Below are 72,089 nucleotides of genomic sequence, written 5' to 3'. Positions count from 1 at the left end.
CGTTAAAAATCGAACACACTTCTAGTAGGAACAAGCTAGATTAGATGTCCAGGTTTCCTGCTAAAGACGTCCTGGTGAAAGAAGAGCACGCACCCCAGGTGAAAGAGGATGATGATACTGGAGCCTGAATCAATAATGGATCCAGATTGAATGATGATACTTGAATGGACATTGCCATACCAAAAATAAAGGTGATGAGGAATACAATGGGTCAGGTATCATATTGTGAAAGGATTGTTAAAGGAGGGAAGTCCAACTAAAAATATACACAGCCATGTTGCAAAATAAGCTATGAACGATCCATGGAGGGGAAACATATTTTTAGAGTCCCTCTCCTTGCACTGATCAGCAAGACACTTGGACTAGCCAGGGAGGAGCGTGACTAGGAATCTTAAATTGACAGAAACATGGAAGTGCGAGACTAGTATTGGGAGATGCATCAAATGTCAATAAGCCGATTATTACCAGATTCACAAAGGTAAGTTTGCATGTGTAGATAGAGTCCTACAACTAGATGGAAACCTCGAATTTTATTTGATTTGCATTCACCATTTCTGAACGGAGCTCAGCACCCAAGTGTGGACAGTCCTAGATTTAGCAGTGTAAAGTTACTAATAGTAAATTTCCATCCGTTGCGGGAGACCTTCCAACAGGAAAATACAGAGAAATGTATTAAATCTGTTACTTAAAAAAAAAAAAACATTTCAATAAATTTAAACAAATAAAATTATGCTAGTCTACTTAAAGACAAAGATACACTATCTCCTAGAATTAACTTTGTATTAAATTGAAAATTAATTCAAAAACATTAATTTTTAAATGTTATTTGTTGAACAATACTTCATTCACTCACCCTCTCCAACTGTTTTATTTAATTTGTTACAAATGGTTAGAGTGTTGCGTAAGCTACGACTTTGCCATAGCTCTACTAGATTTGATTTCCCACCCACAGGCGACCTAGGTGAACTTAGTTCAATGCACCAGCGCTGAATGTAAAAGATAGGCTATTGGCGTGCCGTAGAACTCCTCTCAGTACTGAGGGGCATATTATCAAGAAACGGCGTTAAAATTATCGCTGCTTTAGCGGCAGAAAACTGCCGCTAAAGTGGCGATAATGGGCTTGATAATATGCCCTTAAGCATTCCCATAGAAGCCCATGTTCTGGGGCCAACATGGGCTTCTAGTGGAATTCTCTGCGGCATATTATCAAGTCCATTAACGCCGCTGCGGCGGCCGTTTTCTGCCGCTAAAGCGGCGATAATTTTAACGCCGTCCTTGATAATATGCCCTTTAGTTAAAGTGAAATAATTGCTTTTGGGTTCCTACAATCCCCAGGAAGGGATCAGGGGCATTGTGGGAACAGTTAACCTATTTTGCTCTTCACGGTATCTCACACAGCACTGGAAAGAACATACACTATCAACTACAAGTATTTATTGCAATATTGTGAACCTGTTTCTTAGTACATATAAAATACTCACAGCAGATCATAAAAACAGCATGAAGACATGTTGCAAAACACAAGAATAAAATGAACATTTTAAACATGCTTGAAATGTAAGTAAAAGCACCCCAAACCTACGTCTGTGCACTACCCTAGGAGAGTATGTAGTAGAACAACCTGCAGACTAGAGTTTTGTGGAAGACGCGGCGCACTGCATAGCTTGTTGAAAGCTCGGGCTGTTATCAGAAGAGCTGTGGAGGAAGTGTTCCCTGTGAAAGGCAAACGCGCTGTGGTAGCAGCTCGTCTCGGGCACTTGGTTCTTTTGAGCTTCAGACAGGGTGCATCAGCTTCTCTAAATGTCGGCAATAACCAGATCTCTGTACTGGGGTGAATGTATGACATTGTTCTGTATTCTGTCCATCAATTGTTGTTTTTACATTTGTCACCCCGAGTGGGAAGGGTATGCTCAGACGTGGGTCCTAGGATGCTTGTTTCCAGTCCAGGGAGGACCTGGCTTGGCAGTTCGGGCTGGACTGTTCCCATGGGGCACAGGGTCAGGACTGATTTGCATATGGCTGGGTTCAAACTGGAATGGCATGGTGAGCAAAACAACGATGGATTTAGGCCCAGATCTCTGTACTGGGGTGAATGTATGACATTGTTCTGCATTCTGTCCATCAATTGTTGTTTTTGCAATAACCAAGGTCGCCTTCGGACGGTATCTTGCAGGACAATCTGGGATGAAGGACCTCTCTACCTCAGAGGCCAAATGGTTTTCCTTAAATGCTAATCGTTATCAAGGATGAAGACCTCTGAGTTTTCAGAATGTGGTGCATATATTACAGGCACCAGAGAGGGGTCCTAGACATATCTTTCAGAAAATGGGAGATGCAAGAACGTCATTTCGAACTACACTTCTTTTGATTAATTATCTAGGGATGTTTCTTGATGGCCTTGAACTATTGATAAGGGAACACTAGTTCCAGACTGAGTGTCCCATAAGGTGCTATATCTGGGTCATTATAGGAACGCATTGGCACTTTCGGTCCCTTTCTCCATTCAACGAATGATAAAGGCAGGCAACAGTCATGGTATTATTGTTTGTAACAGATATGATAGAATTTGGAAGGTGTGTGGTCTGGGATGAATTTGAGGGTTTGGCCGTAATGAAGTCGAACCTTACAGACTTTGGGGCATATTATCAAGAAACTGCATTAAAATTATCGCCGCTTTAGCAGCAGAAAACTGCCGCTAAAGCGGCGATAATGGGCTTGATAATATGCCCTTGAGAATTCCTATAGAAGCCCATGTTCTGGTGTCAACATGGGCTTCTATTGGAATTCTCTGCGGCATATTATCAAGCCCATTATCGTCGCTTTAGCGGCAGTTTTCTGCCGCTAAAGCGGCGATAATTTAACGCCGTGCTTGATATGCCCCCAAGTCTTATGTGGGTGTGTTTGGTATCAGAATGTACTGCCAACCCTCTCCTAAAAATTTCCCTTAGCCCCACCTATTTTATAGTAATTATTCCCTATTTCCCACGCCGCCTCCCCCCCCCCCACATTTATTAATTATATATCATAAAAGAGACCTACTGACTATGGTGTGGAAAAATGGTACATGAACAAATATGTAGCCTCTTCGATACATTTTTAGACATCACAGCAGCCCAATACTTTCACCTTCCACATTAAATGTAGATTCGTTTTACTTGCAGGTTGGCGAATGGAATGGCGAGCAATGGGTGTTGCAAGGTGTGTGCTCGTGCAAAGGAATACATCAAGCAGGTCTTGTTCTGCTGTCCTATTTATCGAACAGCAAGAAGGAAATAGATAGGTCCTCTGTGTCGTAATCTGGGGTTCAGGCACTACTAGCTAACTTTACAAATGCTCAGGTTCAACACAAGTACAGAAAATGTGTCTGGCCTGATCAAATTGGTATTCTCCGCATGGATATATCAGAAACGACTAGGGCTACCTTTTTAATTGACAAGTTGCATTTCATGTAAATCAGCTGATATTGCGCATATTTTCCACTTGTATATGATTGTTATAAGAATTGGATGTATTTTATGACCTTTGTTTTATTACACATTTTACAGGGGTAATTCCCCCAAATAATCATCTTTCTTATCGCTATTAAATCCTAATTTTATATCTACCCAAATAGAGATCTCCGTACAGAAAAGACAGGTAATGTTGACTTGGAGATCTCCGGCTTTAGTTTTGTGAATTGCATCTTGGAGTATGTGAAGTAGTACTACTCCACGCACCACAAAATGCCCCCTGTGATTTGGCCCCATAAAGTGCAGACGTGTCCCAATGACCAGCTGGTCCTTTGTGATAGACGGATTTTCAATGTATTGGGTCAGTGAAAGAGCTGTTGTGTGAGATGTAGTATGCCACTGTCCTGCTTAAGTGGATAGAACTACATTTCATGGCAAACAAAAATCAGAAGTTATTGTTTTTCTGAAAGAGCTCCACTTCATTTGTTTTTTTGCCAGCATCAGGGTAAAGACCCATTTTAGTAACGCCGGGACAGGTTATGAGTCGCTGCGCACCCTAGCAACGTACTCTTTGTTCAGTCACTCTTGCCAGGCAAGAGAAACTTTATGAATAGCAGAATTGTGCTCCTCAGTAAGTGTACCATCCTAAAGAGCAGATGGCTAGAGCAAACAGGATTACTGAGAAAGCTGTACAGTTGTTTCAAGGAGGCAATACACGCACTCCACATAGCACCACAAACTAAACACCAAGCAAGCTATTAAGGAGAAAGTTTGTGGAGTAAATCTGTAGTCATAATAGAGGCAGACGTAAAACCTGAGTGAGGAACAGCCATATACAGCATTATGACCAACACCAGGCTGTCTTGTGTGAAGGTGTACTTCAATGCTTTTTTTGTCATCAACTGCCCTCAGTGTGGGCAACTCAAGAGCGAGTTCAATAATCTTAAAAAGTTGCGAGGGTGAATGGCTCAGAAGTGCGAGAGACCAAACGGTGGTGGAACATGGCATGTCTGGTGAAGGTTGGAGGAAGTAATGGTGGTAAAAGTAAGTCTGGTTTGAAATGGGTGAAGAAATAATGGACAGAGTTGACGATGGTGTAACGAGTGGAAGGGATGCTGTGAAGGAGTATAATCTTGGAGAGGCTTGCCGACAAAGAAGGAATAATCAGTAGTATGTAAAACGTTATGAAGTTTGACGGACCAATGAAGGACGAGTCGAATGGGGTCCAAAACATGTAACCTTACCATCAAAATTCCAGCACCGTTTAATGGATAGATAACTCTTTAGTAGGGGAAGAGATCTATTTCCTTCCAGTTTTCCCCTTACACTTTCCCCATAATATGTTGTGTTTTCCCTTGCAGCGTGGCACAATTTAAGTAGAGAGTTCCGGATGTCATGGATGGGCGGTGATTAAGACTGAAGTGATTAATTCAGCTGCTACATCTAGTTGTCAAGAGAAGTGAAAAAGGTTGTTTGCGTCTCAACTTCAATGCAGTCGTCATTACACAGATGGGTGACTTCGTTAATTGAAGGAAGTCAGCCAAAAGAGAATAGTTTGAGGATTAAAAAGGACTGGGAACACCAACTAGAAATCCCATGCGACGGAGCATAGCTGTGTGCACTCTATTATGGATGGCGAAGAGAGACTGGTAGCTAATTTCATTTAGGTCAGTAATATTTGTGTGTTCCCACGACTTTCCACCCTTTCCAAGTCTACTAGGAATTGAACGGATCACTAATCCTCAGTCAGGATTCAACAATTACCTATACATGCTAGCCTCAAAGTATTTACTAACGTATCCTAAATAGTCCATAGGACAGCAGCAAGAATAACTGGACGGTTGAGGAATTTTGCCCAGGCGTCTTCCTGGATAACAACACTTAATTGAATCCCAGTTGCGCAGAATTTGAAAAAAAAAAAATACTATAAACAGTCGATTGGGACCTTGTGGATTCAAGCCAGATCTATAAAGTAATTTTAAATTTCAACACCTTTCTGAACAAGAGTACAGATTTCGCCAAAATTATCTTTAAACATGTACAGAGGCTACACAATCTCTTGAGGCAAGGATATGACCAAATGTGTTTCATTTCACCGAATGAACAAAATATTAGTAGCAGTCAATGATAAGAGAAATAAAACATTTTAAAGGAAGGGATAGCGCCTACTGCTGCCCATTCATGGCTTGCTTAAAAAAAGTTATATATATATATTATCTCTTACCCAGTGGCAGTTGCCACGGGGTAGTTCTAGTTGAGCCTTTTTTTTTACAGAGCGCTTTTTGGTTTGCCAATAACTTCAACGCCCACCCCACACTTCGCAGAGCCTTAAAAGGCCCAAAGTACCCCATCCTTCCAGGCTGTAACAAGTTAAAAGGGAGGAGAGCCGTATAGCCTGACTGCCTGAGCCTCTAAAGGCCTTGGGTCAGCTCATTTAGTCTGTCCTGGAGAGCCCAGAGTGGTTTCCTTTCTCGCATCAGTGCAGCCAGGGAAACCTGTTTGCTCTCACTTGGCAGGTTTAAACATTCCCACCAAGTGATCGCAACTATGACTTTCCTGCCTGCTGCAGTGCTGGCAAGGAAGCCATGTTTTCTGCCTGACAGCAGATTTCAACATGCTCCTGCTGGGTGGGACCAGACTTCCCTTTCCCTCCTTGCACTCCTGCAGGCAGGAAAACAGATATTGCTCTCACCTGAGGGAGAAAGCTTAAACAGTTACTTCCTCAGGGCTGGAGAAATGCTGGCTCCCACACTAGGAGTGAAGCCGGCTGGAGCAGTGGGGCCCTGGGATCCCCCACCCACACTCCAAACTTCTGGTTGGTGGCTGCCCCGTTAACGCACACAGTAGGCTACCCACTTCTGGCCTGGGGGATGGGGTCCGCGGGGCTGAAAAAGGCTCAGAAAGAGGTGACTGTATGCCTACTTCCGTTTATAATTGCATCTGGCCCCGGAGAGGAGTTCCTGGGACCTAATAAGGTTTAGGGAAGGTGGGCCACATGCCCCATTCCATTTAATAGAATTCAGTCTGCATGGCCCAATAGGGTCTGAGAGAGTGGCATGTTCCGCCCCCCTCCCCTATTATTAATCTGCCTCAGGGATGGGATACCTGGTGCTTCTTAAGGCTCGAAGAGGGGCGCTATGCACCCCCCTCCCCTGTTAGTGGGTGGCCCAGGGGATGTAGTCCCTGGGGCACATTTGGGCTCTGGGAGGGGGCTGGGGCTTGCGACTCCCTACCTTATTAGTATCATTTGGCCCCAGGGGTTGTGACATAGAAAATGTCATGAGTGATTTGATGCAGGAGGTCATAAGCACTGCATGCTGGGGGTGCAAGTTGTAGTTGATTCTGCTTCATATAACTGAATTTCTGTGTTTTTTTCCAGTTCAAAACGTTAAGTTGCAACTGTTTTTTTCACCTAACTGTTAAGTTACTTTAAACTTTTTTCCAGTGAATTTCTAAGGGTAACAAAAAAAAAAGAATTTTCTCATTATCACACCTAACTTAAACGTCACTTTAACCTTTGTTTTTTTTCAGTGAATATATATTAGAAAGCACTCTCCTTTCTCGTATTTTACCCAACTGGAGCCGAGTAAAAAGAGCACGGACCACAGGATTCTTGTTCAATATCCGTTTGGTTTATTCACCGAATCTCACAAACGGCAGCCATTACGCGTTTCATCCCTCCTGGGGGGACTTGATCACATGACGCAGTTCTACCAATGGCCATTGATTTGAAAGGGTTACATTTTTTCTTTGTATTTTTCATTGTGATTGGGCAAAATTTACCACATGATTCTTAGTGCAAAATATATTGTATTTCAAATCACTTCTAAAGATACTGTTTGACATTCATACATTTCAGTCAGTGACTCAGTGTCGGGATATATATATATTATAGTTAGGATCGTGTTTCCATAGGAAATCTCAAAATTCTATTTTGAATAACTTTGGCGCCGGTTGACGAATTCTCGTGAAATTTTCAAAACAAATGGGGCGCTCCGCTCAGCTCCTACCCTGAAAGTCTCGGGGTGATTCGTCAAGCGGGGGGCGAGAAAAAAAGGGGGTCCCATGCATTTTTCCATAGGACCTTTAGTCGAAGGTACAGCCTGAACGGCTGAACAGAATTACTTGAAATTTGGCAGAGAGGTAGTCCTCAGGTCAGGGAAGTGCCTTTTGCAGGTCTGGTGTCAATCCAATCTGTTCAGTATTTCCTGAGAAAATAGCATTTAAATATCTATACGCGCGCACCGTGCGCACACTGAAATTCTGATTGGTTGTTAGATGTCGTTAAACATTCGAATCGGTCGAAATCAGGAAGTGTTGGCCGCCATTTTGTCTCTCGCACTGAAAAGCAAAGGGGGGAAAAAAGGTGGAAAACGTGAAAAGGGGGCAGGGAAGAGAGTTCCTGACCCCCTAGCCTTTGTCAGGGGGTCACAGAAGGACCCCCAAGGGGAAAAAAACCATTTTACCTTTTTTTAAAAAAATCGCGGGGTGCGCGCACGGTGAAAAACCTTGAAAAAAAAAAAATACATACATAACTTAGCATTTAAAAAAAACGTACAAATTCACTTTAAAAAAACCATAGGTTTCACACAGGTTATAGTTAGGTGGATATTTCACTCGTAAAAAAACAATGATATTTCACTCGTAAAAAACCAATGAAATTCCCCCGTTATAGTTACTTCAGATAACTATAACTCGCGCGACCGCCACTCTATCACAAGGATGATATCATGAGTGATGCCACTGACCATGTCATGAGTGATGTAATATGTGACGTCATGAGCAGTGGATTGCGGGCGTGCGAGTTATAGTTATCTGAAGTAACTAGAACGGGGGAATTTCATTGGTTTTTTACGAGTGAAATATCCACCTAACTATAACCTGTGTGAAACCTATGGTTTTTTAAGTGAATATATATATATATACACACACACACACATATACATACACACACACACACACACACACACACACACACACACACACACGCATATATAGTTGGTAAAGAGTAACACAAAATGCAAAAGGTCAAAGTCGTGAAGACAAAAAAAATCATAAAATATTGTAAATGAAAAAAGTAAGAAGCAGTTGAATTAACGGCACTAAACACTGCCACATTTACATACAAGAAAATATGCACTAAAAGAAGGTTGCCACTTTATATAGGCCTTGGAGGAATACCAGGAAAGTTTCCCAGTATGCACTATGCGGAAGGCAGAGGAGGAACACAAGCATTCGATTAGTTGAAGTTGGAGCCCTTGGGAAGGATGGGTCACGAAGGATGACAGTAAGGAAGGAGAGTTCTCTATTGTAAGTGAGGGCAGACCCTAAAGCACAGGTGAGAAGGGGGGAGCACCTCTCTCGCAACGGTCAGCAGGATGAAAGCTGGCCCCTGGAAAATAAAGCAGTCCAAAAGCTAAGAAGGAAAAGTAAAACAAAAAAAAGAAAAATTCTACAACAAGAAGTATTTGAAATGCATTAAAATCAATGCATTTAATGAGATTTTTGCCTCGAAATATTAGGCATAACATTTCTTTACCCAAACCTTAATTACATATAAATCACATCCATGCCAAATAAGTGCAGTAGTAATTGGAAGAAAAATCAAAGTTGGTAACCGGAGCATAATTTGCAAAATCCATTTGACCCCTTAGCTGCCGAGGATCCCTACCACACCATGATTGTGGAACTTCATGCTTAGGTTTTAACTGGGGTCTCTTTTCCACAAAAAAAGTACCCAGCCAAATCTGCATCCTTTTTTTGTCCTACATGTTGGGGAATCCAAAGGTGCCCAGTGTTAGTGTATTCCCCTGAGGAAGCCGAGAAAATGGCCAAAATATAACAGCATTGGGTTTTTGTGTGTAAAAGACGTGTGCAGGAAAGTTAACTTTTCCAAAAACGGCATCAACAAAACAGTTTCCTGTTTTCATCTAAATGCAGAGCTGTTTTTTTAAAAAAAAAAATACAAAAAAAAAATTTCTTTTTTAAGGATAGTCAATTTTTTCCTATTTTTGTGGGTTTTACAAGCTTTGCTGGGCAATTTATAAAAATAGTATACCATTACATCTGTTAGACTCTACTGGAAAGGGATTATATATATATATATATATATATATATATATATATATATATATATGCCACATGACGCGTTTTGACTTGAATGTCTTTTTCAAATGCCTGCTCACAGCAATGCTTCCCACCTGCTCACTTTTTGAATATCACCATCCATTCTGCCATTGGTTGCGTTTTACAGGTGGGCTGAGTCAGAGTCCCAACAGACACCGCAGACACCACAGACACAGCCCACCTGGAAAACTCCACTGAGAACGTTCTCCTCTGTGCACTCTCTACAGCCCTGCTACCAGGACCGAAGCTCTGGGAACAATCATGCTGTGCTCAAACTGGTGCACGCTGCACTCTGCCTCCCACGAATGAAAGCGCTTTTTGACAGACAAAGAATATGTGACACTACCTCCAACATTGGACTGTATGCCTGTAAAAAGGTGGAGCCAAGAGGACCCAGGAATTGTCAATCACTTTTAGTGCATGGGAAGAAAAAGGGGGTTGTGAAATCAGTGTGCCTGGAGAAAAAAAAGCTCAAAATAACACGGTGCCTTTCTTCTCTTAGGTTTCTTGCCCAGATGTCCTTAGGTTTGGAATGCCTTCAACACTTCTGTATTCAGTGTGACGCCAACTACCCGGGTGTACACGTTTAATTTGTATTAATTTATTTTATTAGCACTTTGACCAAATAGAGATGTCATCGTGCTGCACAGCATGGAAGGCTAAAAATGTAACACATCACAGAGCATGCATGTCAGCAGTTGCAATTCTAACACACAAGACCCCACATTTATCAGACTAATGAATATAGCATGCTGAGGAGGGACAATGCAGGATCCTTCAATCCTTTAGATATGTGCCCTTCAGATTCTAGTATCCTACCATCCTTTCAAAGTGTACCAATGATGCCCCCCGTATTACTTTTAGACTAACATGTACAAACCATTCTGAAATATAACACTGAACAACCTCACTGCTACTAACCACATTTAACCAAACATCAGTAAAGGAAACTAGTGTTCTCCTTGTTCGATTAATGGTCTTCCCAGGTCCTACCCAATGAGCTACGATGCAGTCAGAATAGCAGCTGGTGGAGAAGTGTGGCTCAATGATTAGAGCGGCAGACCCTGATGCAGAGGTCTAGCCCGGGACCAGGGTTCAATTCCCCGCCTCGGCGTGTCTTGGGCTCAAAAATTCCACGGACCTGATAATTCTCGTCTCGGTGCCTATTCCAGTCCCACTCTGCAACTCTGGGCAATAGCTTGCTTAATCTCCACAACGGCCCCCACAACGCTAAGGATGCCTGGCCTCCACCTTGGGGGTGCCCAGGAGTGGACACCTCACAGGGAAAGCCAGGATGGGTTCCACAGCGGTATTCGTACAAGCGCCTCGACACCCTTGCGGGTGAGTAGTGCGCTATACAAGTATCAAATTTACATTTATGAATGCAACTGGAACACAGGACGCCATATATAAAATTATTTCAATAAAAAGGTATGGCAAACTTATGTTCCTAGTTTGAGTCAAGAGTAACATGGCAGCTATCAATTTTCCCAGCAGTTGCAGCTGCGAGCATCTACGCCCAATTGCAGGCCATGGAATTAAATGAAGGCTAAACATTGAATTCCACAGTTCGTCATTCTCGGTCAGTATATGTCGGGCGGAGAATGAAGTAGGGGCGAGGGCGTCGCTGGTTGCTATTAGTCAGATATTAAGTGTGCTTGCATTTACACCACAGCAGCCGCCGGTACAAATGAATATCTGGGCTCCAATAGCGGGAACGAGGCCGATTGTTTTTAGAGGAACAAACAGAATAATTAAGCAACACAGCTGAAGGTTTCCCTTTGTTTTACTAACCCGCCCCCCCAACCGAACATGTGAAACTCTGCCATGGTGAGAAGGCGTGGCTTTGGTGCTAAAGGTGGGGAGTAGAGCCACACACACAGGTCACCCCGGAGGGAGAGGAATGGAAACCAGACTGCTCATCCGGCCTTAGCTGCCAACATAGAAAATGGCCTTGGTTGCTCTCCGTCTCTGATGACTAATGAAAAAGCGGTAATTTTTCCAAAGGAGTCATGAAAAGTCTCCACAAGGTTATCTGTAGAATGTAGTCAACATATTTCTACAAGAGACAACATATTTTTATTGTAAAAAAGAAAAAGAGGAACTATACCAAGCCTTAATACATCATAATATCTTCCATTGGGTGGACATGTACTAGAATTGCAAAAATAATCCGGTATCCAGCAACGTGGTGTTTACTTTGCAAATGCTGCTTCCCCACACATGTTCCCAAAAACCATTACCAACAGAATATATATATATATATAAATAAATAATATTTTAAAAAGGTAGTCATCTGAGCGCGTTTTTCCCCGAAAGCCAACGGAGGCAAAAGAAACGAGCACTGTTAAAGCCAGTGAGCGGCAGGTAAAAATCACCAAAATAGGATTGCAAAACATGCCTTGGCAAAGAGGGCAGGAGGAATGGGAGCTTTGACCGGTACCCCTTCAACTCGCATGCTGCCTGCTCTGAAAACCCCATGACTGAGATCCATTGCTCTGAGGGGCTGTACCCACTCCATGTTCCGCTGCCTGCCGCTGCAGCTCCCTTCACTGGTGTGCATGTGACTCACAGAATTACACGCTCCCGATGCACAAATAAGTATGCAGCCTGGACCGCCATCCACCATGTGTGACTGCTGTGGGAGAGACGGAGTGAGGCGACAGGCGGACAGTAACAGTCAGAAAGTGACAGGCACAAAAGCAACCGGCGTAAAGAAGCAAAAGAAATAAGTTCTCCCAGAAAAGAAAAGCAATGCAAGCGTAAGGAAACTGTACTTGCCCGATACTCCTCTGCGAAAAACGGAAGTGACGTATCGCTGCTTGTACCAGTTAGGAGGCAGCAAAGAACAGAGACACTGGACTGAACCTATCGCATGCAGCAGAGGTTAGCAAAGTCCTTTATTGAACACAGCAGGTCTTGCAGACAGCGCGTGCGTGCGTGCTGCCTAGGCTCCACCTAATAACGGACTAGATAAGACAAAGTGGTGTGTGCATAGTTTATGGTTTGGTCTCATCCCAGCCACCCAAATTAGGTACCTTTTTTTTTTTATTCTGCTTGGGCGGGGCAGGGTTAACAGGGGCTGAGATCTGTCCTGAAGCACCAGTCCGGGTACAAGGGTTTTCTATCAGTATGAAATCAGCGAACTGCGTATCACAGGGGTCAAAAAATAATCTTTGAACAAGGAGAAAACAATTCCCTCTCATCCCAAATAAAAAAAAAAAAAAATTGCTCAAACTGAAATTATTTTCATTTACACTGCAGCGGATGTACTGTTCAAATCCGTGGACCTGAACAGTTCGTCAACTGTATTACAGTGTTTAAATTTCTACATTTCCACAGCTGAGCTGCTCTCATGCTCCAGAAGGTAGACGTTCACCATCGGTGTGAGCCCTAGTCTGGTCATGGATCCAACCTTTGCAAGATTGGCGCTCAGCATATGCAAGAGAGAGACTCTAGGCACTTAGTATGTTGCAGTCCTTATATAATAAGACTACTCCAAAACACTTCAAATTAACCTCCTGTCAATTTCCCCTTTGCAAGCTGAATACTTTTTTGGGTTCTCCGAAACCCTTGCGGTTTCTAATTTATGAGGTGGCATTCTCGTGTTCATCTACAATTTAGTCTCAGACAGCCAAACTTTCTTCCTTAGTAGGGAATAACATTTTACGGCAAAAAAGGTATAACTGAACGTGCAAGGACACAAGGAGCCACACCTTTTAGTTTGGCACAAATCCCAGTATGGCAACGGCTACTTTTTCCACCCTTAGCCCAGTTGTTCCCTGGAAAGCTATATCCATGAGTCTTCCAAAGGTCTACAGTGATTCGGGGACACGAGGCACAACCAGTTCACCACAGTAGGGACACCACCCAAAGAATGTCTCATTGCAAAAAAGTCAAACAAAAAAAAAACATTTTAATGCTGCTTAAAAACAAACTGAAAAAGGACCAAAAGTAAGAAAAACGAACAAAGAAACAGATGATTTTATTTTTAAATATATTTTGGTAGCCTGCCTTAAAACATAAGGCCAAACTAGGCCATTGTAACCGTGGGTTTCTCTGCCCCTGCTGGACAAGCATGAAAAATACTCGACACAGAATCACAGTTCAGTGTTCGTTTTACATGTGTTGAAACAAATTGTAGCTGGACAAGTGTTTGGCATAACCATTCTGTTAAAAACACATTTTGAAATGTTAAAAAAAACATGGTGCCAGCAGATAATTACTGTAATTACACTGATAACCAGTCTGTAAACAAAAGTAAGACCACCTTGCCTAAAGCAGCCCTATGGCTCTCACAAAACATCTTATTTTAATTAAAAATGAAGAATGCAGCTGGTCATCCACAAACCCTCACAAGTCCACATAGTACTTTAAAGAATGCACACTAGTCTTCACTTTCTTTTTGAAGTTAGACTTTTGTTGATTTGCCACATGCGCCAGAATATATAAAAATACTACCACTTGGTACTGCCACATTACAAGAGAAAAGGGTTGGTAACCCTGTGAATGGACTGGGGAAGTTCAAAAGTCACACAAATTAGTTCAGTCAATTCAAAATAGTAGTCCTCAAGCCATTTCACAGCTAATACATCAACAATCAGGTGCACCGTTTGTCAAGTGAGAAAAAGGGGGAAACCGGGACATAAAAGGAGAAAGCAACATGAGGGAAGAAAGAAAACAAGGAAGACAAACTAGGGAACAGAACAAGGAAAAAGAAAAATGAAAGAATAAAAGAAAGAAATGCAGGCACCAAAGAGAAAAGAGAAGACCGAGAAAACAAGAACAATTATGTAGAAAAGTGAAAGCTTGAAAGAGGAAGCAGTTGGTAGGGGAAATCAGAAAGGGAGGGCAGAAGTCTCCCTCCCGCGACACGCAACATTGGTGTGACGTTTTATTTCTGCCACATACTAATATTGAAAGCTCTTCCTCTGAACCTTAATACTCAAGTTCTTAACATTTATTACTCAAATTGCACACAAAACTATGGCGAGTTGTGGGGGTGGGGGCACACTAACTGGTTTCCAGTTGACCGTTTTAGAAACATCTAAGCATAATGATAAAAAATATATTTTTTTAAATCTGTTTTGATGTTTCCCAACACAAGATTACCATTTTAAATTATTCTGCATAAACTTACACAATGGGGGATTTAGCAGACTCCCTATAGAGACCACACTCTACCAATGTAGGGGGAGAGTTCTGGGTTTCACCCACACTAACCTTTCTGGCAGCAACTGTGAATAAATAAGTTTGTTGTGCGAATTAAAAGGCCTGTTTCATTGAACAAAAGAGGACTCTAAGCTTGAAGTCACAGCCCAGAATTAGTTCATTTTAACCGTGCCCATTTGTCAACAGGCAATAGAATACAATATCTTCTATGCCTACTTCTTGTTTCACAAAGTTGGGGCAACAGGTTAACCCCAATACTGCTGGTATTTTTGTGCGTTGGCAAAAACAAATGTAAAAGCAGGGCAAAGGGGATGCTGTACCCACCAACGCTGTACCCACTAATCTTATTGGGAATTACTCAACTCTGCACAGCACCCAAAACATATCTGTCTGCTTGCTGAAAAACAGGGTCAGCCTTTGGTTGGAAGGGACATGAAGGGGCCTTTTCGAACAAAGAAAATCTAAAGGCTGGCAGGTCATTTCCCCCCACAGTCAATGTGAGACCAGTCCCCCTTATCCAGTTCTGCATCCAGGTGGCTCCGACTACCATTCTTTCTTCTTTTCGTCCATGGACACGCCCCCGGGACCCAGTGCCACCACCAGGAGGAGGCCGCCAATGACAGACATGGTTTGGAAGAAGTCGTACTTCAGAAAGTCGTGCATAGGTTTGTAGGCAGGGATGGTCCAGAAGGCGTTGAAGTAAACATTGACAGAGAAGAGCCAGATGACTAGTGTCAAAGCAGCAAGCTTGGTCTTGAAGCCAATGGCCACCAGAATGATCAGGGCCGTGCCCACAATGTTCTGAAGAATCTGTAAAATGAGGGACACAGGACCTGGTGAGATATTTAACCATAAGCTTATGAAGAAGTAAATCAAATAACAATTTCCTTCATGGAAATATTTTAAAGAGTGCGTGTTGGAAAACCACACTCCCACTCTGAAAGGATGGAGGTGGTCTTCCGGACACACTGTGGTAGCTTGGCTCGAGTGGTCAGGAAACAGGCGCAGTGCTAAGCATACAATATACCCATACAATAACCATGCGTGCATCCGTTCCAAAAACGACTCTACACCGTAAAAATTATGAAAATATTCTTCTTTATCTTTTTCTCTTAGTTGCTGATTGGAAAAATAAATAAGTCAATCACAATATACAAATTCTTAAATAGAGCAGGTCAAATAAATATTTGCTGTTGCTGAAATAAATAGGGGTGATCATAAATAACAGGGCATAAATACCAGTGCAATATATACAGACAATTAAATACTTTGAGGTAATAAATACTGTACCAATAAATACTGTACCAATAAATACTGTACACCAACAAGTCCTGTGGACCTATAAATACAGTGCAGTATTAAATAGATAAGAACTTAATAAATACAGTTTCCCCAATAAATAATTAGAAGTATACAGTAACACTCATGAATCAGATGACACTTCAATACTTAAGGGCTGATTTGGCCCAGGCACAGCTTGTAGGGTGTGGAAGGCTTGGGGGGTTCTACTCCCTGGCTGAGGCAAAGGCTGAGGCCTAAACTGAGGTAGATCAAAGGGGGGAATTCCAATGCCCTGGCTTCCCTTCTCCACACAACCTCTCTAGGTTAGTCCCAGTTCACCCCAGGCACAGTCAGGTGGGTTTCAGCACCTCCCTAGCCCCTTAGAGTAGTCTCTCAGGTCTCCACAGGGCCTTAGGCGCCCTCTACTCCACTTACTGCCCTTTTCTGATGTTCCGACGCCGCTGGAGTCGTGTCGACGCCGTGAGGCGGTTCCGGTTCGGTCTCGGCGGCCTCGGCACAATGTCAGTTCTTTGACGACGCCGGTAGGCGGTTCCGGTCCGATGTCGGTGGCCTCGGTTCGAACTCGACCTCCGATTCGATGGCGTCGGGCAGTCTCTTCACGAGGTCGACTTCGGGCGGCTCCGGTCCGATGGCGCTCTCGGCTCCGATGACGTCGGCCGGCCTGGCCTCGCTGTCGACTTCCGGCGACTCCGGGGTGCGATCCTCACCCCCGACCTCCGGTGCTCCTCCTCACAGGTTCCGGGCGACTCCGGAGTGCGATCCTCACTCCCGACCTCCGGTGCTCCTCGACCTCGGTCTCCGACGACTCCGGAGGGCGGACTTCACCCTTCCGATGACGCCGCTCACTCGACCTCGGTTCACTTCCTCCTCGACCTCTGGTATTCCTCTCGACCCCCGTCGGCGCCCTCTCACGACCTCAGGCGGCTCCGGGTACGACGTCTGCTACTTCAGTCAGCGCCGCTTCTCCACCTCGGGCTCCAGGTCTCAGGCTACTCGACGCCGGACTCCAGGGAAACCAGTTTCCAGGTCAGGATCTTGCTGCTCTCTTGGTTCTAAGGCCTGTTCCTGCTGTCCAGGTCCTTAGGATGGTTTTCTTCTGTCTTCTTCCCACACAGGGCTATAGGCTGGGGTCCATCAGTAGGGACAAGTATCAAGGGTGGGTTTATGGACCCCACTCCAGGCACAAGTTTCCACCCCTGCTGCTTCACTCCTTCCTCCTTCACTGTTGTGCTCCTCTCTCTTCACCAGTCAGGTGCCAACTGCCAGCTCCAACTGCCAACTGCCTCTCTTATCCTCCCAACATTCTAAACGGTTTCCAACTGTCACACAGTTCTGGAATCTCCTGGAAGGTTCTGGAAGGTGCTGGTAGGTTCCAGTGGATGCTGGTGATGTCACAGGTGGCCACCATTTTGTGCTTCAGGCCCTCAGACAGAAGGTTCAGGGGTAGCTAAAATGGCTCCCTGAATCTGTAGCAACACGAAAAAGTCTGGTGGTTCCCAAAAAGGAAAAATTCAAACAGGGTTTGAGGCAAAAGTGGGACAAAATAAATAATGATGAGGAGGGACCACCCAAAGGGCTGACAGGTCTAACACGCGTCCCCCCCAGCTGAAAGTGGGGAGAGCTACCCAACCCCTTGGGAGTTCTCATCACTAAGGCGGAAATACCTTGAGAGACCGTCTGCATTGGCGTGGTCCACTCCAGGCCGATGTTCCACCTGAAAGTCCATCCCCTGTAGGGAAATAGACCACCTCAACAACTTGGGATTCTCCCCCTTCATTTGCATCAGCCAACGAAGGGGTCGGTGGTCGGTCTGAACCAGGAAGTGCGAGCCAAACAGGTATGGCCGCAACTTCTTCAGAGCCCATACCACTGCAAAGGCTTCACGCTCTATTGCACTCCACTTCTGTTCCCTGGGAAGTAGTCTCCTGGATAGGAAGACCACGGGTTGATCCAGACCCTCTTCGTTGAGTTGCGATAACACTGCCCCAATGCCATGTTCTGATGCATCTGTCTGGACAATGAACTTCTTGGAAAAGTCTGGGGCCCTTAAGACCGGGGCCTCGCACATGGCTTTCTTCAATCTCTCAAAGGCTTGCTGACAAGCCTCCGTCCAGACTACCCGTCGAGGTTGTTTCTTGGACGTGAGCTCCGTGAGGGGGGCTACGATGGTACCGTACCCCTTCACGAAGCGGCGGTAGTATCCCGTGAGGCCCAAAAATGCTCGGACCTCAGTCTGTGTCTTGGGGGGTTCCCAGGCCATGATGGCCTCGATCTTCGCCTGGAGGGGTTGCACCGCTCCCCTACCCACCAAGTGTCCAAGGTACACTACCGACCCCTGCCCGATCTGGCACTTGCTGGCCTTGATCGTCAATCCAGCTTGTCTCAGGGCCTGGAGAACAGCTTGCAGGTGACGCAAGTGATCCTCCCAGCTGTTACTGAAGACGGCTATGTCATCCAGATAAGCAGCAGAGAAACTCTCCATTCCGGTGAGGATCTGGTTTACCAGGCGCTGAAATGTGGCAGGTGCGTTCTTGAGCCCAAAGGGCATCACACAGAACTGGTAGTGGCCATTGGGCGTGGAGAAGGCTGACCTTTCCCTTGCTCCATCAGTCAACGAGATCTGCCAGTACCCTGAAGTAAGGTCAAAGGTACTTAGATATTGGGCAGCTCCCAGCCGGTCAATCAATTCATCCGCCCTAGGGATCGGATGAGCATCAGTCTTTGTCACTGAATTCAGTCCCCGGTAGTCCACACAGAACCTCAGTTCTGGTTGGGCACCCGGTGGTGCAGCTTTCGGTACTAGCACCACCGGACTGGACCAGGGGCTGCTAGAAGGTTCAATCACTCCTAGCTCCAGCATCTTAGTGACTTCACTATGAATGCTGGCCTTCACCTTGTCTGACATCCGGTAGATCTTGGACTTCACAGGTGGGCTGTCTCCTGTGTCCACGTCATGGACGCACAGGTGAGTCCTACCCGGGACAAGGGAGAACAACGAGGAGTACTGCCCCAGGACCTGGCGACAGTCCTCCTGCTGTTCAGGAGTTAGAGATGGGGAGAGAATCACTCCCTCCTCCGACCCATCCTTTTCTTGAGACGCAAACAGATCAGGGAGAGGCTCGCTTTCCACGTCCTCTCCTCCGTCAGTCACCATCATCAAGATGACTTCGGGCCTCTCGTGGTGGGGTTTGAGGCGGTTGGCATGCAGCACCCGCAGGGGCTGACGAGGGGTCTTCAGGTCCACCAAGTAGGTAGCCTTACCCTTCTTCTCCAACACCTCAAAGGGTCCTGACCAGCGATCCTGGAGGGCACTAAGCTCTCCTGGTTCGATCACCCACACCTTCTGGCCAGGCTCCAACTCCACCGGGTGAGCGTTGTGGTCATACCACGCCTTCATTACTGCTTGGCTGGCTTCCAAGTTGTCAGAAGCTTGCTTCCACAACTTAGCCATTTGGCTCCGGAAGGCCAGCATGTAGCTCACCACATCCTGGGGGAGCTTTCTGGGAGTTCTTTCCCATCCGTCTCTCACCAGGTTAAGAGGTCCACGTACAGGGTGCCCATACAGAAGCTCGAAGGGGCTGAAGCCCACTCCCTTCTGTGGCACTTCCCTGTAAGAAAAAAGTAAACAGGGTAGGAGGACGTCCCATTTCCTCCGCAGGCTTTCAGGCAGACTTCTGATCATGCCCTTCAAGGTTTTGTTAAACCTCTCCACCAGACCATTGGTCTGGGGGTGGTAAGGAGTTGTGAACCGGTAGGTCACTCCACACTCCTTCCACATTGCCCGCATATATGCCGACATGAAGTTGGTCCCCCTGTCGGACACAACTTCCTTGGGAAAACCCACTCGGGTAAAGATTCCCATCAGGGCCCTAGCCACAACAGGTGCTGTTATGGTCCTCAGAGGTATTGCCTCTGGGTACCGTGTGGCATGATCCACCAGAACCAGGATAAACCTGTGACCAGCTGATGTTGGCGGATCTAACGGACCCACAATGTCGATGCCCACCCTTTCAAAGGGGGTGCTAACGACAGGAAGTGGTTCCAGGGGAGCTTTCAGCTTCACCCCTGTTTTCCCACTGGCTTGGCAAGACACACATGTCCGGCAGTAGGTATCGGACGACACTTTCATCTGAGGCCAATAAAAGTGTGGGACAAGACGGGCGAAGGTCTTGTCTTGCCCCAGGTGTCCTGCCAATGGTATCTCGTGAGCCAACTCTAAAAGGAAGGCTCGATAACGTTGAGGGACTACCAAGGCTCGTGACGATCCATGTAGGGGTGCCTTGGGTTCACTGTAGAGGAGGCCATCCTCCCAGTAAACACTGTAGTTCCCTTCAACGTTCCCTGCTGCCTGGGCTTCGGCCTGTCGCCTCAGCCCCTCAAGGGTAGGGCACTCCCTCTGGCCCTGGCAGAATTCCTCCCTGGACGGGCCTCCCTCCACGTGCCACTCGGCCGGGATGGGTAGGTCCTCCAGGTTGGTAACGTCCCCCTCCGCAGACTCCTGGTCCACCACCTCCGGTGGCCTATCCGTCCTACGGGGTGGAGACGCCGAGGCAGGCTCCCCCTGTCCTCGGTTCTTCCCTTGACTGGCAGCTGGCTGGGCCTTTGTTCCAGGCTCCAGCCGGAATGAACTCCCTCTTCGGGTAGTCACGGACCTTGTGCTAACACAGGCCCAGTCAGGTGTACCCAGCATCTCGGTATGAGTCCGGTATTCCACCTCCTTCCAAGCGTTGTGCTCCATGTCATTGCCCAGCAGACAATCGACTGGCACGGCAGGGCTTACGGCAACTCGAAGTGAACCTGCAACCCCCCCCCATTCAAAGGGAACCTCAGCCACGGGATAGTGGCCGGTTCTGCCGTCAGCCATCGCGGCTGGGTGGAGTACATCGGGAATGACTTGCTCTGGAGACACCAGTTGGCTACGTACCATAGTCATACTGGCTCCTGTGTCTCTCAGAGCCTCCCCTCTTTGGCCATTGATGGTGATCCACTGCCCATACTTTGCAGTATTTGCGGGCACCTGGATCTTAGGAACCATCTCCCGTTCTCCCAGGGACACTAAAGTGACACCCGCCCACTCCCTTCCCTTAGTTAAGGGCATCTCCTCCCCGAGCACTACACTAGCTACTCCGGGGGGCTTTCCTCCAGTGGGAGGGGGTGAGCGTTTCTGACACTTCGGATCTCCTTTATAGTGTCCAACGCCACCGCACTCGTAGCAATGGACAACCCTTGGCTGCTGACTCTGGCCAGGATTAGGGTTTCTGGGAGGGTTAGCCTTAGAGGTGAATCCTGTTCCCTTCCCTTGGAAGTTATTTTGGGGGCCTTTGGAGAACTCCTTTTTCTTTTCCCCTCCTTCTTTCTTCTGGGGGGCGCCCTGTCCGGTCTTTTGAGCATCCCCTCCAGTCCCCCTTGTGGACACCCGGGTACTAGCCCAAATGTCCGCCTCCTCAGCAAGCTTCCGGGGGCTGGTCAGCTTGCTATCCACCAGGTGTTGCCGCAGTTCAGGGAAACATTTCTCGAGTAGGTGTTCCTTCAACACTAGGTCAAACAGCTCCTCGTAGTTCCTTACTTCACTGCCCTGAATCCAACCTTCCAGTGCCTTCTTTGCATAGTCCAGGAAGTCCACCCAATTCTGTGTGCCCAGTTTGTGACTACCCCTGAACTTCTGTCTGTACTTTTCCGGAGTAAGTCCAAACTTCCTGATGAGCGCCAGTTTCATGGTGGGATAGTGGGTTTGCTCATCCTCTTCGAGGGCCAATAAAGCATCCCTACCAGCTGGAGGCATGTATTTATACAGTCCCCCTCCCCAATACTTCGCTGGAACCCCATGGGCCCTCAATGAGACCTCATAGGCTGCTAGCCACTTGGCGATGTCGTCACCCGCCCCATAGCTTGCTACAATGTCCTTTGGCAGGTAAGGTTTGGATTCCCTAGTGGACTCTTGGTTTTGGCTGCCACCATTAGGAACAGGTTGTGCCCCGATTCTCAAAATCTGAAGATCTATTTCTTTCAGTCGCAATTCATGGGCCATCCTCTGCTCCTCCTTTTCCTTCTCCAGCTTTGCTAAGTCCCATGTGAGCTGTCTTTTCTCCCTCCGGTCTGCTAACTCCACTTCAGACAAGCCCCCGCTAGAGGCACGGCTGCCCCCCCTAGAAAGTGTCCTGGGCCCTGCGGACAGGTTCCCCACCTCAGGTTGGTACATCTCAGCCCCCTCGGGGTCAGGCTCTCCATCCCTGTCTTCTTCCTCAGCCTTGCTTTCCCTGCGTGCCTCCCCCCAAGCCCTTAAGCTGGTTTGAAGTGCACCCTTCTTTGCTCCTGGGGGACAGTACACCCCCTCTCGCTGGCAAAACTCCCTGAGTTGGGCCACAGTGTACGTGTCTAGATTTTCAAGAACAAACTCCATCTTGCCCACTCAGGTTAGAGGACAGGTTTTGTGCAGTAACAATGCAGGGGGGTACCTTTAATAATACCTCCTCCCACCACCAGAGTAAATTTGGAAAAAACAAAAACCCACAATTTGGAAGGCCGCTGTGAGAAAACTCCCGGTGTAGGCCTATGGACTACCCACAGTTATTGTTGAGTATATGTAGGCACAGCTCTATCCCACCACTGAACACCAATTTATGTTGGAAAACCACACTCCCACTCTGAAAGGATGGAGGTGGTCTTCCGGACACACTGTGGTAGCTTGGCTCGAGTGGTCAGGAAACAGGCGCAGTGCTAAGCATACAATATACCCATACAATAACCATGCGTGCATCCGTTCCAAAAACGACTCTACACCGTAAAAATTATGAAAATATTCTTCTTTATCTTTTTCTCTTAGTTGCTGATTGGAAAAATAAATAAGTCAATCACAATATACAAATTCTTAAATAGAGCAGGTCAAATAAATATTTGCTGTTGCTGAAATAAATAGGGGTGATCATAAATAACAGGGCATAAATACCAGTGCAATATATACAGACAATTAAATACTTTGAGGTAATAAATACTGTACCAATAAATACTGTACCAATAAATACTGTACACCAACAAGTCCTGTGGACCTATAAATACAGTGCAGTATTAAATAGATAAGAACTTAATAAATACAGTTTCCCCAATAAATAATTAGAAGTATACAGTAACACTCATGAATCAGATGACACTTCAATACTTAAGGGCTGATTTGGCCCAGGCACAGCTTGTAGGGTGTGGAAGGCTTGGGGGGTTCTACTCCCTGGCTGAGGCAAAGGCTGAGGCCTAAACTGAGGTAGATCAAAGGGGGGAATTCCAATGCCCTGGCTTCCCTTCTCCACACAACCTCTCTAGGTTAGTCCCAGTTCACCCCAGGCACAGTCAGGTGGGTTTCAGCACCTCCCTAGCCCCTTAGAGTAGTCTCTCAGGTCTCCACAGGGCCTTAGGCGCCCTCTACTCCACTTACTGCCCTTTTCTGATGTTCCGACGCCGCTGGAGTCGTGTCGACGCCGTGAGGCGGTTCCGGTTCGGTCTCGGCGGCCTCGGCACAATGTCAGTTCTTTGACGACGCCGGTAGGCGGTTCCGGTCCGATGTCGGTGGCCTCGGTTCGAACTCGACCTCCGATTCGATGGCGTCGGGCAGTCTCTTCACGAGGTCGACTTCGGGCGGCTCCGGTCCGATGGCGCTCTCGGCTCCGATGACGTCGGCCGGCCTGGCCTCGCTGTCGACTTCCGGCGACTCCGGGGTGCGATCCTCACCCCCGACCTCCGGTGCTCCTCCTCACAGGTTCCGGGCGACTCCGGAGTGCGATCCTCACTCCCGACCTCCGGTGCTCCTCGACCTCGGTCTCCGACGACTCCGGAGGGCGGACTTCACCCTTCCGATGACGCCGCTCACTCGACCTCGGTTCACTTCCTCCTCGACCTCTGGTATTCCTCTCGACCCCCGTCGGCGCCCTCTCAAGACCTCAGGCGGCTCCGGATACGACGTCTGCTACTTCAGTCAGCGCCGCTTCTCCACCTCGGGCTCCAGGTCTCAGGCTACTCGACGCCGGACTCCAGGGAAACCAGTTTCCAGGTCAGGATCTTGCTGCTCTCTTGGTTCTAAGGCCTGTTCCTGCTGTCCAGGTCCTTAGGATGGTTTTCTTCTGTCTTCTTCCCACACAGGGCTATAGGCTGGGATCCATCAGTAGGGACAAGTATCAAGGGTGGGTTTATGGACCCCACTCCAGGCACAAGTTTCCACCCCTGCTGCTTCACTCCTTCCTCCTTCACTGTTGTGCTCCTCTCTCTTCACCAGTCAGGTGCCAACTGCCAGCTCCAACTGCCAACTGCCTCTCTTATCCTCCCAACATTCTAAACGGTTTCCAACTGTCACACAGTTCTGGAATCTCCTGGAAGGTTCTGGAAGGTGCTGGTAGGTTCCAGTGGATGCTGGTGATGTCACAGGTGGCCACCATTTTGTGCTTCAGGCCCTCAGACAGAAGGTTCAGGGGTAGCTAAAATGGCTCCCTGAATCTGTAGCAACACGAAAAAGTCTGGTGGTTCCCAAAAAGGAAAAATTCAAACAGGGTTTGAGGCAAAAGTGGGACAAAATAAATAATGATGAGGAGGGACCACCCAAAGGGCTGACAGGTCTAACAGTGCGCTTGTAGTTTTTTTTTGTTTTTTAGAGGTTTAACAATCAAGAATACAAATCGGCATAGTCATGGCAACTTAATCAGCTCTAGTGTGTGTATTCAAGATCTGTGTCAGAATTGCCTTTTTATTCATTCATACATGGATCTCATGTAGGATTAAGCAGAAATTAGAATACAGGACTATTGCTTAGTTAGTCATGACCTGTGCTCATCTGTACTGTTGAAAATGTATGAAATATTTAGTGTAAACCTAAGATATTCTTAAGGAATTGTTTAAGGGTAAAATTCACAGACATATACACGGAGGCCAGTATACATTGCAGTGCTGGGTGCATAAGGGCAGATGGCGAGGCTTGCTGTTGGTCAGCCTAGGCTTTGGTGAGCAGGCAGGCGAGTTGCGATGGAGTGCTTCACCCAAAGCGAGGAAGGAGTTGTTCAAAGGCTCTGAAGCCAAAGAAGGCACATGGAGTACAGCAGGGTAAAAGGATGGAATGGGATGCGATAAGTAGCCTGTAGAGAAAGGCAGAGGGGTAGGATTGTTCAGTGGATGGCTTCTTATGCCAGGATCAGCACATCATACTCTGCTTTGGGTTGGACAGATATTCATCCCACATGGCGGTGGTGTGGTAAGACAGGCACTCTCAAGACAAATAATAAAAAAGGGGTGGCAAGTTGAGGCTTGGTCATTGGAAGAGAAGCTGATGTGGGGTGCCGAGTGGGTGGCATACAAGCAAGCTCTTAAGATAGCTACTGCATACTCCTAACCAATTAGTAAATAAAAAGGATTGTTGTTTGGAAAGCAAAAAAAGAGATTCTATTCACCAGAACCATACCAGTGCTTTGCCTAAAAAACCTGGCAAGGGGATAATCTTAAGGTGATGTGCCAAACACGGCAGATGGGTAGAAGAGAATAACAAGGGAGGAAAGGGAACTGTCATGAGCAGAGATAAGAAGCCTGCTTGGTGTCATTTCTGTGGAGTTGGTGGAGTCCAGGCTGCAGTACTTTAAAAGGATTAAAGGAAGATATGGGCGGTCAGCTGGCTAAATACCGATCATTAAAGGGTTTTGTAGACAATCCGAATTTGAGAGACTATTTTAAGTTTCTTTTGGGGTTTGGGGATGAGACTGTAAACCCCAAGGCAGGAGCTCGAGAGTAGAGCACAGTGAAAGGAAATGAAAAGCGAGCCAATGATTCTTGAATGGGCTTGGGGCTACCTGGTTTTGGGAGAAGAGGTCTGTAAGGAGGACATAAGACATTTGCAGATTAAAATAAGGTAATCAATTCTGTTATGAAGGGATGATATTGCACTGTGTTCTGGGAAAATAAAAAGTCCACCTTCAAAGAGTTCAGCCTAATTTATTGGTAAACTAGCTGCACTAACACCAAAGTGCACAAAATACACACTGGTCCAACTGCAGCGGGCCAGTCTGCATTACAACATTCTAGAACTGAACTCTGCACTATACCTTACTTCCTATGTACAGAATCGAGTGGAAATTTAGGCAGTAAAACAACTCAAAAAGGTGCGAGCCATTCTGAGGATTTGATCCCGTCAATTACTCCAAGTATTCTTTAACCTGCTCAACTTGTTCTCTTCAAAGGCTCCAGCAAAAGACGCGGAACCTTAAGAACCTTGTGGATAACCAGACATTCTCCTTTTTCCAAACTATTTGATGCACATATCCCTTCAGCTGTCCCAACCTATTCTTAAATACTTCATGGAAATTAGCAAGAATATCTAGGTCTTCTCTAATACTGTCAATTATGATGCCTCAGCAGGAGAATTTGGGTTCAATGCAATACCTGGATCCCATTGGTAACCCCACTCTTACCTCCTCTTTAGCTACATATACTTTGCCAATGGTTTGCTGCTCTTAAAACTGATCAAAAAAGGTGTCTAACCCATCAATTCAACGGTGATGCCTCCGTACCCAAAGAGATTAGTGTCAGAACACACACTGCAATATTTCTTTTGCCAAATATTTCATACCAAGTTTTGTCATCCACCAAAGTGTTTGGTGAGATAGAATCAGAGAAAACCATTAACTCCTTACCTCAATCACCACTTCACACTCTGGCATTCGGATATTCCCAGCATCATACTCCCCGGTACACCTTTCACATCAATTCCATTCAACAAAGTGTTCTACACTCCCTCTTGTAACCGATATGCCCCACTACAATTTCCTGCTTCCTCCCGCTCTACCCCCTCCCTCATGATCACAAACACCTTTCCACAGACTGGCGCGGTGCCCACACTTTCCACACCTCCCACAAGAAGAGTTTGTTGCAAAACAATGTGGAGTATTCCCTGAATGACTACTGCTCCTATATTTATATTTCAAAGCATTGGGCGCAGACATTGGCTCTCCGCTGGTTTTCTTCGTTCTCACCACCTGCTCTCTTGGAACTTCCTACTTCTGCCATTTCTGAAACTCCAAGTTCATCTTTCCACATTTCGCTTATCCAGTCTGATGTAGGTCCCATACCTTCAAAGATAACTAAAGCTTCCTTGAGCTCATCCACTTGTCAGAAATGCTTCCTGCACCCTGGGAGGATTGAACACCATAGAAACTAGTTTCTAATTAGAGAACCTTTAAATTCAATTTTCTTGACACGTGTCTTATGGTAGCAACATAGTTACTGACTTTCTACGGTTGCCTTCTTAAAAGACAAAAAAAACACATTGATTGGAGTACTGAAATGTTGTTACACCATTGTTACTAACATTTCGTAGCTATTTCTGGGCTCTCCGTCATCATTTTTAACGTTGATTTTGTCTAAACCTCCGTAAATATTCCTGCTTTTTATGTCTGGGTTGTATAGTAAAACACCTTACTTCCCAATTGCTGAAACGTTTTCACCACCAATTGCCACATGATCGGATTCAAATATTTTTTTCCAACTAGCCCAGGGAAACAAGGGCTCACCAGCTTACGACAGGAATAGAGAATATAGAGACATACCTGAAGCGGTCATGGCTGAATTGAAAATAACACATTGGACTAACATAACTAGCTGCAAAAATAAACTGCAATAAATAATGGAGGACTAGAAGTGAGTGATTATTTGAGAGATGAAGTGTTGTATTGGAATGTCGATAATAAGACATATGGAAATATAAAAGCATAACCGGAGTTGAAGCGTACAGGGGCCATACCTTTTCTGATGGAAATACTCCTGACCTTTTAGTGGTGGCTTCTCAATAATCATGCTCCACTCTGTCAACATTGTGGGGTGTAGGTCTCACACAGATCGTTGCCAAATGCGTCCCGACACCGCAGCGCGGACATGTGTCCTTTAACAAGTCTTCACTGACATCAACATCGTCTTGACCTTACGCAAGACCGTGCAATGTGAATTCGGTACTGCAATCACTGACAAAGATTCCCCCCAAATGGCCGCTCATGTGACCCAATGTAAGTTCATGCAATAAGGTAATGCACTTCACTCTGGGACCATCTTCCCCGACAGTGGAGGTGGCCCGGGACCATCTTCCCCGACAGTGGAGGTGGCCCGGGACCATCTTCCCCGACAGTGGAGGTAGCCCGGGACCATCTTCCCCGACAGTGGAGGTAGCCCGGGACCATCTTCCCCGACAGTGGAGGTGGCCCAGGTTCATCTTCACTGACCGTGGAGGTGGCCCAGGTTCATCTTCACTGACCGTGGAGGTGGCCCAGGTTCATCTTCACGGACCGTGGAGGTGGCCCGGGTTCATCTTCACTGTCAGTGGACGTAGCGCACAACCACACATGTTTAACGTCCGGTGAGATTCAAACCTCAATGTGTCCACTTGCTCTCATTTAGGCTGCACACACTGGATTAGACACAACATAACAGGGGTTGGAGTTAGGATGTACCGGCCCCCTGCGAAGGAGCGCAACTAGTCTATAAATGCTGCACGGTCTTGCGGAAAATATGAGGTCCAATTCCAGAGTCCAGCAGAATTTACTGGCAAACATGCAGCACAAACTCCAGGGTCTGCCATGCACCCTGGTCAAACTCCAAAAACACCACAACATTCTCGTGCATTCTGTGACATTCTTTACTTCTGGTATGCAGAACTGAAAGGAAATATAGGCAGTGAAGCATACAAGAAGGCATTAATTAGTAATTCAGCTTTTTGTTTTCAGCTACTTCCCTTTCAGCCACTTTTAAGCATCAATAGTCTACGATTAATGCGCTGTCATGCTGAACTAAAAATGGGCATGAAAAGACCAGAATCAGGGAGACATAAGCTGGGCTACTTGATTGGCTTCACACCAGTTTGCCTTATATGTCTTTGTCCCTTGTGGAAATCATTTAAGTAGGTGGGGGGGAGGGGGGGTCAAAGAATAACTAAGGCGATACAAAGTCAGGAATATAACATGAAAGCGTTTCAGAAAAATGTGGTCTTCAATTCCTTCCTAAACATCAGATAGGTTGTCAGAACTGTAGGCCTGAAGTCAAGATTGTCCCAGAGCGGAGCTGGAATTCCTTTCAAGCCCTTATGAAGTATTTCTGGATGTCACAGCTTCTCAAGGGATCAAAGAAAATGGCTGGAACTCAGGACTTCTGCCAGTACACATCTGGGATGTGCTCAGTTAATGGGCACTTCTGGCTGAAGGGGGGGTGGGGGGCAGGTAATGCAAGTGTGACCTATATCCTCCTCCAGCCATATCTCAGTCTTCAAACCATTTATGCATAGGAGGCTGTCCATTTAGAAAAACAGGCCCCCGACAGGCTGCGATAGAGAGTCTAGAAGCCCCTGCCCCAGACGTAACAAAGTCATTAGCGTACGTTTGGATCAGAAGTTGGGTTTGGTCTATGCCCAGATTCACATATGCCCAGATTCACACAGACCCACTGAACGATGAGAAAGAAGGAGTCTCGCGACAGCCCACGTTGCCCATTTAGTACAGACCTTTGTCTCCATTGAGCATTCTCTGATCCGCTAGGGAGCTGTACCGAAGAGGACTACTCTGCTGCGAAGCCATGAAAGCAGTATTTTGTGATAAACCAATGGGTTGTGAACCGTGTGGTGTAAGAGGATTAAAACTCCTAGTTGCCTCTCAACAGGGACAGTAAGCAAATTTGTGAAGAAAATATATTTTGGCTCGATCATTTAATTTAAATAAGAATTCCAGTAGCTCCCTACGAAAAGAATTGCATATTTTGCCTTATAAAAGATGTGTGATGGAACGGAAATGCGGAGCTTCAGTTGGTAAAAAGCTTCACATTTGTGTGGCAGCGCTGCAGAGTCAAACATCTGGTAACTTCTGTAAGAAGTGTACAGGATCCGATACAATAGGTGTGGCAGCTTTTATTAACGGGATCTAAAGTGCATCTTGTAACAGTAGACAGGATGAGGCCGATGGCTACAGCAACAGCACTATAAAATAAGTCATGCTAAACCCTGCAATGGGGGGGGGGGGGGGGGGGGGGGGAGAGAGAAGAGTATGTGCCACAAAACTAGGAATCCATAGTGATCAATAGTGAAGGAATCGGACGCTTAGAGTTTCCAAACTGACTCAACACTGAGAAATCTTGAAGTGGGACTGACCACATATGGAGCTCCTGGAGTGAATAATACTTTTCTAAAATGAAAATCACCAACTTTACAGAGCAGGCACTTAATTTACTACAGCTTCTTAATAAAAACAACTATCCATCTCTCACACAACGTCTGAATTTAGCTCCTAATCTTAGTCATGGCCATGATGCTTCAGCAAATGTTGCCGGCTCATTTTACAATTTGTGCTGGAAGATTTCGTAATTACATGTTTGCGAGTGGAGACCTACAGAGCTAAATATAGGAGCATATAAGGGTGTCTTTTTGTTCCTGCATGGAACTCCTCACAACTCTAAGTATACACTACTGGCCAAGCACACATGAAACCCCATAGGTAAGTGGCTGGTATTGTGGGGGTTGCTGTGCATGGTGTATATAGTTGTGCAAATCCTGGACCAATTGAATTACTTACGAAAAACAAACTTGCGTCGAAATTCAGCAGCGTCATGAACATGAGCACCAGCAGTACACGGCCTCCCAACTGCATGTATTGTTTCGGGGAGCTCTCACCCATGGTGGGAACCCCAGCAAACATGCTTTTGCCTTCGGACCGTGACTCGGCCAAAAGCAGCAGCAAACCACCGCCAAGTGCCAAGTTCCTGGACACAAAAGATGCAAATGAGAAAACTTTAAAAAGGTACAAGCATAAACAGTTAAAAAAAAAAAAGGACTTCTTCTCACAAGGCTATACAACGATTGAGCAAATCTGCTCGGGGGGGGGGGGGGGGGGGGGGGGGGGGGAGTTGTTGTGGCCAATGGATAGCATGGAGGCCAGACTGCAGGGCAGCAGCTCCAATCTTTTTTATGGGTAGCCACTCACTGCTATCAAGCAGGTTCTTAAACTGTATATGGGTGAGTATTTACGTATGTCAAAGGAAGAAACGGGCCGGGAATGAGTTGGGTGGATCCCAAACAATAACCGATAACAGTGGCACTACAAACGGGAGCCAGACATTGTGGTTGGACCTCAGCTGGGCTACAAATGGTTCTCAGAACCGCAGAAATGGAGAGTGTACAGCAACCGACAGACTAATGCCAGCCTGTTGGTAATCACTACACCATATTAACCCCAATTTTCAACGCCAGCTGAGGCCAGGATCTGAGCCAGTAACATGCTCTGGACACACCCATTTATCCCTCCACTCGACCACTAGTACCAGGCTGCAACCATACAGTCAGTGACTGCTATGCCAAGAAGAAGACCGTCAGTTGGATTGGATAGGCACACTTACCTCATTAAAAACTTCAGGTCCCACAGAATACTGTATGCGACGGTCTGCCAAGGACAAATGAGCAAGAGAAAAGTTCAATTAATTAACACACTGTCCAAAGAAGATCTGAACACACATTCTCATAAGAACACTACACCACTTTAAAAACTAAATTAATTCAATTCCTGATGATGCGACTCAGGACTCATTCATAAAAATCTAACTCCTTCTACAGCCAACGTTTAAAACGCTTCCATAGTGACTGTAAGACTCCTCTCCAGACATGGTCTTTCCACCCCAAACCCACTGCAGTTTTCCGCTTAGATTGCCAGCTTGTTGACCCACTTTCAGCTAGGTTCATTAGAGCCCATCAGTAAAGAAAAACTCGATTCACAATTCTTTTAATGTTTAAGAGCAGAGATGCAGAAAGAACAGCCCTTAAAATTACAGATAGAGTTCAAGGCATGATGGGCAGCATGATAGCCTCAGACCCATTAAAATCATGTGTACAGGGCGTGTACCTGTAATGCGATAATCCCGAACAGTCCAAAGCATGCATACTGCACAAAATTTCTGGTCAGAACCAGGATGCAGCCACCTGAAATGCAGAAACAATGCAAGGTGTTAAAGGTCTGCTTGTAGCACCATCACTCTAAAGCCAGGGGAGATGGGAGCATAGTTTGCCACGATACAGTATGGAAGGCAGTACTGAAGGGAGAGCAATCTTGGTTTTCAATATTTTCCTACCTTTACAGAACTGGGGATGGTTTTGTACAGAAAATAGGGGTATAGAGTGCAATCAGAGAGACAAGTATCCAAACAAGAGGATGTCTACAGTACACGTCACATGGTGGGGCAGGCCAGCAAGTTTCCTGTTCATACAAACACGTAAAATGTATTAACATATTTGACAAGTTTCATCTGGAGTGGTTAGCCAGAGTAATGGTAAGTCTGGCACACGTGAAGCCGGGTGTTGGTGTTAGGTCTATAGTTCCCAAGCAGTAGATGTGGCAGTGAGAAGAGCAGATTCAGAGGTCTCAAAAGCATGATGTGGCAGAAATGCAAGTTTGGGCATTTAACATTTGTTTAGTAACAGTGGCGTTAAAGAGAAGAAACCAAAGGCATTGGTTTGCCCAGACGACGCCATCAAACGCATGGCTAACACTGCAGGCACTCCAGGATGGCTCAGTCACAGTCCACGGTCAGAGGGTTTGATACGCATTAATGCCAATGTTTGGCCTTCGCAAGACATGGCCGCAAGAAACATTTGTTTCAAATACTATATTATTTTCTTTCGACATGTACATGAGAGAAACAATTCACCTCGGTCCGTTAAGAAACCAATAATACAGGTTCAACTGAGAGTTGCCAATTTAATCTGTAACTAAATAGGGTGCGCCTCTACCTAGAAGCGCTCTTTAACAAGTAATGAGTGGAAGTGCCTGGAGGTAGGGAGTAGTCTGTGTAAAAAGGTAGTGGTCATGGAGACTAATGTAGTTTGAAACCATACAATTTCCAAACATACGCATTCTAATCCGTACAGGGAACCCCAGCCCACACGTGCTGCATGGAGAAAGATGGCTGGACAGTGATACTAGCAAAAGTAGAAGCTGGTTCCAGGAATTGGCCAGCATGAACATTTGGTCTTGTTTTTCAATGGTTTGGGTATTTCTGGTTGAAACTGCCCTTAAACACAGGGGTAGAACACTTAAAACAAACCCATATAACCTAACATCAAGGAACTTCCATTTACCTGGCTTACAAATTTAAAAAAAAGTCAATTTAGGAAGTAAGTGCTCCTTGGTATCCAGGAGTGCAAAACATCTAATTGGTTAGCTCTCTTTGGTTCCAGAAAAACATACTTGAATTGATTTTGTCAAACCATTACTTCCATGCATCAACAGGAGAGTCGCAGAAATTGGCAAGGATTCTTGGTTGCCCACAACCGAGACATCCAGAAATAAAGGGAAAGAGTGCATCCGAGACTAACATGGTTCTGAGGGGATACAGGGAGCAGACTGCATGGTCCGGTGCTCACTAACGGAAACCAATTCAATATGGAAAAAACACACGACTCTGCTAGCAACATTAGGCAAATCTCCAAGCTGCAAGGCATTTTTCCCATAGCTCTCAAAAGTCACTTACTCAGCTGGCCCACCAGGTTGATGAAGACGAAGATGGTTGCCAGGAGGTACCCACAGCTCCAGGTGGCCTCGATGTAATCCCTCTGCTCATTCCATTGGAACCACATGCGGATACCATCCTCTAGGAAGGTGCTGATGAGGCACAGGCGTGCCATGTGCGGCAGGTACTGCTTGGTGACCCGCAGAAACTACACCATGGAAGCAGAGAACAGTAGGAGTGAGAAATAATGGAAGTCTATACATCAATTCACCAGCAACAGAGCTTGTGCACTCTGAACACGATTGGTTGCAGTTGCTTCTCATAAGAATCCCAGGTGATATCCTGACCCAACAACCCATGGTGAGCTTGTGATCACATGGTTCAAGATACCTCCAGCCTCAATCGCTCACAAAGCAATTTGCGAAAAATGCTTTTGACCCAACACATGTACTGTGAATCAATGGAGAAAAATTAGTAAAGAACACAACTAGCCACTTGATAATGCCCATAAAGACACATGACTGACAGCAAGAAATTGGCATGCGTAGTAGCCCTGTTTATTGCATACACAAAGGAGCACCTCTTGAAACTTAGAGATTTTTGGGTCTGGATGAGAAGTGTAAAATGTTTTAGAAATTCACTGTTTTCGAATGTCTCATTTTCAAATTCCATTCGGTGGTCTACTTTTTGGAGTAAATACAGTACCATTTTTAAAGGGTTGCACAAGCTTTATAGATCTCATATTCCAATTACAATAGAGATTTATTTCATAGTTTTGTATGGTGAGACAGAAAACTCCCACCCTGGCTCGTACTTTACTAACCATTCTTCTAATTACAGAGGAAACAGTTGACCTATCCCTCCCAACCACTCTCCCGACTCACATCTCCACAAACCAAACTGTAGGTCCTTTGGACCGAGTCACTCCACGTAGAAGGGTCAAATAAAAAAAATAAAAAAATAGGCAAAATATATTAGACGTCTGTATTTCTGAAATAACTACTATAAAAGATTAACCTTCCTAAAATACCTTCTCCTTGTCAATACCGAGGCATAAATTAAACAGCAAACCACGAACACAAAAAATGTCAACTCAAATCCAAGCATTGCCATGCTAGTTCACACCACATAGTCCCAGGTAAAGATCATCAACAAACCTAGTTTGCACATAACTAGGTTTTAAATTCTGCTTTTTTCATTTCCATTTCCAAGGACTGCCAGTTCCCATAACATCACGCTCAATCAGCTGGTGCATTTGGCTGGTCTGGTTGGCTATGGTGGTTGTCACTCGCCATCAGAAAGCAAACAGATCTAACTAGATCTACACTGTACCAAAGAGATACCACATGATAATTCAATTGTTTTGCTCTAGGTATGAACTGGGCGTGAACCATTAAGTAGGAAATCAAAACCTACCACTGCCAGGACGTTTTGAGCTCTCCAGTCTACAGCCAATCTCCAATTGGGCATCACACTGGATCTAATAGAGCACTCTAGAAGTCCATTCTGGAGCCATCTTGAGTGTTGGCTTCACCACCACTAAATGTAATGGTGAGTGAAGTAATAACTAGAGGAGCACAAAGGAAGGTTTGCTGAACGTGCTGCTGATTGCAGCAGAGTGGATAAACAATAGTTATCAGCACTCCGATACAGTGCCACAGACTAGTCAGACCCTAGGTGAACGGATGAGCATGCAAATTAGGCCTTCAGTTCAGCTGACAATTCCATCTTCCAGAAGGCAGTTTTCCTTTAAAGAGCAAGAATCCCATTTATCCACATGACGGACATACACATGGACACAAATATTGGATGGACGTTTCTCCAGAGCTGAAGAAGTCTAGTTTTTGAGAGCCAGAGCTGTAGAAAGGAAGAACTAAGCAAACAACACACAATCAAAACCTCCCTACTAAACTTTAACTGAAGCATACAATTATAGTATAATTTATTCAGCAAGGTCTTTTTATAACCCTAGAACAGAGTTTTGGGGGCTATAAATGCTTTTGAGATTAAATCGGAAATTGTACTGTCCGCAAATCACCTATACCCTTGTCCCTCAGTGGAAATGCCTACGTTCAAGTTGGGGCTGGCTTTTGAAACAGCTTGATGCATGCCGGTTCCAAACATAACTGTGCTGCCGGTCGTCTTGGTTGGACCAGTTCTACAGACAGCTGCCTGACAGATTCACTTTAGTACCAAGAGTGGTCTCTGATCAATTTGTTTCCAGGCTATTCATCCGCTTCCTCTGCCTTGGAAAGAGTCCTCAAATAAGGAGGAATACTGGAGGTCTAAGGCGGAAACCAAATACTAACATACACTGACTAGGGTACTTTATAGAGAAAATCCTGCCTAGGAAGAGCACTGGAGAGGTACCATAACAGCAGCTCTAATAAGAACACAACAAACTGCATTTCTGCACCAAAGGCAAGAAGCATGTGTGGAGAGAAAAGTGCCACTGGGCACAAAGCCAGCTGCCATAATGGAAGTCTCCTGCAAGGTACAAAACATGAAATGAAGGGGCAAAGATGATGATCTGCTTTCTCAGATGACGACAAGCTGAGATAGAAGAGGCACTTGCACCTGGAGAGACACCTCAGGTGCAGAGTGAGTGCATGGGCTACGCTCACAGATCAGCCCAGGACCTTCTGAGAAGGGTACAGCACACTACTCTATCAAGGACCCCTGCTCAGGTGAAGGCCAACACTGAGCTAAAAGCCTTTGCCCATTTGAAGAAACAAAATGGCCCAGTATGTCCAAGCTGTGAAGAAAATACGGACCTTAACAGTCAAGACACAAATCACATCAAAGCTCATCCAGACAAGTCCCACCTCTGAAAGGGTCTCCTTCTCGGAGAAGCTTTTACTGAAGCAGAAGCAGCCACCATTCGGAACACCTACTGAATTAGGTTTCTCTTGACAGGATTTCAAGCAAATTCTCAGTTCATCTGACTTAATTTTACATGCCAAGTCTCCGCCCATTTGAAGAAACAAAATGGCCCAGTATGTCCAAGCTGTGAAGAAAATACGGACCTTAACAGTCAAGACACAAATCACATCAAAGCTCATCCAGACAAGTCCCACCTCTGAAAGGGTCTCCTTCTCGGAGAAGCTTTTACTGAAGCAGAAGCAGCCGCCATTCGGAACACCTACTGAATTAGGTTTCTCTTTACAGGATTTCAAGCAAATTCTCAGTTCATCTGACTTAATTTTACATGCCAAGTCTCCGTTCGGGGAATCAGGTTAGAGTCGCAGCGAAGACTCAACACCCTGTGGTTTGGGGCGAGACAACTACACACCCTGTGACCCAATTATTATTATTTTTTTTTTTTAAACAAAGAAAATCTGAAGTTGTGTAATGTAATCAGATGCTCACATAGAGCGCTCCAATGTCCCTGGGCCAAGATGCGCTATATAAAATTGCTGGGGGGGAAAATAACCAAGCATTGTTATACCCAATAGTTCTAGCCTTGGAATCTTAGAAGTGTTTAGCCCCAGCTATTGGCTTTGCCAATGTCTTTAAGCTACGTTGTAGAGCGGCTAGGCTGCTGTGGAGCATGTTAAAAATGCTTAACACTTTATTATAACTTTTCATGACCTTATATATAACCATGAAGACAGTATGTACAATTGAACGAGCCTATTAAAATGAGAATTAAAATAAAACATTTATTTAAGTTACTGTAAATATGTTGGTTTAATTAATTTGCATTCATGTCTATAGCTATATGTTTTGCAATGTGCATGTTTTCAGCCCACAGCCTCACCCTCATTCCGCTTCTCAAGCTCTCAGGGTGGCTCTCTCCTGTTCACTTTTTCTACCCGTTGTCAGGGATTTCTACCCGTTGTCAGGGATTTCTTTCTAGTGTCGTGGTTTCTAGTCTCGCCCTATATTTGTCCATTAAAAATAATTTGTTTTTACTTCCGGTAAAAAACTTTTAATGCAACACATTCTTTCTAGTTCCTGGTTTCTGTCAAGCGATGGCTATTAAAACAAGTGAGAAAGAGAAAGCAAAAGCGCAGTGGGGTAGGGGCTGAGGTGAAAAAAAGTGGGGAGAGACAGCCTAGCTTAAAAAATATAAACATGTTTTGCATATGGCCATTACACAGCTGCTTGCTTATCACATAAAGGGTACAGGTAACAGAAAAACATACCCCTTGGTGATTTGTGGGGGTGGTGTTGCTAGAGGATGTAAAGGGAGGGCCCAATGAGGTCTGTGAGGATGCTTCGACTTCTTAAAATAAAGGTGCCTTAGAACAGAGAGAAAGTTGGCGAGTCTGGGTGCAATTTGCTAGATCTGAATTGCCCGTCTGCATTTCTTCCATAATGGAGGTATTCACGGAATGCCTGGATCAGATTAGAAAGGGAAAGGTATGGAGACAGGACTCGCAGCCTGCGCTCGGCTAAATTAGTTTTCTTTCAAGGGAAAACGGAAAACTGTTCAGAACATTGCGTTCTCAGCATTCAAACCTAAAAACCCTACAGAATATAAATGAAGCTACCTCCTAAAAACTAGAACCCAAAATTCTAAACCAACAACAAGCATTGGCTACGCATGCGGCCGCGATATGTGGTGGGGGAGAAGTGGGAGTTGAGTGTGCGCGCGGCCAATGGAGGAGGAGGAAGAAAGACAGAAGACGACGACGACGAAGACGACGACAAAGACGAGTGGTGCGCACGCATGCTACGGCCTGCTGCAGTCAGAAACCCCTATGGCGGCTACGCCCGTGTGAACGCAAGCGCTAGGCCAGCCAAAGCAGCTTGTGGTAGCACTTTTTAAAGCCCCTACTAAATGTCTCGCAGAGTAGCGCATATGCTGGCTCAGGCGAGACCTAAAAACCTCATTAATTACACATTATCAAACAGATGCTAAGTCTCTTGCTAAACCTCTGAGTGGTTTCCTGGGGCACGTGCTATAAAAGGGGGGCATTCAGGGAGAAGGCAGCACCCCTCTTCCTGGGGCACCTGCTAGAAAAGGGGGGCATTCAGGGAGAAGGCAGTACCCCTCCCTGAAAGCTGATGAGGACAAGGAACAGCAGAGGAGGAAAGCGACCACAAGGATGGACACACGCAGCAAGATCCGCATGGTGGAGTCCCCTCCAGTAAGTAGTTTTCCTTCTTTTTATGCTTTCCTACTTCGGACATATATACTAATTTCCTATATGTTTTTGTGCTTTGAAAGTTAATTCTCTCTGCTGGGCCACATCTACAGCCAGGGGTCAGAGGGGCGTTTTGCCTCCCGCTGCTTGGTTGCCAATCACAAGATGCAAAGTCAGCACATCAACATAAAGTCACTACCTGCGCATCTTTCTACTGCTTGCCTTATCTTTTCCAGTCAGTGCATGTGCAGAGTCTTTAATATGCATACAAATGTGCGATTTTGCGTTTGTGTTTTGGTGATCAGCTGGGTGGAAGAAGGCCCAGAGTGTGCAAGTTCCTTCGACCCAACACAAGTCCTTTCTATTCGCGCCAGAGAGAACTCCCTCACAATCAGAATAATGGTGGTCTTTATCGATGGGGGTTCCAGCGGTTATTTTCGTATAGCCACAGGCAGGGTGCAACACAGGCTCCTGTAGCATGTCGTTTTTTTTTTTTTTGCAGAGTTTTATATAGCGCTAACTTGACCCGAATACAATCAGGTATCAGAGCGCTTTACATAGCACCAGTTACGTTACATCAGGACACACATTCATTTTTTGTTGGGCACGGGGAGATCAAGTGATTTGCCCAGAATCACAGGATGTTTAGCGTCATTACCGAGACTCTAACCCAGGTCCGAGGCCGAGTGCCCTAACCGTTAGGCCAAATGTCCGTATATAGGTTTTCCTAAATCATGTCCTTATATAGGCACAATTCGTATTGCCCTTATTTAGGCATTAGCCATGCTATCCAAATACAGGCATGGTCACCTACATCCGTCCATCCCAACGAGTTCTTAGAAACCAGAGCCTTTGTGCCTTTCCCTAGCGAAGATTATTGATTTCTCCAAGAACTCATCTATTCTGCATGAACTAGGGGTTCCTTAGGGGTTCATTCAGGACGTCTTCCTCTGCCCGACTTTACATCAATGCTAACATTCCTAAGCACTTTCCAGGTATAAATATACCTTCCCTTACCATGGCAAACCACGGCACGGCTGCACAGCTCGATACGGATTGCCACGGCAAGTTCGGAAGAATTAGAGTCCCCGCCTGACCCACTGACCAGACGCTGTCATCCCTGCTCGCAGAGAATCCAGCTTCCAGTGTTCTGACTCCCTTCATGGGGTGTTAAGAGTTTGAGACGCGGAAAGAGATTCCCACCTCTCTCATTCTAAGGTATGGAGCCGACTAGAACCTAGAGGGACTCTTGGCATATGCAAAATTATAGCATACCATACTATAGAATACAGCACCTACTTCTTATCTTGTACTACACTTAGGTTAGGTACACTGGGGTAGAACTATTAAGAAGCATCATAAGAGTATCCACTTTTTAGTCTATGTTATTTATGTATGTGTATATGAATATATGTCATAGCTAAAAGACAATGCTGTCCCGGTATTATTTCTTCTTACTGCTTACGCTGTATTATATCTCGCATACTGTCTTGCAATGGTTACAGCTCATATCTCTTACACGAGAAACAAGACTGTTCAATAAATCCTTTTTATTGAAATGCCAATCTATCTATTTCTGTGTAACTCTGAAGAAACTAAGCATGCACGACTGACTGAGTGAAACGGTTATCTGTTATTTACACGATTCTGAGACATGTTCCGATTCTAAGGGAAACAAAGTTGTCATGTTTATGCGGTTGCCAGAAACTACTCCCTTCTTGTTTATTCAAGGAGTTTCTAGTGGCCTCTGAGTTAGCTGGCACACAGAGTAATTAAGTTTAATGTACTCGATAGAGGCATACTGACCTCAGTCCTATGCCACAACTATAGTGTATAATATTCCAATGTGCAGAGCCTATAAAAGGGAAATAGGAACTACACTACATGGCGCCCAACGTGTTTGGTAAGGCACTAATTTAACACTAGATACTGAAGTAACTTAGTCGTACTTTTCTCAGAGACCCCTACTCATATACTACATAAGACGTCTGGAGTGGGTAGGGTTAATATCCGCCATAGCGGAGTAGGACGAAAATCCTATGTATTAGCGGTTTGGTTTGTTCAACGTTGAAGGATACAGTGTTACAAAATATTGTGCACCTTATCTTATCTGTTTCCTTGAACTTGTTCTACATTTTTCAAAACCAATGTCCCAAAACAGAGATAATACTGTGACAAGTCGGAACACCTTTTAACCCCTTCGATGCTGCGCAGATTCCGCCGCTGTGCTGACGGAATCTTGCGCGGGCGTGGTCATGACGGAATGGTTCCGTCATGAGCACAGCTCAACCGTGGGTCATGACGGAACCATTCCGTCATGAGCACCGAAGGGGTTAATCTTACAGGTTTAAATAAAACCGATGAGGGTGTTATAAACATTCATCCAAATTTAAGGAGAGCCATCACTCTAAAACTTATAAAACACGGCCTAACACCAAGAAGTGGTAGAGCAGTTTTTGTGATAGAGGCACAAGAATCTTTTCAGACAGAAGTATTCATGGATAGTATTCCCAGACTCAAATCCAGTAACAAAAATGTTTCACTTCTATAAAGAAGATGAACCACCCGAGGAATATATTCCTATCGAGGATGTTGAAATGCCACTCACATACCAAGAGCCTAATCTCCGGTTTAAAGGCACCCTAAAACATTACAATCACATTACCAGGCTCGGTCCACTAGGTAGACCAGGAGCAACATGGCCGATTGTAGCCGGCTACACACCTCATCCTGACATCGAAGAGATGTCAGACGAGGAATTACTTAATCAAATACAAGAATTAATAGAATTACACAGTTAAACCACAACTGTCTGAAGGTCCTGAGAAGTACTCTATTAAAACACAATCCTACATCTTCTAAAAAGAAGTGGAAAAATAACAAACATTCAAAAGAGAAACGTTCTCAATCTCGAGGTAGGTCTCCTCAAAAGGAGTCCTCTGAAAGGAGTTATAACCTCAGGAATAGGGATAATATGAGAAAACCTGACAGTTATCAAGATACTGATACACGTTCCTCTCGTTCCTTTCAGATATCGTCACAAACATCCGAAAGAAGAGGACGGTCAGATCACAAAGAAGAACGCGTGAAGTCCAAGGATGATCAACACGTTCAGAAAAACAAACCAAAACCTCAATTCACTAAGAAGGTGGTAGCAGGTCTGAAGATTAGACATGCCAAGAATTCTGAGAACACAACTCAAGAACGGAGAATGGGCTCAGACAATGCTGGACACTGCAGCAGAAGTAACAATAGCTCGCCAGAACCTGAAGAAACTTCTGGAGACAGTAGACTTGAATGAGTACATCACAGTTGAGACTGTAGACATCAGGGTTAGCACTCCACAAAGGTTATATGAAATAATACTCCGGATGAAGGAAGACATACCAAGAAAAGTGAAAGCACTCTTTTGGGAGAAACTTTCAAGGGGTTATGATCTACTTCTAGCAGAACAGGACTGGCCACCAGAATTTGTCAGGGAGTGCCCACATGGCGAAAACATCATTATGCCAGCCTTCTCCAAACATGTCTCAATACACCCAAAATGTACATATGCCAGGAAATGGGCAGTTGCCCAGGCCCCAGCACTATACAAAAATCATGTAGGATGGGATGAGGACTCACCTCGCCAAAAGATACAGTTAAAAAAACACAAAGGCAGTACCCAACTAAGCAAGAAGCTAAAAAAACTGGTCAGGGAGTTCTTAGATCAACTTGAATACCAAGGGGTGATTGAAACATGCACCTCATCAACGAACAATCCTTTGTTTCCTGTCTCCAAACCAGACAATACATAGTCTAGTTTTGGATTACCAACACCACCTGTTCTAAGACATTTGCAGTGCAAAATGCACATAGTACAGCATTAATGAATAACATTGTGCGTAAAAAATATAAAACCACATTAGACATTTCAAATGGTTTCTTTTGTCAAAACATAGCACCTGAAAGTAGGTACTTGACAGCTTTCTCAATGGGGACCCAGAGTCACTTTTGTCGACTCCCTCAAGGGTTCTAGAACAGCCCGGGGTTATTCTCAGCAAGACTAACAGAGTTACTACAAATGTATGATGACTAGGCATTGTCAAATGTCGATGACATCTATCTGACAGACTATGACCAGGATAGGCACTTGAACAGGGTGAATACCATTATACTGGGCTTCGCCTCCGAGGGCTATAAATTCAACTTTAAAAAAATCCAGAATTGCCCATCTAAATGTCCTTTTCCTAGGATATAAGCTTTCAAGTGAAGGCAAAAGCCTGGCAGCTAACTTTTTAGAAAAGTGTGCACTGCTCCAACCTCCAAAAACGCTGAAAAACTTAGTTGATTCTAGGTTTCCTGAATTTTGGAAGAACTTACATTCTAAATTACACAGAACGGGTTAAACCTCTCTACTAACTAATCAAACCCGATTTCTACAATCGAAAATTGGACACAGGAACACACAGATATCCTGCGTTCACTTCAAGCTGACATGTTAGCAACAAATCACTTACAAACGCGTAAATACGCGCAATTTAGTGATCCGAATAATTTCGGGTCAGTTCGGATTCACCTACCTAACTTTTAACAAAGGTGAAAAAATACAGATTGCATACAAAATCACATTTGTATACACAAGCGGAAATGCACTTCACTTCGACAGAAAAAAATTCTGACAGCAGTTCAAACCGCAGTAGCAAAAGAAAGAGCTCTAGCTCAGGGGAAACGCATTATTGTTGTGTCCCCGGTACCAGCCATAGAGGCAGTTACAAAAGCGAGCATTCCAAATGCAAAAGCTTTACATCCAAGTTGGATACAATGGATTAATTCTCTTGCTGCAACGGATGTTGAATATGTTTTTGATCCTTATGTAAAAACACAAGCATTCCTGCAATCTGAACATGAATGTACGCTGCCTATCGAGATTCTCCCACTTGATCAGTACGAATTTTTAATTTATACTGGACGGATCAGCACCACCTGCTACAGGAAAGTAAGCAAGCTTACAGTGCAGCGTGCGCAATCGTTAAAGGTCGCATGTGCAATGGTAAATTCCAACCAATGGTCACTAAAACACAATCTCTAGGAGATTGTACAGCTCAGCGAGCTGAACTACAAGCATTCAAATAGACACTTGAAAATACGGATCGCGAATTCCCCACACTTATAGTGTGAGATTCTTTTTACTGTATTCAATCATACAATGAATATTTACAGAATTGGCTTCAAAATGGTTTCAAAGATTCAAAAGGTGGCACAATCAAGCATAAAACGCTTTGGGAACAAGTAGTTCAGTTGGGAAAAGGACTACAAAACACTCACGTGATGCACACGCTGAGTCATCAACATGATGGCGTTCACGTTGCAGGGAATTAATTGAATGACGAAGCCACGAAGGGAGCTGTGCAAACTGCTTCCGTAGCTGCGATCAATCGTTCAAAAACGTGAATAGACAGTGAGATATTGTTGGCTGTCAATGGTTCAAGCAAAGGCAGTGTTACCTAAAAAATTTCCACTCGTATATAATTGATGCGAACAACGTTCCGTTTGCTCGAATCCCTGGAGTGGGGGATAGGGTAATTCGAAACATGGAACGTAGATTAGGACTAATCCTAGCAGCACATGAAGGGATAGCTTCTGCCCATGCAGGTGTTTCTGCCACAGTATCGTTATTACAACAGAGATATTGGTGGCCCGGCATTAGGAAACAGACCAAAAACTATGTTTTGGAATGTGAAATATGCCAACAGATGAAAGCCTCTACAGTGAAACGTCCTACGCAGACGCCCCTGTTAATTTCAGATAAACCATTAGCTTGTATTTACCTGGATCACTGGGTCCCTTGCAAAGGGATGGTAACTATAAATATATAATGGTAGCGGTGGATTTGTGTTGAAGGTTTCTATGGATGTAGCCTCAGTGCTCGGCTGATGCTCGAACTGTTATAAAAGATTTCGGCACAAACGCAATTGGCACACTACATTCTGACCAGGGCCCTGCGTTTAGCTCTCGAGCTTACAAAGAAGCCATGGCCAGTTTGGGCGCTGCATTGCGGTACTCCTCTCCATTCCATCCGGAGGGAAATTCTGCTGTGGAAAGGAAAAACCGGGACATAAAGCGGTCTATAACAGCTAGGGTATTAGGTTCGGGTGATGGGTGGGTCAAACATCTTTATGGGGTCCAACGCTCATTAAACAATTGGCCAAGAAGTTCACTAGGGGGGTGGGGGGGTCACTCCATATGAGGTCCTATTTGGGACAAGAATGTGGGTTCCAGATCTCGAATGTAAAGGCACAGTGGTGGAAAATAAACCATTTGATATCAAAGATAGTTTGGCTGTTTTACAGGACTTAAATAAACTAAGATCGAAACAAAGCAACGTGTTCCTGAAGCCAACCACCACGGGGGAAATTTCAGCCATCCCAGCAAGGCCTGTCTTGATCCCAAAGCTTGGGGATCTAGTCAGAGAGAAGATCGCGGCCAAGAAGGAATTTGGGCCTTCTTACAGACAACCAGTACCTGTCCTAGCCATCCAAGGAACAAGAACAGTACTGCCAGCCCCTTGCTGGAAAAAAAAAAAAAAAGAGAAAAGATATGTCAATCGACCTCATCAAACCACACTACGTGGCCAATACTAAGCAGTAGGCCTTGTGGACTCCGACCAAGTAGCAGACGCACTCCTCTAGCTACCATCCAAGAGGTTCAGACTGAAAGACTCATCACCATCGAGAATTCAGCAGTAAGAAATGAAGGACTAAGCAACGATGCTATGGAACTCATTCCTCTTGAAACCCAAATAACAGTTCGTCTTGATACACCTGTCTACACCAACGTAACGCGTAATCAACTGGTGCCAGCGATTTCAACAAATCCTGATGCAATTTCAACCATTGACATAACTGCCTCTGGCTATTTCATTAACTTTGATACGTTTTTTTAGGATCCAAGCGAACCGGAAATTATGCCAGCCAAAACAACTTTCAAAGAACGAGCACAAGACTTTTTTCATCTCCATAAAAAAAAAAAAGACTTGTCTGGTTTCACCGTGGATTATTCCTGGAATACTTTTCTTTCTGCTTTGGCCAGCTTTAGTAATGACTCTGAGCATGCTGATAAATCGAAGATATATACACTTGGACACAGAAAGTAAAAATGTGAACTTACTTTTGAAACCATACAAATCATCCCATCGTGAAGCAAGAGACTTGTCAGCAGTGAACATCACAGCCGTTCCTATACAAGCTGGTATAGTTTGGGACAAAACGGAGTATGATATATTTGGGCCGTCTGAAGTTTTGAAAATTCCACACTTATTTAAAATGTCATTAAGTGACTTTATTACCTCCAGTACCTATTCTGATGATTGGGACTTTGAGACTGTTAATAACATGATGTCTGATCTAGAAAGGTCTGCTACATTCTCTACCCATGAATACTTAGAGGGTTCAACAGACTATGAACAGCTTTATTGTTACAACCACTATGGTCATCATTTCTTGCATAGATCTGCAGCACCTAGAAATGTATTTATGAATAACCAATGGGAACACTGTCCTACACCACCAATGGGTAGTTCAAAAACATTTGCAATGAAGTTTCCATATTTTTCACGGTACAATACATCCAATCTGGAAACGTTTTACTTTAAAAATGTGAACAAAACAGGAACGAAAGATATGTTAACTAATACAAAACAGATTTATTCTGCAGCCTTTATTGCCCAACTGTCTAGACAGGGTTTCGATTTTTGGAAAGACACAATTGACACAAAATCTGTCTGGGGTACAAAAGATTGGCAAGTGCAGGGGATAGAAGCTTTATTTCGAGCCTGCATCATCCCACAGCAAATAATGTTTTTGAATGACACTGTCCAACAAACGTCTTGCCTTGGGTTAGCCAAGATCAAAGACATGAACATACCATCCATACACACACACACCAGCAGGTAATAGCACCACACAGGGGGAGGACGACGTACATACAATTTTACAAAACAACAGATCAGATCCTGAATGGGAAAATAGTTGCTCTGGCCCACAGATACAAACATCTGTCAAGAAAGATTCCTGAACAGAATACAGAGTTTATCAGTAGGCCAGACTCACGTTATGTTCAAAGACAACATGCAGGGGTAGTAACAACATACAGTGTATGAAAATGATGCCTTGATTGGCTACAGGAATCTACACTAGAGGATGTGAAACAAAACTTATCTTTACTTAAAGAAGGCACAGACCTTAGGGATTTCTTGCTAGCTCCAAGAAAACCGCGTCAAAAAACGTTTCATATATGCCGGCATCTATGCTGCTTATAATAAAATATGGAAGGTTACCCAAGCAGACGTCGCAGAAAGAATATGAGAAATTGATTGTATTAATTTAGAGAAATCTCTCGCTGTGGTCGACAATGGGTTAACGACTGTCATCCAGGATATATTCACTGGGCAACATTGTATCCTCTGCTATAGACATTGTAGAACAAGATTTGGTCCTGCTACGACAAGGCCAGTCTCAATTACGTTCTATTCTGTTATTAGGCTGGACGCTACAGAACTTGCGTGCAGGCTATGTGCCTTGGCGTTTCATCAACACTTCGTCTGTTTTCAGAATACAAATAAATGAATGAATGAATGAATGAATACTTTCTTATATAGCGCATGGCTACCCTTGGGCATCCCAGCGCTGTTAAACAGATCGAAATGGCACAAAGGAGAGCAAAGTATACAGTGCTGAGCATTGAAAAACTGGAAAAATTGCCATTTACAGTAGCATAAAAACCAGTTACAGAATGGATCATTCATGGCAAAATAACTCGGCCTGTTACAACTTTCCATTTTAGGTATTGCCTCAAACAAATGCAAGCAGGCAAATATGAACGGTTGGGTAAAGAATACATGAAGACATCCTGGGATTTACCTTACACACACAGATGTTGGAGTGGGGGGGCGTGAAGTGTTTCTTAGCAGTACACACTTGGAAAATGCACTGAGCGGTTCACTCATATGTCGGGATATTAGTTTACACGGGGCCTGTAGCGGTTCTACTGCAAATTTATCCTGCCACCTGCACGGTTCACCAGCCGCTGTGATTAATCCAACGTTTGGCCAACTTTCAATGGGAGTTACCTTATGTTTAATGATCAGAGCTGTTGTGGCATGTTGCCAGGTATCCCATATCTAGTAACGGTTAGCTCCAGGGTCACTTGCTGTATGCAAGTTGTGTTCGCCCAAATAGACACAGTCAGGGAGTCGCCTTAATGGCCTTCCCTAAACATCTCTTCTATACCAATTGATACTTTAAGCCATTCTTTTACAACAAACCGTGCCTTTGACCTCGGCCAAAGAAACCTATGATCTACAGGTTGCAAGGACTTCGGCTGAGATACAGCCTCCGTTACGTACAAACTGCCCTACACATTTCACAGAAATGTTGGGACGTATCTTAAACATATCTGATACGAGCGGTATTGTGCATGTATTTAAGACCATATGTTCAGGACTGTTAACACCTTGTCAAGCAGTCTTCGGATTATTCCAAAACTTCGTGCACTCTGTTTGGTGGTCTGCCACCAATTCTAGCACTCTTTGCAGGAATCCAGTTTTTATTCCTACTACTACGCTATGGCAAGCCAATCCACCAGCGTCCCTCCCAGCACCTTGGAGAAAGCTCTCCTGGAAAGGAAGTGTCGTGAGCGCATAGTACAACTTTTGGGCTTACCTGGTCTACAAGAATTAAATACCACATGGTTTCAGTCATTCAGACCAATCTGCCAATATTGCATCTTACCTGTTCTATGCCACTTGCTTTGTGGTGAAGAATGCCTGCTAGACATCTCTCTAACACTCCCATCAGTCATGCCAATGGATATCGATACTCTGCTGGTCCCGATAACAGCCCATGCTCTGTGTTGTCCCCAGAGGCTACCAATCCTGATGATGGCATTCGTTGTGATCTCACAGACGCAACATGCTACTGCTGAGGTACGAGATGGATCAACAGGCAACATCGGAAACGAACATTACTACTGGCGATGCTTCACATCTATGTGCAGTTAATCTTCTAAACGAGGTATGCCAACTATCACCGACATCGGTAGACGATCTTTTGTCTACAGGAATAGAGGATTTCATGTTTTCACCAGCCCCTTACACTGACTTGATTCGGCTCACAGGTAACCGGGAAAGCTACGAATTTGGCCTTCATTTTTTAAAACAAACACAAAACCTTGGAACTTGTTTATTTTCTAAATTTGAATTTTTCATTTTATGGCAAAGTAATATGGTTAAAGTAGAACTATTCATAGAGAACAGACTTCTTTGAACACTTCCAGGGACACATTGTCACCTTTATTCACCACAATTTCATTATGTACCATGACATGAAATGGCTTTGAACTTCTCATGTAATCGTGAACCATTTCATTTCATCCTATGTATATATTCATGTTCATTCATTTAGCATTCACTGTAAACATATGCTTAGAACGAAACATTGCTTTAATATGTACAGCACCTTTGCATTTCATGTCTAGCAAAGTTTTTAACAAGGACTTATTTTAGTATGCTTTTACAAATGTTTTTTGCAAACATGTGGTACTCAATTTTATATGTTTAGCATTTTCATGTGTAGCATTTAGTATTATCGTTCATTCGAAAGTGGAGTAGGTGTTGTGTTTCGATTTAGATGTCCGTATAGAGGTTTTCCTAAATCATGTCCTTCTATAGGCACAATTTGTGCTGCCCTTATTTAGGCATTAGCCATGCTATCCAAATACAGGCATGGTCACCTACATCCGTCCATCCCAACGTCACAACGAGTTCTTAGAAACCAGACCCTTAAGCCTTTGGGACTTTCCCTAGCTAGGATTATTGATTTCGCCAAGAACTCCTCTATTATGCATGAACTACTATTCCTTAGGGGTTCATTCATGACGTCTTCTTCTGCTCGACTTTACGTAAATGCTAACATTCCTAAGCACTTTCCAGGTATAAATATACCTTCCCTTACCATGGCAAACCACGGCTCGGCTGCACAGCTCGATACGGCTCGCCACGGCAAGTTCGGAAGAATTAGAGTCCCCGCCTGACGCACTGACCAGATGCGGTCATCCCTGCTTGCAGAGAATCCATGTTCCAGTGTTCTGACTCCCTTCGTGGGGTGTTAAGAGTTTGAGACTCGTAAAGAGATTCCCACCTCTCTCATTCTAAGGTATGGAGCTGACTGTAACCTAGAGGGACTCTTGGCATATGCAAAACTATAGCATACCATACTATAGAATACAGCACCTACTTCTTACCTTGTACTACACTTAGGTTAGGTACACTGGGGTAGAACTATTTAGAAGCATCATACGAGTATCCACTTTTTAGTCTATGTTATTTATGTAGGTGTATATGAATATATGTCATAGCTAAAAGACAATGCTGTCCCAGTATTATTTCTTCTTACTGCTTACGCTGTACGTATTATATCTCGCATACTGTCTTGCGATTGTAACAGCTCATATCTCTTACACGAGAAACAAGAATGTTCAATAAATCCTTTTTATTGAAACGCCCGTCTATTTCTGTGTAACTCTGAAGAAACTAAGCATGCACGACTGACTGAGTGAAACGGTTATCTGTTATTTCCACGATTCGGAGACATGTTCCGATTCTAAGGGAAACAAAGTTGTCATATTTATGCGGTTGCCAGAAACTACTCCCTTCTTGTTTATTCAAGGAGTTTCTAGTGGCCTCTAAGTTAGCAGGCACACAAAGTAATTAAGTTTAATGTACTCGATAGAGGCATACTGACCTCAGTCCCATGCCACAACTATAGTGTACATTATTCCAATGCGCAGAGCCTATAAGGGAAATAGGAACTACACTACAGTGTGTGTGTGTGGGGGGGGGGGGGGAGCAAAGGGAATACGGACAACGGGGTGGAGGGGCGGAAAGAAAGACAACACTGACAGCAGGGGAAGAAAGTCAACAAGGGCAACTGGAGGGGGGTGGGAGCAAAGAGACATGAACAGGAAATTACAAAACAAGCTGATGGAATAGAAAAAGCAGTGCTGGTACCAAAACATATTGTAAGGATCCATGTAGAAAGGCGGACCAAGCAACCAATCAAAAGCAGTGGGCATGTCGTGGGTTTCTTCAAAACTTCCCAGAGGGATTACAGCATGCCTCACAGTGCAGCGCAGGCAAGCTGCCTCTAGACTTGAACTAAAAAGCACAAAAGGAGGCAGAGAGTACACGGACTGTGTTTTTGCAGACTGGCATGGAAGAGTGGATAAGCAGATACTCGCCTAACAAAGATACCACAACAATCCCACAAACACTGCCCACTACTTAAACAAAGCCAGCAACACGTAGCAATCTCCATTTCAAAGGAAAAATACTCTTAGGGCTATTTAAATGAAAAAACATCCATTCAAAGGCGCTGCTGTAGACTATGTCTGCACCACGTGACCCACCAGCGGCTCCTGAAAACAGTGCACAGACAGACATTTGCACCTGTGGACAGACCACAAGTACACTGAACAATACGGATTTGGCCAGAACATCATCCCATTCAGAATTGTAAACAAGAACATTAGGATTGCAGCAAGGCAGTCGACATAGAAACTTAGTACTCTGCAGTAATAGTCATTTAATAAACACAAGCAGCCAGAAACTTCAAACACACGCCACAGGAGAAGAAGGTGACTGTCAAAACAGCCATCAGATGCCACTTTGACTGTGATTACTGCCGCTGTTAGGGCACAAGAGTCGATGAAGCCTGTAGCCTGGCCTGGCTAGAACTGTAGGGGTCAGTCCCCTTGGGTTGGAGCCGATGAGGTCAGCTACCTACTGTTACCCTGTGACCTTCTGGGAGACGGGCAAAGATACCCTTTACGTCCACATCCTTTTATGTTGCTACCTGCTCTCTTGGGGAGCTGGGTGCCTGATGAGAAGACCCAGGACTGTCGCCCTTCGTGTAATAAGTATGTGTGGGTCCAGGAATGCTGGTGTGGGCAGCTTGACCTGCAGTTCGCCCTTCGCGGGCTGAGCATCAGCTTCGCTGTGGGCACTTGGCTCCAAGTTGGCAGCCCGTAAACGGCCCTTAATGTAGTGATACCTGAGGATGCTGCTGCATGTCTGGACTCATCCTCCTTTGTGTGCTGACTGTTGGCGCTGGGAAGTGCGGCTTATTTATCTGGTAGGCAATTACTTTTGGGCCTCCCTTGTTCATAACACTCATGAGTCTGTTGAGATTGGTCCAAATCTTGACTTCGCACTGTGACTGTTGGCATGGGAAAACCAAAGGGGTCGCCATAGCCAGAGACGCTCTCCTCAGGGTCTAGGGACAATGGCGATACCACAGATATTTCGATTCACTCTCACTTAGGGTGCTAGCCGCTATTGCAGATTTGAAAACAGACAAGAGATCAGTGCAGGGTCAGTGGGCCTGGGTCTTCTACAGGCATAGCACAACCAGTTGGTGGACCGCGACAAAGGAGTGGGCCATTCGGTCTGTGAAATCATACCTGATCAGCAGGCAATGTCTCACAAAATGGATGATCTTTGTGCCAGGGTGTGTACCCTTGAACGGCGGGCCGAAGATGCAGAAGGCCGTAACTGCAATAAAAACAGAGCAGTGGGGCTCCCTGAGCAGGGGGGGGGGGGGGGGGGGGGGGGGGAAGAAGCGAACATGATGTCTTTCTTGGAAAATTGGCTCTGCACAGACGTCACACATAGCCATCTCATACAATTCTTTCCTCTGGAAAGCACAAAAGTAGTGCTACACTAAAGGGACCAGGACATTATCCTTCAAAGGGCCAATGGCAATGGTCCAATAGACAACAGTAAAGTGCTAGTGTTCCCTGATTTTACTGCCAAGGTTCAAGCACAACTTGTGTCATTTGTGGGAGCCAAGAAGGTATACAGTATTCACTGATGTTTCCTGCTAAGCTTCGGTTCATCCAAGATGGCACCACCCATTTTTGTGACGCCATGGATGCAGTGTGGTCCTAGCTGGAGGCCTATAAAACAGGTGCGCCACTCCCAAAATCCTGGTCCAGGCCTGGGACTACTGTACAGAAACCTAGGAGGCAGTTTCAACGATCATCCAAGAAGGCCTCCTTGAGGAAACCATCTTCTCAGATGGAGCGAGAGCAGAGGGCGGCGTTCCTCACCGTGGCGGAGACCGTGTCAACACAAAAGTCAGATGCAGGCACAGAAACTTCTCCTGATCAAAAATCGTTGGCTTCTGACTCTGGGGGCTCGGTCAGAAGTAAGACAGTCCTCCCACTTGTGACTCCACAATCTGTTGATGAGTTAATTTGAATAGTTACCATGATGCCCTGCTTGCTTCCAACCAGAGGTGATGGCCACCAGTCTGTAGGAGGAACTAGGGGGCCCTGTGACAGTACAAGATATTTGATCTGCCATCAGGGACATGGCACTGGAAAAACCCTGGCCCAGATGGGCTACCGGTGGAATTTTATGCCACCTTCGCCCCCGCCCTAGCCCTTGATTGGAAATCCTGTATGCAGAGTTGTTGCCTTGGGCACTTTGAGTCAACTAGGGACGCATTGGTGGTCTTCCTCCCAAAGGCAAAGTATCTGGGTGTAGGCACATCAGAGCTTTGCTCCCTGTCATTGTTGAATATAGACTTGAAGATCTTTAGCAAAGTGCTGGCACTGTGGTTGCATTCAGTGTGACCAGAATTGGTTTATTCCAAACATGTCCACCTCGCTGAACCTTCGTTAGTTAGATCATATGCTATACCATCAGGATATTCATTCCTGCCTAAATGCCCTTATGTCAGTAGACCCTGAAAATGCTTTTGATTCAGTAAGGTGGGACTTCCTCAATGCAGTTATGGTTAGGATGGGGCTGAGAGACGGCTGGATAAAATGGGTTACCATGGCGAGGGTAAAGACTGGTGGTACCATTTCCGCCCAATAAGAGGTCCACCGCGGCAGCAGGCAGGGCTGTCCTCCCTCTCCTCTATGTACCTTGGGGAAAACGACCTTAACCACACGGTCAAAACACTAATACATTTACATCGCTGCTTTTACAACGCAAGTCGTTACAGCGACTTGCACTGGATGGCGCTATAGACTAAGGAATAGTGTGATTTACTACTCCAACACCTTCCCTACTGTACGTAGGCTGGAGTTGGAATAGTAAATCAGACTATTCCTAAATCCAGCACACGTCATTGTAACGACGTGCGTTGTAAAAAACAGCGATGTAATGTACCGCGAGCTAAAGGATCGCGTTGTAACATCATACATCCGTGCCTTGGCCATTGAGCAACTGGCTGAAATATTCCGTCAGTAAGGAACAGGTTATGGGGTGGTGGTAGAGGACAGAGAGCATATTATATCCTTGTAGGTTGAGGATTTGTTATTATTTTTAACAGATGGCCCACGGGGAGTTAGGAACGCACTGATTTTGTTGAGTGACTTCTCTGCCCTTGCCAGGCTGTCCGGATTAATAGAATTAAAACACACTTGTTCCCCATGACAGTGGGGGCGATGCAACCCCCAGGATTGATCCTTTAGATATTTGGGAATACAGGTGTTTCATGCTTAGTTGACCTTAAAGAGGGCACTCTGGGACCAGCGATGTGCTCTTTTAAGTCCTGTGTTCAGTTCTGGGAGTCCCTGAAATGAACAGTCATGGATCGGATCTCTTTATCCAAAATGATTACGTTGCCAGGATTGCTATATTTCTTTGTTAACCTCCCCGTCAAGATATCACACTTCTGGTTAAATCAATTGGATACCCTGCTCCGTGAATTGATATGGAATGGTAAGGGCAATGGTCTCTCTCTGGCAGTGCTCCAAAGACTTCCAACTGACAGGGGCCTAGGTGCCCCTGATTTTGAATTATATTATTTGGCGGCCCAGCTTCAGTGGGTAACTCAGTGGTTGGATGGTGAGAATCTCAAAGAACTGGGACCCATCGTGTTGGCTAGTAATCTGGGGATTCAACTAGCAAAGCTCCTTGATTCGAAAGTGGGGATCCTCCAACCAGGAGTGTTGTTGAAAGTGGATTTGCAATGTTGGTAGAGATGCCTGCGGAGGACAACTTAGACTTCTTTATATGCCCCGGCTTTACTGTTGGTGGGGCTGCCCCCTCTTCCTTTACGCGGCAACAGTTTGATTCGCCAACATTGTCATATATATCGTTTTAGATGAATTAAGTTTCTGTACTAGCCTGTGAATAGGCCTGCATGGGCAATTCTTGAGCTGCAAGACGCATGAAACTAAGAAACTTTGTACCTCCTACGTGATGGTAAAAAACAGCTAAAACTTTGAAAATAAATGGATAAATTATGTTAAGAATATGGATTACGTTTTGAACTTTGTTCACACATGTGCATAAAGCTGTGCAACTCGGAAGTGGCACGTACAAGGCGTGCCACAATTTGGCTCAACAGCAGGCCTAATCATGGTGGGTGACAGCTACCAACTGGGGGCGCTCATCCCGCTGCAGGACTTGGTGGCACAATGAGAGTTACCACCACCACCCCCCACTGGCCAGTTCCTGACCTATCATGCTTTAGTACGGACGTTTGGGAGCCGAAGGTCGATAGATGACAGGAGCCAGAGACCCATGCTGTTCTTAAAGCGCTGGTGAATGCTGGGCTCTGCCTGCCACGTGGTGAAGTGGCTCTATCAGGTGCAAATGGAGATGGCCATGACACCACTGGTGAAGACACAGGAGAGATGGGGGACACTGCTGGGTAGGGATCTCCTGGACCCCGAGTGAGGTGCGTCTATGGCATACCCCAGGCGCATTTCCAGAAGTACGAGGTTCATGTATGTCCAATTGAATTATATACATATAACCTATTTGACCCCTCATAGATTACAGGTCATGTATGGAGGAGAGTTGAGGGCTTGCCCCAGCTGCATGGCACTGGGGACAGACTTTGGACATGCGACATGGAGCAGTCAAAGATTGCGTCCATTCTGAGACGCAGTGATCACCACGTGCAACAATGTTTTGGACCGTACACTCCCCTGCACAGCTGAGGTGTACCTCTTAGGATTGTTCCCAAGACATAGGGCGAGTAAGGTCGGTACCAGTTTTGTTGATTTGGCCTTGGCATTGGCCAGGGGACAGACTGCAATGCAATAGCGTGCTGGAGTGGGCCCCGACGGTTGCAATGTGGGCAAGGGAGTTTTACATGTGCGCCAGGGCAGAGGAACGAGCACTGATCAGGGATGATGCACGGGGAATACGACGACACCCGCCGGCGGGCCTCTAGGTGTAGGTGCTTGAGGCCTGGGAAGGCCGAGGAGACTATCATGCTGGGGAGGGGGGGGGGGGGGGTCTGGGCTCCAGCCCTCACGGGGTGGAGGCGCTGCGGACTGTCAGCGCGGCCACATGTGGGGGGGGGGGGGGGGGGGGGGGGAGACAGTAGAAGATGTGACTGGGAAATTGGGACATTGGCATCCACAGTGCCATGTGTGCCCCCCAGTGTGTGGCGGAGAGATACAGAGTAAATTACACTGATTGTTCACCCCTTCTGGGGGGGGGGGGGGGGGAGGTTTTACCCCGATGAATACCTTGAATGCTTGCTTGATTGTTCAAATAGATGGGTTGCCCTCTAGTCCCCTCCTTCCCGGCACACTGAAACACATGATCTAGGACCCATGGAGGTGCATTGCATACTTGGCTGGTGATCAAACCCCCAGGACAATTTTGTTTTGCTTTAACTTAGTTCATGTTGTTTATTTTTTCTGAATTATGGCGTTGATGGGTTGAGTCCTACAGCTCCTGTTAAAGAACACATATAGAGAGCAGTTCATAATACTGAACAGGAGAAATGGATGTAAACATTAGCTACCTAACTTGATGTCCGAAAGTATAGGATGTATGTGGTCTACTTGAGCCCAAGTGATGCCGAACGTGTGTTACTTAATAAATGTTTATGCATACTCTTGTGTGACATATTGCGCCTATGCACACCCTATATTATTCCCTGAATTGACACAACGGCTGCATATTCGATGGACTCCCAAATAGGTTTATAATGTGCACAATCCTGCTCATATGTACACTGAAGAATCATTATTGAATGCCATTAAACAGGTTTGAAAAAGAACACACTAACAACGAAAAACGTTCATTTTCAGGGCATATATTTTCAGTTAAACTTTGTGTGTGCTTTACCAAACGAAACAGAAACATTGAGAATAGTGGAGGAAGTCTGGGAGTAGAAAGAGAACTAATGTTATTGGATCATAAACAAAGTTTTGCTTTGCCCATCGACTGCCCAACATAGTTTTTGTAAGGGGCGCATCACTGTGCAGCAGTCAAAGCTTACAACTGACTCTGACCATGGTAGTTTTTAACTACCCCAAGCAAAGGCGACCAGACCCATTCAGTATCTTTGCTAACATTTGGGCCTGCAATAACCTCTCCACACACTGTTTTCGGCAAGCCAAGAAACTGGGAGAATGCTTGCCTCCTTAATTAATTTGCATGTTGGTCAAAATAACACAACAATTAGAAGGGGCTCAGAAAATGTCAACTGCATCCATGACCAGTAAAGGATGTATGAGATCATCTACACCTCCAAACATCTGCATTCTATTTTTTTTTTTCTTTTTTTTTTTTTTAAAACCTTTGACACAGCAGTTATGTACAGTCACGGGCCTACAACCTCCGAGGCCGGCCGCTAGTATGCAAAAAGGAAACACAGTACAGCCAACAAATGAGCAACCTACACGGGAGGGTGCCCAACAGGCCCACAACTAGACTCCATCCAACAAGAAGGTTTTGAATTAACGTTTTATGAAAAAGAAACAACAAAACAAAACTAAAACCAGGCATGAAAACTACATAAGTAGGAACTTGCTCTCACATGGGGGGGGGGGGGCAGCCGCCACTCAGCGGCACTATAGGCAAAAGCTAGTATTAGGCGAGGCAGGAGGGGGGGGCAGGGAAAAACCCAAGTACCAATTCCAGGAAGGAACAGGAATATCCGAGCTAAGGGGACATAGCTACATCGGAGGCGATCACCAGGGGGGTGGGGGGGGGGGGCGTGCATATATCTCCGCGGTAAGAATTCCACGGCCCCCACATCTTATTCCATTTTTTGGGTTTGCCTCTAGCAACATCCACGGTTTTCTCCCGGAACATGCACCAATGTTTTCTCTCCATTTTGACACCGTAGGAGACCTACCCGAGCCCCACAGCTGCGCGATGTCCCTTTTGGCTATCATATTGCCCAGAGTCACCCAGCGCTCCTGGGCCGCGTTACAGTCAGTCGGTTCCCACACATTCAACACACAGCGCCGCGCCTCCGGGAGTAAAGCCACACCAGTGACCTCCTCCATCACTGCATGCACCCTAGTCCAGAACCGGACAACCACTGGACACTCCCACAAAATATGCAGAAAGGTACCAAGCAGGCCACGCCTACATAAACCATCACTCGAGTAGCCCAAGCGAAGCAAACGGGGACCGGTAACATAGACCCTGTGTAGTATCTTTAACTGCACAAATCTAAGGCGAGCAGGTATGGCCACTTCCCTCGGCGAGGCTATAGCCGCAACCCAGTCCTCGTCGTCCAATTCTAGGCCATCAGCGACCCATACCTCTCTCAGGCAGGTGAGGAGGTCCGCGCGGGTATTAATCAATTTTTTATAGATCAGGGAAATGGTGCTGTCTGGCAAGTAACCATCAAGTATACGATCTTCCAAGGGGGAGGCCTCAGGAATATCAGCCGGGGTCGGAAAGGCAGAAAGCAGGGCGTGGCGGACCTGCGCGTAACGAAAGAATTCCCTATCGCTCAGGCTATATTCGGTCCGAAGGACATCTAACGTTTTAAAAGCGCCCTTCGCCCACAGATCCCCCACTCGGCTAATACCGATAGTGTCCCACTTCTCAAATCCCTTAGTGCGCCACAGCCCGCCCAACTCTTCAGAAGCATACAGCGGAGTCGCACGAGTCAGGCGGCCCTTCCAGCCCGTAGCAGCCGTAGCGCCGTGCCATGCGCGTACAGCATTGTTCGTGGGGCCCGTAAGTTTAGTGCGTCCCTTCTTGGAGTAAAGCATTCGATTGAAATCCCCACTGCATTCTATTTTTTACCCTGCCTCAGGCTCCCACCATTAGAATTCTCCTAGATAGGAGGGGTTTCCTTGAGAAAGTTTTTTATTCTTCTTTTTCACAAATTGTCACCCAAAATAAAGTTCCTGCTAGGCTGTAGTCGCACACCTAGGATGCACTCGCTCGCTACCCTCGGTGGGAATCCAACGACGAAGCATGCCACCAACCAGGTTGGTGGGTGAGGCTTCTTTTAAAAACCTATTGTTTTTTCCCTTTTACGACTCAGTTTTAGATGCAGTTGACATTTTCTGAGTCCTTTCTAATTGTTGATTTAGACTAACCAGGGCAGAAGGACAAGCTCTCTCTACTTGTATTACAAAATAACAACTCTAATGATATGCATGCAGTGGACAGCATCTGTCGTAGATAGAGGTGTAGTACATGAAATACACCGTCCTCTATTCTGTGACCTTCCCTACCAGCACTTTTGTCTTCCACCCCCTTTTCTAAGAAGCAATTTCAAAAGAACGCACTTGCTATCGAGAGAAAACTCTACACGGCAGAGTGCTGGGTCATATGCTCAAGAATGAAATATCTGAAATACGTTCTACAGATAAAACTAAAAGTCGTGAAAAACAAGAAAAGAACCCACAAAACAGAAGAATAAAAGACCTTGGTAAAAAAAAAAAAAAACACACACACACACACACAAACCTGGTTAACATCCCAAATTTTAAAGTGTTCTCATTTAAACATAAGTAGCTAAGATCCAGATATCTATGGTTATTCAATCCCAGGTGGCGTAACAAAAATACAAAAGGGTGGGGTATCTGGAGCTTTCATTAAGGGGCCCAGCTTGGCGACCCTCCTCTGCTAGACCTTCAGGGAGTTGAGAAATGCACCCCTTTAGAGGCTTAGTCACTGAGCAGAAGAGCAGGCACTGGGTGTCGCGATTTGCACCTCACATGGCCAGGGCGCGGCGCGCTACACACACTACTCCCCCAGTACCTCTTCCATCCAGCGCGGTATGTCTGGCGCGTGAAGGGAGGTCGCGGTCTGTGCAAAAGACCGGGACTACGACTCCCGTCATGCCTGCGGCCGGCGGCCCAGAAGTGGTTCCCGGCAGTTCCGCCGGCATCACGATAAAGCCCTCCCCTTTGCCAGGGATCGGGGCTTGACAATCCGGATGTTAGCTACAGTCGCAGATGGTGTTCCCTGCGGGATACCTCTCTTCACGACGGAGCCTGGAGTATCCAGCCTTTTTGCAGACATCCCTGAAGTTGACAGCCCTGATGCGGTATTGAGGACTCTGCTGCCTATCTGTTCCAGAAGCGAGTCGCCAGTAGCACCGCCACCCGACGTCTCTCCTCAGACTACGGAAGCGCAAGTAGCAAAACCTCCCTTGACACGGATTTCCCGTTTGCTCACTCCGACCTACTCCTTGCGCGTAAGACACTATTCAGTGCCAGGAAATGCGCTCAAACTGCTGCAACATTGTACGTTTTGATTTTGCCAGAATCCGAGCGCTAGAGACTCTCTTTGAAGCTCTTTGCACGTGTCCCGGCTCCCGCTCAGCCCGTCATCTTGTTGTGAGCCTTCGTGACATTGGCAACGCCCTAACTGTGACCAAACAGAGGTGAAGAAGAGTGTCTCCTACTCTAGACACCGCGTCCTGCTCTCAGGACCCTTTACTTGGTATCAGAACCAAGCCAGCTGCTAATCTCTCTTGTAAGTATCCGGTGTGGCGGGGTGAAGGCTGTAGCCCGGAGTGCCTGAGTTGCGTGGAGTGTGGGAGGTGCTTACTTACTCTCTGCTTCTTATGTTCCCTCTATAGTTTACCTTGGGAGAGTGCCTTAGCCATAACCCTGACCCACTACCAGCGCCACACCACGGCAGAGCAGCGTTTTCTTATTTTATCCACTTCCCTTTTCCCCGGGGGGCTTTCTCAAGCAGTAGTGTTTCCATCCCTCTGCGAGAGTCTGCGCCTCAGGGTCGGGGGGGGGGGATCAGCTGCGCTCCATCGCTCCCGACGGCTTCCTTCCGAGGTTAGTGACAACTCCTTGTTCCTAGTCACTAACGCCACGACACTGGGTGGCAGAGGACATCACCTCCACCTGACGTGTCCCATCATGTCCACCCCCTCCAATGCGTCATGGAGAGGACGGTAGTCCTTCTGAGGTGGAACAGATATCCGGTGACTGGTTTCCATGGCAGCACCATGCCTCCAGTCCTCATTAAGGCCCATGACCAGCTGTTACTGTAGCATTAAAAAAAACACATTTGTACCAACCCTGAGAGGGTCTGTTCTGCTGACGTGTACCGGAAGCTCACTGCATCAAAAGCTGCAAAATGTCGAATTTTTTGTAAGCATTTTCCAGTTCCATGAAAACTTCAAAAGAGAAATGTAATGTTAGATCAATGCGTAGTGTGCAACGTAACCCGTCAGTTTTCACAGATGGGGTAATGTTACACCGGTGCATTGTCTGTGTAAATATTAGCTATCCGGGGCAGGTCCCTTTCCAGCATAAACCATGTGTAAATATCATTAACTTGGGTTATTCAATGACGGAGGGGCCCACGGTCCCTTTTGCCTCTTTCCCTCAGTGTCTTTTTTTTCCCATTTAAAAAAAAAATAAAAATACACATCTGTAGGTGAGAAATTATTATAAAATATATCAATATAAAAGGGTGGCCAGCCTTTGAAAATCCATTAGCACTGGTTCATATGTGTGTAGTTCAAAATATACAACAGCGGGGTTTTCTGTGGGAGCATCAGGTTGTCAAAACCTGGCACTGAATCACACAAAGGTTCAGATAAGTGTGGCCACGATCTGTATACCTGTAGGGCTCTGCCCTGGATCAGCGAAAGGCGAGGACTTTTCCACCTGGAGGGCACCAGTTCATATTCTCGGAACAAGTCACTATTTCACGGAATAACAACTATATTTCGAGGAAAACACAATCTGCTCACACTTTTAGATATCACATGACCGAGCTTTTAAAAATTCATGGCCCTCCACCCTTCGAAATAGATGCAGGCTTGTGTGTGCCGTACGGGCGGGGTCCAAGTTCAAACATGCAAAGTCTAGCTGATTTGGGATCAATTTATTACATACAAATGTAACACTGAACAGACCTCGCTGCAAGAAGGGGGCGACGGGACCGGTGCATCGTGGAATAAAGCGCAAGTTAATCCGAAGCCTCCATGCTGGACGGACAGCAATGGGGCCTGCCGCCCCCACAGCAGGACAGAGCGAGCATTAGGGGTCAGCAGAAGGGTCCAGAATTCGATGTTAAGCGGGGGATCAGCAACACTCGCTGCACAAGCGGGACGTTTCTATGCACGCCATGCTCTCTTTTGGCTGTCACTCAAAAAACATTCATTATGAAGGGAAAAAAGTAAAATATATATATTATTTAAAAAAGGCAGCGTTGTCATTTTTAAATCAACAACCCTCTGTTGCCTTATAGCAGGTTAGAGGGACCACTTAGAGAATTGCGTCACCGATTCACCACGCACCTCATGGACAGGAAATAGCATTTCGAAAGCCCATGATTGGCAGGAAAACTCACATCTTTTGTACAAGAAACACAAAGCTGTATAATGCAAGGTCTAAGAATAATTGCAAGCGGGAAGTTCGAATTTCGGTCAAATATTTACACAAAATCCCTGCAGTGATCAAGTCTACTGCTCTATATGGTGGAAGCCATTAGGAGATTTCTAGAAATACAACCTTTTCTAGAACTCCTATTTCGACATGTTTACCTGAACCACCAGCCTGTGGTTGCCAGAATCCAGCAATACAAGGAAGTCAAGCTGACAGATTAGTTTGTCTAGACTTGGGCCAGCGAATGATGCAGCAGAGCCTATCAGGCAAGAGATCTCAAACCCTGCAGCCAACAGTCTGCACCTGCCATTGGCTGAAAACAGCACGGTTGCATCACTTGATTTTTTATAAATATAAAAAGTGACACATTTGCGATATTCAGTATAAATATTTTGCAGAGGAGGTCGCTTTATCAGTGCAGTACACTTCCATCCATGGGCTGCTGGTACAGCCCAAGATCACCGCCCTTTGGGCATCCGTAAGCATCCGCCATTCCTCCCACAGAGCACCAGCCCGGGCCATAAAACGGCCCGGGCTGGATTGACACGTATGCCGCCACCAGTATCATTTCTTGCCAGAGAAGAGCAGAACATGTGATGTGGAGAGTGCTCAAACAATATTAACTTGCTTGATAGAGAACAGTTTAGTAAATTAGTTGCCAATTTACTCCACATGTTTTTGTTCAGTGTCATATTTTAACCAGTAAAAATAACCGTACAACAAAGCATTTTTAAAGTCTACATTATATTGTGCCTTTATTTACAATTAGATTTAAATGTTCACCGCAAAAGAATATTGCAAAGTGTAACGACAGGCTGCAATATTTTACACCCGTCATGTTCGTCATGTTGTGTGGTTTTAGCTCAGTGTAGGCAGTTACTGGCGCCACAGAGGAGCTTTCACCACCGCCACACCAGGTGCAGGCCTCGCTAACGCATATAACCAGTCTGAATCATGAAAAAAATAATTAAACAGGCGTAAAGTCGGCTCCAAGAAACTGTGCAAATTGATTTTAACAATGCTTGGTGACATCATGGATAAAGGAAAAGTGGTCAAAAAGGGTGTGCAAAAAAGATAAAAGCTGCCACCTCTGTTCAGAGCAGTTCTTTACATAATAAGATACTAAAAGGGGCGTGATAAAGGATTTCACCGCTTCACGTGAAACACTCCCCTTCAATTCTGCATGCCAATTTTAATTTTAGAAAAACAGGTGTGAAACAGGACATCTGACCGCTGTTGTGACTGGTCTTTGTGCGTGAGGAGACTTTCATGGGGTAAATTATCATTAATCCTGTGCTGATTCTTTTAAATATCAATGGATCAAGTGAAATGGGGTGCGACCGAGAAGCATAGAGGAGGCAAACTCTTCCTGGAGGTCAAGCAAAATCGAAAACGAAACCACACAAAACGCAACAGTACAGAAAATTATACATATTTATATGAGAGAAAAAAAAGGGAGCACAGGCAGCAGATTGTGTATTTGATCCCGCTTCCAATAGTCCAGGTTTAATCAAAACTACCAAATTTGCAAAATATATATATATATATATATATATATATATATATATATATATATATATATATCCATTTTGTTTTGTACTCTTCGATCTGCCATCACAGTGAGAAGATCTCCTGCAGGACATTTTTGTCGCCGTTTGAGTGCACACTACAAGCTGATGCTAACAAGGTGGCAGAGTGTGTTGATGGAGAGGCTGGACTCGAGGGGCACTGGGGTGTGGGGGGGGGGGGTTTAAAGGAGAATTAGATCTTCTCCATTGAACTGATGGTTTTGAGTAAACGAGGCGCTGGTTCAATTCAGCTTGGAGTTGGCTGGTAATACATTTCTAAAAGTACACCTTTCTCCAGTTTGACACTTCCCTGTTGAGTATAAATATTTTATTCGGGATGTACCTGATCCGACCCATCAAAGTTGCTCCAGAAAGTTACTTATTTTAACTTTTTTTTCCTGATGCCAAAAGTGCACGTTAGGTAAAACAATGTAAGGAACACTTTAGAATCAACTAAAAAATAAATATTAAACATTTTAGGTTTAAATCATATAGTCCGAGATACCATATGCATCCCGGGGAGTATTGACGGACACCAGTGCCCATGACGGAAAAGCCTTAGGCAACCCCTACAGTGGCTGTATTTCAGTACCTAACAAAGGGGTATAGAGCCATTTTTAGGACTCGCCTGGCGAACGCAGCGCGAAACGCTTTCGCCAGCCAGATCTATTGTTGCTGACTTGCCTCGGAAGTGGGACAGGAGATGGGCACGCACAGGGCTTTTGGCAGATTGGAGACTGTGTACGCGCACGTACAGCCACGCGGTGTGCACATCTCTCGTCACCCTTCCGTCATCAGCAGCCTCATGCACTTTCACTTTCCATTTCCCCGTCGGCTCCACAGAGACAGCTTGTTTTACATTAATGTTCGTATCTGTATTTAACAAGCATTAATCACTCTGTCTTTAGAGGCGAAGATACAACCATCCGGGTAAGGAGGTGGGGGGGGGGGGCTAGAGTTACGAACCGTTACACCCCACACTCAAGCTTCTTCAACTGAGAGACTCCGGGGATGTGGCAGCCTTCGTGGCCTGCTGTCCCATCCCTGCACGGGCGGCAGTTAACTTGTGGGGTGAACATGTCAGTGTACCAAATCTCCCCACTTGACGAAACAATAATTCCTTCTAGCTCACTCCCCTACTTCCCTAGGTTTACATATTTATACAGCGCCACAGACACATCTTTCGGAGACACATATGGAGTCTTTCTTCCCACGACACCCTGATCACAGTTGCAGATGCCAGGGGCTTTCACTGTCATTACTTTACCCACCCCTAACCTGCGTTAACTATAAAGAATTCCGTACGAACCCCCCCCCCCCCCCCCCCCACTTGTGCCCCAACAGAGGGGAGATCAGACCCTTTCCCGTCAGTCTTTTCGCTGAGGGGAGGAGTGACCTTCGCTTCTTTCTATCCGAGGAGTCCTGCTATCCCCCCACCCAAGACCTTCGGAGAGGAAACCTTAAGCCCTTGATTTTCCCAGGGGTCTGTACTCACTTCGGCCGGGCTCCACTGCCGCTCGAAAAAGCAGAGCATGCTGGAAAACAGGGCCGCAGCCTGCTCAGGGTATATGGGTTAAGGAGGAGGAGGCCAATCCCGGAGAGACGTCAGCCCGTCCCCAAGAACACGCTGCTTATGACCGCCCAAAATGCAAAGTCCGCCCCGCCAAGAACCCGCCCACCATCTTCCCAACTCCATAAAGGGGGCGGCCCCAAAACGTGGAAACTCCTCCCACAGCTCAACCCAGCTGCCTGTTTATGTCCTTGCATCCAGACAAGTGACCTCATACCTACAAGTCACGACTATTGCCTTTGTCAATGGTTGTTAGTTGCATAAGATAAATAAGCAGCAAGTAATACCTGTTGGAACCGCCTCTTCCCTGTCTCACTGATGGCCAGGCTGACATCTCACTTCAGGGGGAGAACTGCGCGCCACCCCGTGAGACCTCTTTTATGGTTGTTTTAAGAATGTTTGAGGGGCGAAGCAAGACACATTTCAACTCTTTTTGTGTGACCAGTTAAACCTATACTTTAGTTTTGTGTGCCATCATGGAGCTTGAAATAGCATAAATGGGTGATAAGATTCTAATAAGTTCTGTATGGTGCCCCAAACCATGTCTTACTTGGGGCCCCGTGGTCCTTAAAATGACACTGTCGCTGCTGCCCCCCTCCCCCTCCACCCCGCAGTTGCTGGACACAGCAAGAGGTCTGACCTGTCCATGGAGCACAGACTCAACGAAGCAGAAGGAATGAAGGCCACAGCCCGAAGCCCGCATCTTTAGGACTGAACCATTAACTGGACAATAATGAGACAATCTAGTGATTTGGGTGGGGGGGGGGGGGGGGGGGAGGTTTGGGGTTATTCCTAAATAAACACTATGTAATTGCAATTACATGTACATAGCGCTTACTATGCCTGACGAGGCGTTGGAAGCGCTGTACGACGATTAGCACACTACTCGGAACCCTGACTCCCACTGCTTTAAAAAGGCCCTCGTGTGCACACACAACCACAGGAGCACACAGTGTATTGCCCATGCGCCGTGCTGCTTCTACGGATCACATTCTTGGCCCTGGTTCCGAGTGTGGAGCATAGTCCCGGTCCGTGGACCCGCATCAGAAGTCTGGTCTGGGCGATGATTAACTTGGTGCTCTGAGCAGCCCCTGCGGAGATCTGTCTGGTAACCAGCAGCACCAGAAACTCAATGACCTGTGGGATTTTCATTAAATCATTAGTACCAAGAGAACATGACCGTGTGCATTCCCAGGCAGTAAACCCACCAAGCGCTGCGAAACCAGACGCACTGCTAATGCCAGCTTCCGGTGCTATGGCGCAATGGAAGAGGATGTGTCCACCCCTCCCCTGTCTGGCTTCCTCCCTCCCCTCGCCCCCCACCCCCCAAATTAAAGCGGGGCTCGGAGACTCCAGAAACCCACAGATATTCCTAGCGCTGTTTATCTAATCAGGCTGTGTTTAGGTGCTAAGAAAGAGGTGGGCACCAGTAAAGCGATAGGTGAAACCAGGCAGAGACATTTCAGGCAAAACACACTAATAATACATCTGTCTTAAAATGACCCCGATAATGCTTGAGCACCCTTTGCGAGTTGGACATGGGCAGGGTCTTCCTACGTTTTACAATAGGACGCTTTGTTTGGGTCAAAGTGCGCTGACTAGGGCTATAACTTAGAAAATAAACCATTTTATGAAGTGGCGCTTCGATGTGCCTGACGAGGCGCGGAAGCGCTTTCACTTAAGAGGTAACATCCCTCGGGTGTTTTAAGACAAGGTAAAACATACATTTCAACTGATAACTCAAAGTTTAGAGGGAGTATGTTTTAATCCCACTGAGAGCGACAGAGTTTATTTATACGCTTTTATATAGCACAAACTTTACCCGAAGGTGTCAGAGCGCTTTACAATAGAACACGTTGCATTACATAAGGACTTCAGAGGACATGAATAACATAAAAGATACAAACAGATAAACTCTAACGTCCCATAAGAACGGTAGTATGTACATAGGTCTACTCCAGATACTAGTCGTTAGAGTAACATATATACAAGTTGCAAATTCACTCAAGATTACATTTTAAGAAGCGTTCAGCTGCTCAAGGTGCTACAAGGTGAGCTCAGCGTGTTGAGAGCGTGCTGCAACGAACGTGCGTGGTGCCGGTGGGATCACCAGCCAACATCTCACCACTTAAACAGTAAAAAAAAAAAAAAAAAAAAAAAAAAAAAAAAAAAAAACTCTGGCAGGTAACAATAAATGAAATATACAGCTATATTGGAAGAAGGTGTCACCCCCGTGCTTGGATGCAGGTGCCACCCCCCGCCCTCACTCTTGGTTTTAAGGTATCTACCCTCTGTGCTTTTAACCTCAGTGTCCACGCCTTTCTCACTTAGACTTCACTGTGCTCCTTCACTTCCCAATTGATGTTTTTAGTTTGTGTAAGTTAATTAACTCAGCCTAGCCAGTCATGAGAACCATTATCCACGACAATATTTGTGAGGTCACACACAAGTGCTTTCCAGGACCGTGAATTATTTATTCACTAGCTGTAGCCGGTTTCTCTGAAAGATCCAAACGCCAAGAAGCGTATGGATAGCTGCATTGATTTGCTTTATTTTACCCACATTGCCGTTTACAGTGTACAAGTAATGCAGGAAGGGTGGTTCAGGGAGGAACGGTGGAAAAGAAGAGAACGACTGAAAAAGGCTTAATAAGGAAGGCACAAAAGGGATTATTTGTAGAATAAACACTGCATAAAGCATTTACAATGCAATAGGGCATTGTAAATGACAATGCCTTTTATGTATGTGTTAAGAAAACCTGCAAAGTACAAAGTGCTTGTTTACGTGCACCACTTGCAGGTTTTCAATAACACAAATAAAAGGCAGGGTCATTTGCAATGTCAATAGCTCAAACTCTCGCAAATGCGAGACCTATTGCATTGCAAATGCTTGTTCACAACTGTAGTGGAGCCCCTGGTATCCTTGCTATGCCACGGTGTACACAATGTCAACCCAAGAGTAGGTAAGTCAGAAAGGGCTTAAACTTTTTTTTTTTTTTTTTTATAAGAAAGAAACAAAACAAAGCTGTTCTTAGTTAGATAGTCTCTCCCCCCCTCCCCCCCACGAATGGACAATTTGAAATGCAACCTATTAGCACAGACTGGCTTGTAAAGGAAGATTACATTTGTGATGCAACCTGTGTGCAATTTGTATATCCCTGGTTGCAGATGTAGCTCATACATCTGGCCCCAACTCTATTTTAAAGTTCTGATCTATGAAAATGTATCTCCCCAGGAGTAGTAAGTGCTATAAAAAAAATGCAATTCCAGAACAATACAGAAGGAAACCCTTTGTGAGAAAAGGAACTAACAATTGCGTGCTTTTCATCTTCGAGGAAAACTACAAACAAAAATTGACATTTTCTTCTGAAATAGTGCTTCAAATGATGGACTGAATGCCTGTCACGGGTTTAAATCCCGGCAGGTCTAACTCAAGTTGCTTTCTTCTTCCCAAATGGATGAAAAGATCACTACTAACACTAGGAAATAGTAAACTACTGTTAAAGCACTTCGAGACAATTTAGTGCATGGTATGTAGTACATAAAGGAAGAAGATGATTAAGTCAGTGCTGTATAAGAGGACACACAAGACTAGATCTTAGCATTTTGCCACGGTACGGAGATGGAAGAATCTCAAGGCATGTTCCAAGACCATTCGTGAGTAAGAAAAGCAAAATGAACTTTCCCCTTTTCTTTGCTCAAGAGCCAGAGTCAAATCCTCATTGCAGACTGTAGAACAATGTGTGACTAGAAAGGAGAGTGGTTCTTGCTCCTATCTAACAGGTATAGTTATCACAGAAAGACTTTAGAGTGATGTAACAACAGTCTTTAGTTGAGTGTAGTGCACCAGAGGATCTCATATGTACTCAATAGCGGACTCTCCACTCCCCCAAGTAATTCTCATTGTTTCAGAGTTAAGTGATGCAATACAAGTGTTCCGACAGGCCTCTGGTACTAACTCATTATGAAAACAGTCATGAAGAATTTGTATTATTTAATTTGTTCAAAGATTAAATAGCCCTTCTGCCAGCAGCGCCTTGTTACAATGGTAGTACACCGGTAGGGTGGATAACAAAAGTAGCGTCATAGTAGATGAATATTGTGGCAGATACAAGATGCTTAGAAAAATAAAAAACAAAAACCAACAGCAAATCACACAATTTACAAAAATTAGGACCGAGCAAAATCTCATTTACACCAGGATAATCTCACATAATGTCTGAAATCTTAAATTAAGGAATATGCCCCAAATTACACCATTAAGTCAGTCGCCTAATTAACATGTTGTTCAGATAAAAGTCCAATTTTGGGAGCAAAGGAACAAGCAAATGAACAGGAAACGAGATGCTGCAGTTTGCGTCCGTGCAGGATTGTGTTTTTTTTCAAGCACAAAATGCATACCCACATCCATAATGGACATAAGGACGTCGTTCACGCTTGAATAAAATAAAAAAAATAAAAAATACTATTTCAGCATTTCATGTAATTTTTCAGGAATTTCACATAATTTAATTTGTGGAAATTATGAGAGAGATCCCATAGGTTTGCAATAACTGCATATTGTGATAGTGAACGACAAACTCATCGAATTTCATGACGTTTTGGCTTAATTAAGATAGTGACTTCGTTGTGATGCGGACTCCTTGTACCCAGGTAGTAGACTCATACCCCTGCTTTGCTTTCATCGAGGTATCCACCCTACGCTGACCAGGATCCCCTAACTCATCCTGTCATCTGATATCCCTATTTATATTCCCATCCCTAGACATGCACTTTCGCCTCCCAGTCCTAAGATTCTTCTTACTCGGTTGCCCCTAAATATTCTACGGAGGGCCTTTATTGGGTAAAGACACACAGGCTCCTCTGTAACATGCAGCTCTAGTCACCTACATATCTGGCTCCCTTTGCATTTGTCTCCCACATACATGACACATCACGTTATTTGCCCACAAAGCTGCCTATAAGCGATCTCCTGGTCTCCCTGTAACTCGCAACACAAAGTCAGCGTCGAATTCTCCATGTACCCCACTCCCCAATTCCTGCACTAGCCTCTTACCTTTCTGTATTGCCCCAATTGTTACTTTATAGTTACCTATCACCCCCCCACAGTAGTTACCCCATAACAACCCATTTATTTATGTCAACTATCCATTTACACAGAGGCCTTTATGCACCCCTTACCCGCACTTGATGCCCCTCTATGTGAGCCTAGCTCGGCTTCCCTGTACTCCCCCCTCCCCAGGGGCATCTGGTCTCCTGGCGTCTGTTACACTGCACCTTTACTCTCGCCCCCACTTGACCTGTCTGTATTACAGACATGTCCAGAGCCGCAAGCTGTTTGACAGCTTCAGTCAGACCTTCAATCAAGGGTTTATAAACCGCGCTATTCACCCGCGAAGGGTCTCAAGCCGCTTGTTTCAGCGAACATCACTCTATATGCTGGATGTTTATAAAGGACAACCCTATAAAGGAAAACTACATGTCCCAGAAGGCACGTTAATGGCTACGTCAGGTTTAGCTGCAGGTGTCACATAAAAAGCCTGACAACGCCGGGTCTCTTGCTGCCCTGTGGCTTCCTTTATTTACACCTCACAGCCCCCTCATGGTGCCCCTCCCGCAGGGCCCTTTATACGGCTGTCCAGGCCTCTTGGACTGGTCTCCTAGTCCCCATACACCTGGCCCTCCCACATTCCGTGAACTGCTCCCACCTGGTCGGCGAAGTCCTCGGCGGTGCCCATCAGCTGAGTGCTGCCCATGGTGCCTCTCCGGGTGCTGTCAGCGCTCTCTTCCCTGCGCCGCCGCTCTCCGCAGGCGCTGCCACGTAGGCCAAGGCTTAAAGGAGCCGCGGCGCAACCTCCGAAACGGAAGAAGGACTATTGAACCCGACTACATCGAAGAACTGACCCTATCCAAGATGGAGCCCCCTTCCTATGCCTCACTCACACACAATTTACCCATTCCAAAATGACGTCTACGGCCATTCCATTGCATGGATGCGGCCATCTTGGCTTGGGATGTTTTCTCGGAAATGCACGGCAATTGTGGGACTGCATGTTTCCAGATGATTAAAAATTTGCTAACATTCGTGACAAGAATTTTCAATTCTATTAAGGACAAGGAGGCGAGGATTATGCTTTCTCATTTCTTTACTAGAAATGCTCAGCAGCCAATAAAACACAGTATAAGAAAAAACTACAATACCCATGAACACCAGGGTATGACGTATAACCATAGAGTCCACTGTATATATAAGGCAATATGGCAAGCACAACATCCTCTTTCTTTGGTGAGGAGAACAGTTCCAATAGTAGAAGAAACAGATGAAGAGTCACAACGACCAACAGGAGGGATCACCAGCAAAGGCCGCAGGAGTCTGTAAGGCAGAACGCACATCACTGGAGGGCGACAGGACTCTGGTAGCCAGACGCCATCGGATGCAGATGAAACCAAAGGATGCAGTAAAATTGTCACTTCGGGTCAGAACCTGAAAAGAGACAGACTGCCGTAAAATACATCCAATATAAGAAAAAAAAATGTAACAAGGGGGGGAAAAAATATCAGAGAACAATATAACAGCAGAAGATACATAATACATATGCAAACATCTGTATAAATGCAAATTAATACATGAGAAGGAACATAATGGGTGGGATAATCCTCGCCTCCTTGTCCTTAATAGAATTGAAAATTCT

At 45.4% G+C, this 72,089-nt stretch overlaps 1 protein-coding gene across 1 annotated transcript; it reads right to left on the bottom strand.

Moving 5' to 3' along the window:
* Positions 1–13,541: 13,541 nt before the first annotated feature.
* Positions 13,542–71,249, bottom strand: SURF4 (surfeit 4). Its single transcript, XM_085613869.1, has 6 exons — positions 71,106–71,249; positions 33,555–33,741; positions 31,931–32,007; positions 31,431–31,474; positions 30,611–30,797; positions 13,542–15,557 (listed from the first exon to the last, which is right to left on the bottom strand). The coding sequence occupies exons 1-6, from the start codon at positions 71,151–71,153 to the stop codon at positions 15,291–15,293; spliced, it is 810 nt and encodes a 269-aa protein (XP_085469995.1). The 5' UTR covers positions 71,154–71,249; the 3' UTR covers positions 13,542–15,290.
* Positions 71,250–72,089: the final 840 nt, after the last annotated feature.

The sequence above is a fragment of the Triturus cristatus genome, chromosome 1_2 (assembly GCF_964204655.1).
Source record: "Triturus cristatus chromosome 1_2, aTriCri1.1, whole genome shotgun sequence".
Classification (NCBI taxonomy): Eukaryota; Metazoa; Chordata; class Amphibia; order Caudata; family Salamandridae; genus Triturus; species Triturus cristatus.
The sequence above is the reverse complement of the archived record's forward strand: the minus strand, read 5'-3'. Positions and strand labels throughout refer to the sequence as shown.

Coding starts and splice junctions, on each gene's coding strand:
- SURF4 (XM_085613869.1), bottom strand. CDS start 71,153: ATGGGCAGCACTCAGCTGATGGGCACCGCCGAGGACTTCGCCGACCAG. Junction 32,008..33,554: donor CAACCTGGTGGGCCAGCTGA/GTAAGTGACTTT, acceptor TCTGCATTTCAG/GTGGCTGCATCCTGGTTCTG. Junction 31,475..31,930: donor TCGGGATTATCGCATTACAG/GTACACGCCCTG, acceptor TGTCCTTGGCAG/ACCGTCGCATACAGTATTCT.